Source organism: Schistocerca nitens, chromosome 3, assembly GCF_023898315.1.
Source record: "Schistocerca nitens isolate TAMUIC-IGC-003100 chromosome 3, iqSchNite1.1, whole genome shotgun sequence".
Classification (NCBI taxonomy): domain Eukaryota; kingdom Metazoa; phylum Arthropoda; class Insecta; order Orthoptera; family Acrididae; genus Schistocerca; species Schistocerca nitens.
The window spans coordinates 255,529,667-255,601,755 of record NC_064616.1 but is presented as its reverse complement, the minus strand read 5'-3'; the positions used below and the strand labels follow the sequence as shown (position 1 = coordinate 255,601,755).

The 72,089-nt window shown below is 41.2% G+C and overlaps 1 protein-coding gene across 1 annotated transcript; it reads left to right on the top strand.

The window, feature by feature from the left end:
- The first annotated feature begins 16,861 nt into the window (after window positions 1-16,861).
- On the top strand, window positions 16,862-67,339 carry LOC126248223 (protein obstructor-E-like). The gene is made up of 5 exons (XM_049949046.1): window positions 16,862-16,983; window positions 45,481-45,684; window positions 48,050-48,256; window positions 56,127-56,340; window positions 66,725-67,339. Exons 1-5 carry the CDS (start codon window positions 16,935-16,937, stop codon window positions 66,765-66,767), a joined length of 717 nt encoding a protein of 238 aa, XP_049805003.1. The 5' UTR covers window positions 16,862-16,934; the 3' UTR covers window positions 66,768-67,339.
- Window positions 67,340-72,089: the final 4,750 nt, after the last annotated feature.

Below are 72,089 nucleotides of genomic sequence, written 5' to 3'. Positions count from 1 at the left end.
CAAGTTGCGGAACATCCACCTGTTGACAGCTTTTCCCTCTGTTCTTCAAGGTTTATTCGAAGGTTTGCTGTGAAATCGGTTTGGTTTGGGGAGACTGCTTATGCGCACATTTCAGCTGTCTCATGGTGAAAACACATAACCTTCGAGAATACACTATGATCCACTGGACAAAATAAAACAACTACAAAATGCAAACACTGCGTTTTATTTTTCTGGATGTTACGAATGTGAGCTGATGATGCATTTCAACAGTCAGCAGAACGGTGGCTTTTGTTGTAGTTATATCCAGTAGTGATATAAAATAATTAAGAATACGGATGTAGAACAGATATTACGTGCTGACAGAAATTTCAGTATCTTTTGGTCTTTATTCGTAATCTTTTAATCATCGAATCATGTGTCTATAGTTTATGCTTGTCCATTAAAATAACTCTCTTAAAAAGCATCTTACTATCAATATTTGGTCTAAAATCGTCATCGTTGATGGTGGAATATTAGCATTTTATTCTGACTACTAAAGAAATTCGTAGAATTCTTTCTTACACAAATTGGTTTACAATGTTTAAAGATCGGTATGTTGAGGATAATAGTCGAACTCAAGAAACAGTGCTTTCTCTAAAATTATTCTAAAGAAATAACTTGTGAGTGGTGATTAATATGTCGTTCACATCAATGTAGTAATTATAATGTGTTAGTGTACCGTGCATTTGAAAAATACTCAACGACTTAGTTCCATTAGAGGTGGAAAGGGAGACACACATGAAAAGCTATGAGGCACTAGGAGACCCGTTATTGTAATTTCTTTGGATTCAGTTGTTGCAATGTATGAGAAGAGGAAAATACTTGGCTGTTCATTTTCGCATAAAAAATGAATAGAACTGTCTCGCTTTACATTTTATGTTCATTTCTTTGATTTAAAAGTATTTTATGGTTATTGGTGTCGTGTCCAATACCAAAGAAAGACGTAATTTATTCCTCGTGTACATTTTTTTCTTGTTTACATCGTTCTAGAGACAAGTCTACAAACTACAATTAACTTCTCAAAAAATAATCTTTTGTAGAGATAGAACGTCATAAATTTCAAACATCTATACATCGGAAATCGATGCATGTAACTTGTTTCGTACCAGCGCCCCTTAATGCACTAACTGTCCGTTTGCTTCTGAAAACTCTGTAAAACAATGTATTACAAGGAATCAAAAAGAAGAGAGATACCTATTATAGACAAAGCAGTCGTCAGATGCAGTAGTAGTTCCTGGCAGCAAGGGGACATTAACTTCTTCAGGAAATCGCAGCTTTCCTTGTCTCTTCCCAGCGAAAGCAGTCATTGTGCGTTAATAAAGGCCACGGGATATTACGGTTCACAAGAAAGTAGCGCAAGTTTCACCATGTCAGGTGGCCTTGATTTACATTCGACATAAAATTCAACAACTTTTCCATGTTTTTAGCAGATCTCCGAATTACTTCTAAAAGATTCACACTAAGTTTCGCAACTGGTCATTGCTTACATTTGTTATATGAAACGACAATGTTCCTACTATATTTACTACGCTTTCGTTATCATGTTGTTTAACTTTCCTAATTTTCAAGGTTTGCCTAAATCACATACTTTTAGGTTGCAACTTGACTCTTCTCCTAATACATGATCAGGTGTCACTTGGAAGATATGACATATCCTCAAGTATTGGAAATAAGCATTACGCATTAACTAAAAGCTACGTTCGTGTGCTAAATTAAGAAGCGGTATAAGTTATAAGAAAATGGTAAAGTTCCAGACAACTAAAAAATTTAAACTGAGTAATACAACTTTTCTTCTCCAAGATACATCTCAAAGTTGCGTCGTAGACAGAAGGAAAATTTCGCGCTGAATCAGTATTAACCACATTATTCTCCATATCCTCGCTTTCTTACGTCATCTGTCGTTAAGTTGGTTTGATGCCATGCTCCATCTTTTTCCGTCTCGTGCAGTCTTTCTATTGCTTCGCACGAACTATAATAAACCATCTTCAACAATGGCCGACAAACAATTCACCCCTTGTGGGAATTATTGTCGATGTACTTCTTTTCTATCCTATTTATTTCGTCCCATATCTGTCCACTTAATTTTTAACATTCGTCTTAGCACCACATTTCAAATTTTTCAAGTGCCTTTCGTGTGTTCCGTGTTTTTGCTTCTATACAATACTATATGTTAGACGTACGTACGAAACTCAGACACTCATGTTCAGAGAAAACAAACATCCTGAATGACTAGAGGTAGGACGTTCATATTCACAAGAAAATATACGTTAGTATGTTCTGCAGAAATGATCAGCATTTGAACCATGTCGGCCCGCAGGTTCAACGTTAACATCTATATCGCGGCGCGACACCACCTACAGGTAAAACGTGCCTGCGGCTCTCTTTGTCGCTCTAAACCGAAGGTAATGGATCAGTGTGACTTGAGCAGATGTGCAGGATGCCTCGCAGACGTATGCGCGAACCGTACCGTCAAATCAGTGAGTTTGGATGAGGGCGCATTATTGGCATGAGAGAATGTGATGCATCCATCCGGGAAATTGCCATTCGTGTGGGTGAAGTGTTTCGGCAGTGCAACGGATGTGTGCAGAATGGTTGATGGAAGGCCGTAGAACACGACGAGATGGGTCAGTTTGCTCCACCCAGGCCATCCTCGAGAAGGTCGACACCTTATCCGAATGGCATTTCAGGACAGATCTGCGTCCTCCTCAGCTCTGGCGCAACAGTGGAACACTGCAACACATCATACACTATCAGGCATGGGTTACGTGCACATCGTCCACTTTTGAGCTTACCTTTGACGAATGTGCAGAAACATGCTAGACGACAATGGTGTATGGAACGACGTCACTGGGGACAGGAATGGCATTCGATAGTGTTTTCGGACTAATCCAAGTTCTGTTTGTTTGAAAATGATGGCCGCATTTTGGTTCGCCACAGTCAGGGGGAGCGGCATCACAGTGACTGCATTCGCACAAGACATACAGCGCCAACTCAGGCCTTATGGTGTGGGGTGCGTTTGGGTACCAACACAAATCACAGTCGGTGCATGTCCAGGGCACTATTACCAGTGTGACTTACGTCAATGACATCCTGCGACCCTTAGCTGTACCCTATCTGCACAACACCCCAGACGCCATTCTTCAGCAAGACAATGCACGACCACGTGTTGTTACATGAACACGAGCTTTCTTGGTGTCACCGGATGTCAGCCTTTTGCCCTGACCCGCCATCTCACCAGACTTGTCGCCAATCGAAACTGTGTGGGATATGGTGAAACCACGGGTACAGCGCTGTGACCCAATGCGAACCACCATAGATGGCTTTGGAACCAGGTGAATGCAACATGGGTGGCTATACCACAAGAAGCTATTAGCGCCTTATACCTGTCGATGTCATCACGCTCATCACGCATGAAACAAGTTTCAAGGCCTATGGCGGACCCTGTGCCAATAGGCAACAGGAGACGTGCTGAACGGAGGTAACTGAAATGCTAATCATTTCTGCAGAACAAACTAATGTACATGTCATGTGAATATGTACGTCCTGTCTCTAGTTGCTCAAGGAGTTCTGTTGTTTCTGAACATGAGTGTATTAGAAGTTCAAAACAGGGAGGGGGTCTTCAGTTATTTAAGAACTGTGTGAAAAGACTACAAAAATCACGATCTGTTTGGAAGGCGCCTCATATTTATTGCAACCTACAGATCACCATTTTCTAATGAGAGCTGGTTCGAAGTAGGAACTGAATACTGATCAGCCTTAGGCATCTCAGCAGCTGTCAGAATTTACAATTTATAATCTATTATAACCTCTGTCAAACATTAGTTCCTTCCAGTTTTTGGAGCCTATAGTTACAATATTAACTAATAGTTATCGTTACCAAAAAGTAAAATAAGAAACCTTCTCTTCTGGCATAATCTTGTCGCTACACATTAGAAATTGCCACGCTATCACACTGTGCAAGTATGCCAACAGTAAGCCAATGTTATCTCCGCTTCGACAACGAGCTACAGACTCAAGTGAAGCTGAATCATTTCCAGACTCTTGGTCAACACTAGCGTGCTCGAAGTCACGAATAATGGTTTGCAAAGTAGGCTGTATGTTGTGTTGTTTAAAGCTTTTTCCCGCTATAATACGTGTTAGTGATGCTCTCGGCCGTTGCGTCTGTTGGTGCCACAGACGCATCGCAATAGTTCGACGCCTGTACGTTTGTTAAGACTTCTGACATTTCACGATTTTCGTTACTGCTGTTTATGATGGCAAACGGCAAAACATTCAATACAAGTTCCAAGGTATTACGGCTCGAGTTTCGTTGTGCATCTCCATTTACGATGTCCGTCCTACCAGTAAATTTCTTTGGATAAATTCACAAATTCCCTAACAGCTCCCTCTATAAAGTAAATAAATTTTAGAATGACAGTTTCCAACTTAAGCACGAAGCATCCTAACATTTCTTACATTCGTGACGATGAGACGTTCATTTCTCATCGTATTGTGCAACAGCGCAGCCATCCTTGGCTAAGTTTTTGTAGATCTTTGAAGAATGATGTGGATACTTTAGAGGCTGTTTTTAAATCACCGTTTACACCAATTGTCCCCGGGAGTAGACAACATTCCATTAGAACTACTGATAGCCCTGGCAAAACTCTACCATCTGGTGAGCAAAACGTATGAGACAGGTGAAATACCGTCATACTTCAAGAAGAATATAATAATTCCAGTCCCAAACAAAGCAGATGTTGACAAATGTGAAAATTACCGAACTAGCAGTTTAATAAGTCACGGCTGCAAAATACTAACCCGAATTCTTTACAGACGAATGGAAAAACTTGTAGATGCTGACCTCGGGGAAGATCAGTTTGGATTCCGTAGAAATGTTGGAACACGTGAGGCAATACTGACCCTATGACTTATCTTAGAAGAAAGATTAAGGAAAGGCAAACGTACGTTTCTAGCATTTGTAGACTTCGAGAAAGCTTTTGATAATGTTGACTGGGAAATTCTCTTTCAAATTCTTAAGGTGGCAGGGGAAAAATACAGGGAGCGAAAGGCTATTTACAATTTGTACAGAAAGCAGATAGCGGTTATAAGAGACGAAGGGAATGAAAGGGGAGCGTGGTTGGGAAGGGAGTGAGGCAGGGTTGTAGCCTATCCCCGATGTTAGTCAATCTGTATATTGAGCAAGCAGTAAAGGAAACAAAAGAAAGATTCGGAGTAGGAATTAAAATCCACGGAGAAGAAATAAAAACTTTCAGGTTCGCCGATGACATTGTAATTCTGTTAGAGACAGCAAAGGACGTGGAAGAGCAGTTGAACGGAATGGGCAGTGTCTTGAAAGGAGGATATAAGATGAACATCAGCAAAAGCAAAACGAGGATAATGGAATGTAGTCGAATTAAATCGGGTGATGCTGGGGGAATTAGATTAGAAAATGAGACGCTTAAAGTAGTAAATGAGTTTTGCTATTTGGAGAGCAAAATGACTGATGATGGTCGAAGTAAAGAGGATGTAAAATGTAGAGTGGAAATGCCAAGGAACGCGTTTCTGAAGGAGAGAAATTTATTAACATCGAGTATAGATTTAACTGTCAGGAAGTCGCTTCTGAAAGTATTTGTATGGAGTGTAGCCATGTATGGAAGTGAAACGTGTACGATAAATAGATTAGACAAGAAGAGAATAGAAGCTTTCGAAACGTGGTGCTACAGAAGAATGCTGAAGATTAGATGGGTAGATCACATAACTAATGAGGAGGTATAGAACAGAATTGGGGAGAAGAGAAATTTGTGGCACAACTTAACTAGAAGAAGGGATCGGTTGGTAGGACATATTCTGAGGCATCAAGGGATCACCAATTTAGTACTTGAGGGAAGCGTGGAGGGTAAAAATCGTAGAGGGAGACCAAGAGATGAATACACTAAGCAGTTTCAGAAGGATGTAGGTTGCAGATGGGAGATGAAGAAGCTTGCACAGGATATAGTAGCATGAAGAGCTGCATCAAACCAGTCTCTGGACTGAAGACAACAACAACAACAGCACCAATGGGAAACGAGAAATGAACATCTCTTCAGATATCGCTTTGAAACGCCATAGCCGGCAGGTGTGGCCGAGCGGTCCTAGGCGCTTCAGTCTGGAACTGCGCGACCGCTACGGTCGCAGGTTCGAATCTTGCCTCGGGCATGGATGTGTGTGATGTCCTTATGTTAGTTAGCTTTAAGTAGTTCTAATTTCTAGGGGACTGATGACCTCAGATGTTAAGTCTCGTAGTGCTCAGAGCCATTATTTTGTAACACCATAACATTCAGGGACACTGTCATATGTCAGTAAGGAAATCATTCCAAGAACTGTGCATGAAAACTCTGAGCCCATATTACACGATTTTATGTTCTGAACGTTGTACTGGGCTAGGAAATGCGCTAAATACGACAGGAGGACATCGGCGAGGAACAACGCCCGTTGTCTCCGTTCTAGCAGCTAGTGTCACACGGAATTACTCCTGTATCGCGGCATCAGAAGAGTAGCCATCCTTGATTATTCGATGACAGAAGAACAATTTAGGAAGAATGTTTTACCCAGAGTGTCAACTGGGACAACCAGGATTTGTTTGCTGGATGCTGGGTCATGTAAAATAATGGCGCTCTTTCACAACTCATCCCTGTGGAATCAGAGCTACTGATGCAACAGGATATGTAATTTGAGGATGGATAGAGCGAAATTATATTTAGAAAGGAGAACAGATTGTGCCATGACATGAGCGATGGTCATCTGGAAATTCGGAGTGAACCCGGAGAGCAACAAGTGTCTGAGTATCAGGGAGCTACTTACTCGAAAATGTCATTGAATTCTGGTGTCAGTAACCATAATCTAAGGTGGAAGGACAAAAGGGAGATTATGGTTTATCTTCCGGTCGACGACGAAGCCTCTACAGACGGGGGACGGCTTTGGATTGGAGAAGGAAATCCGCCGTGTCTTTATCGTGGAGCCGCCCTGGAAATCACCTTAAGTGATTGAAAGAACCCACGGAAAAATAAATTCACGATGACCGGGCGTGGGTTTGAACCGCCCTACTGCTGACTACGACTTTAGAGTCTTAACCACTGCTCCAACTCGCTCAGATAGCGTATTTTGTGAGTATACTTCAGCTATTAGTAAATGGAACGCATTCAGTATAGCAGTTTGTCCATTCTGTAACCGTTTCCAGTACGTTAGGTGTCCCTCAGCGCGCTTTCCTGGATATTAGTCAACACCCATGGATAGTACAATTACTAGTCTTCTATCTCTTTGGGCACGCATGGGACATGATGGAACTGTGCTCCCAACACCCCTTCACGACTTGCGACAAGTGGTGGAAGAGATGAGGAATGTACTCCACCACACGTCTTCCGACACCTCTCCGGTCGTGCAGGACTGCCACGTTCAAATCAATGTACCAATGTATGGACGACCGTTTGATTACAAATTATACAGTATACAACTTGATTAATATGAGAAAAAAGGAATTTAGGGACCATTGCCTCAGTGTTCCACTGGTTTATTATGCCAAAGAATGGGTCACTCAGTTGTTTCCAAAACAACTGACTTCAAGTTCTCTTAGCTAAAATCCTTAATACAAAATCACTTATTTAAAGAATTATCTGGACTTAACTTTTTGTGGGGGTGCATGAAAACCCCATGTTTGATAGAGCTCCCTCTGAAAGGATCAAATTACTGGGTATTTTCTGCGAACTGACCCTGAATATTACACTAGTATTAGGAGATGTAAGTTTCACATCATCAAACGTGGAGAGACTTGAGCACATCAGGGGACAAGGCTACCTGTGAAAAACGTCATGCTGGAAATGATAGAGGGGAACTGGAAGGAAAGAAGACATGTCATGCGCTGTTTGATAACAACGATACCGGCATGTTACTGCTATTGTTGAGTTACCTAGCGAAGAAAAAAGCCTTTCAAGGTTTCAAAGGAATTACAGTATTCATGCGGTTGCCATAGGTTATTAACGTCTTGAAGGTTCTTAAGAACAAGCAACTGCAGTGTCGGCAACTAATGATATCAGCTATCAACTGTGCTGCCTAATTTTCTGACAATATGTCTCTCTAGCTCTGTTTTGAGGTGACCATAAAAGAAATAAGTGAGAAAGTATCGTAAAAAATACATAAATGTCAGACACTTGTGACTGCGTAGAGATGTTGCTAGCACGTTCTACATGTACACATTTAACTGGAAAAACGGTGACCCTGCCTCAGTTTTAGGACAAACTAATTTTCACATTTTAAGTATAGGTTTGGCGAAGGGTAACATAGTATTCAATACGTGAACTGACATTGTAATTCATTTTCTCTGTAATCATCATTTTTCCTCTATCTTTAATTTTCACCTTGAGCATCTTTACTTCACGGCTTAGTTCATTCGCATTTTGTAATGATTCTTTAATTTGGTCTTCGAATTACCCACACACGTAACGTCTCTAGGCTGATGCTTGACAAACACAATAGGGACGATCAAGAAGTTTCCGTCTGAGGACGTTGCTGCAGCATATATGGAGCGTAGCGTGACTCCGATGCGGGTATATAAGCACCGACTCGTAGGCAAGGTATTAGTGGCACATTCGTGTCTTTCCGACGTGCGTCTGGGAAATGCGGAAACGTGAACTATGGCGACGTTATTACCAAATGCATCAAAACAGGACAAACGTGCTGTTAATCTTTTCTTGGCTGTCGAAAGACAAACACCGGTAGCCATCTCTCGGAAAAAGAAGGATGTGTATGGGGCAGCAAGTCTGTTGAATTAACTACTCTAAATACCGCACTGGTCGCGATATCGCATGTCCTCATATCGCAAATGTCATAACGAGTAAGTTGCGCCAACTCAAGTTGGAGACACTCGAACGCTCACCCTATGGTCCTGAACTCTCCGCATGCGATTATCACACCTCCGGTCCCTTAAAAAAGGTCTTGAAGGGTCGGCAATTCCTGACGCACGAGGATGTAGAACAGGCAGTTGTGGACTTCTTCACGTAGCAGGACACGGTGTTCTACCAAACGGGTATCTTGAAACTGGTGCGTCGGTTGGATGATTGCCTCAGTGTTCACAGCGATTTTGCCTGCTTGGCATACTGATTCTGGACTATCGGCCTTCGGACGGAAACTTTTCGCTCACCCCTTATACTTCATTCATTTGTTCTAAATAATGCCCCACTTCTGTATAAAATCCACGACTTTATCGTTAAACACTTGATGCCGAGTGTTTGTCGTAGATATTTGTTTCGTATTCTTTCTTCGTTAGATCTAGATACCTACAGCTACATCAGTACTCCGCAATACACCTTAGGATGCATGGCGGAGGGTAGCGCTGGTACTATTATCATTTTCCCTATTCTCTGTCCCATTTGTGAATGGCGCGTGGAAAGCACGGCTGTCGATGTACACTGATGGGCCAAAACTTAATGACCACCTGCTTAATAACGTTTGGTCGATATTTGGAACCCGATACTGCAGCGATTGTGGGTGATACGGATTTGAATAATCCTTGATAGACTTCCGGGTTTATGTGACATAAAAAGAAAAGAAATGTTCAAATGCATGTGAAATCTTATGGGACTTAACTGCTAAGGTCACCAGTCCCTAAGCTTACACATTACTTAACCTAAATTATTATAAGGACAAACACACACACCCATGCCCGAGGGAGGACTCGAACCTCCGCCGGGACCAGCCGCACAGTCCATGACTGCAGCGCCTCAGACCGCTCGGCAAATCCCGCGCGGCTATGTGACACCGGATGACTACCCACATGTCATGCTAATCCTGTAAATTACGGACCTGTGGCTTGTGAGAGCGGAGCCGGCGCCCGATAGCGACCCAGACCTGCTCCATCGAGTTAAACCAGGGCGAATTTGCTGGCCAAGACATCAACGTATCCTTCTAGGTGCTCTCATCGTCTTCGTGGAACACGTCAGGCATATAGAGATGCAAGTGGCCCACAACAATGTTCAACTGAGTTGTTAGATGTCCCCCTGAGGGATTTCGTGCCAAATTCTATCCAAACTGCACGTTATATAATCAAAATCGCGAGTTGGTTGGAAACTCCTACCCGTAATGCTCCAAACGTTCTACATTGGGGAGAGATCCAGTGAGGTTGCTGGCCAAGGTAGGGTTTGGTAAGCGCGAAGATAAACAATAGAAAATTTGGCATTGTGCGGGTGGGCATTATATTACTGAAATGTAGTTCCAGGATGGTTTTCCATGAAGGGCAACAAAACGGGGCATAGAATATCGTCGACGTACCACTGTGTTGTAAGGGTGGCGCGGATGACAACCAGATGGCTCCTACTATGAAAGGAAATAGTACCCCAGACCTGGATATTGGGCCGTACGGCCGGCGACAGTCAGGTTGGTATTCCACTGCTGTCTGGAGAGTCTCCAGACATGTCTTCGCTGGTCGTCGGGGCTCCATTCGCAGCAGGACTCATCGTTGAAGAATCCTGCTTCGAACTGAGCCCCGATCACTGGGCGAAGACTTGTCTGGATACATCCCAGACATCGGAGGAATACAAACCTGACTGTCGCCTTCCATACAGCCCAACATCCAGGACCGGTGGTCTGGGTTGCCATTTCATTTCTTAGCAATACCCGTTTGGTTGTTATCGACGACACCCTTACAGCACAGAGGTACGTCGACGATATTCTAAGCTCCGTTTTGTTGTCCTTCGTGGCAAGTCATCCTGGGCTTACATTTCAGCAAGATAACGCACGGCATGAGTTTCTACTGCTTGTATCTGTGCTTGTCAAACCCAACTTGGCTAGCAAAGTCACCGGATCTCTACCAACTTGAGAACGTTTGGAGCGTTATGGACAGGGGCCTCCAACCAGCTCGGGATTTTGACGATCTAACACGCTAATTGGACAGACTATGGTACAATATGCCTCAAGAGGACATCCAACAACTCCGTCAGTCAATGCGCTGCCGAATAACTACTTGCATAAGAGCCACTGGTAGACCAACGCGTTATTGACTTGCTCAGTTTGTGAAGCTCTTTCTCTTGAACAAATCATCCAATTTTTCTGAAACTGTAATAATTGGTTTGAACATTTACATAACACCTAGCGATTATGGTCCCATTCCGATAATTCTGGTGCTTCTTTTCTTTTTTTTAATTTTGTGTTAGAGTGTATTTGCCCTTTATCAAAGTCGTACGCTTCCGGAATTTTGACAGTAAATCATCCCGTGATGCACAACGCCTCTCTTGAAGCACCTGCCACTGGAGTTTGCTAAGCGTCACCATAATGCTCTCATAGACACAGTGACAAAAGTGCCGCTTTTAGTTGGATCTTCTCAGTCTCTCTTCCACTAATCCAGCCTGTAAGTGTTGCAGACTGATGACCATTGTTCAAGAATCGGTCTTACAAGTATTTTGTAACAATGCCTTTCGTGGATGAATTGCATTTCCTTAGGATTCTTCCTGTCAATAACAGCCTGGCATCTACTTTTCACAAAACTGGTTTTAGGTGTTCATTCCACTTAACGTCGCTCCAGACGGTTACTCCTATTTTACGGTTATTACTGTTTCCACTGATTTAATCACCATTTACGTAATAAAACAATAACGGGTCTCCTCATCTATTTATACGTGATGTGTATTTATGCTCAGGGTCAGCTGCTAATCCCAGCGCCAATCGTCGATCCTTTGCAGTTCTCCCTGCATTCCGATACAGCCTTCTGGATCGTTGATGAAGCATTTACGAGGTGTTAATTCTCGTTTTATCATTCCTACAGCGGATTTAAGAGCCACCAAGAACAGCCCCGTTATATTCAAGGAATATTTCGACGTTTTTCCTATCTTACTACCTGTTTTAAAGTTACACTTTCAAATTTATTGATTTTGTGTTTAATATGAACATTCCTGAAATGTAAACGTATTTACCAAAAGAAGACAAACTTGTCGCTTGTGTAAATGGTTTGTTGTTAAAAATTAAATATCAGCGAACGTCCGATGTGTCACAAAAAGCGTTAAACAGAGTTTTACTTTTCGAAACTTGTAAATTATACTCTGCCATTAGTTTCTGAAATCATCATTCATCTTGTGATCATTGTGATCATTGGAGTAGAATTAATTCTGCTTAAATTATCAGAAAAGTGTTAACGTCGTTTGAGGTAGTAAACTAGAATAAGTGTAATAAAACTATGGGTGGTGAGACTTTAAGAACTGAGAAAATAGTAATAATTACAGGAATTACTAGACGAGTCATTAAAATATATCATAACACAGTTGACAGATTGAATTTGTTTCGATGTGAATGAGGAGCAACATCTGGTATCTTCCATTTTCAGTTTATCGAGTCATGCGAGAAACAATCTTGTTTTAATGTTTTGTTTAATGTTATGCTTCATTCTCATGTTACTGAGAAAAGAAATGTTAAAAAGTTTCTCAGACTGTCTGTAAAAAAAAAAAATGGCTCTGAGCACTATGGGACTTAACATCTGAGGTCATCAGTCCCCTAGAACTTAGAACTACTTAAACCTAATTAACCTAAGGATATCACACATACCCATGCCCGAGGCAGGATTCGAACCTGCGACCGTAGCGGTCACGCGATTCCAGACTGAAGCGCCTAGAACCGCTCGGCCACAGCGGCCGGCTTTTAGGCTTTGACACACATTTCACAAGTTTAGAATGAATTTACATTATGACTGACACTGAATTTTAGTTATATGTATGAGTGTGCACACGTATAGGCAGGGCTGCATCGTGCATTCATGATTATCCTGCTTTGAAAGTGATCCTTCTTTCGTAATGCTAACAACATTTACTTATCTTTGTAACGAAATTCCACCTCGTATGAAAGATAATTAAATTATATTTCCTTCGCTCATTCATCTATGAACAAACGTTAGTGGATTAATAATTTATTTTATCTACCGAAAATTTTCGAAATACTTAATACTTTCATACAAATTTTCCTAAAATAATGCGTAAAAAGACATTTATGGATAATATTTATTGTTTACGTATAAATTTCTTTCTTGTTGTAGGTTTCTTTCCCCCAGTCGTCTACAGCTGCTCCTGTGCTGGCGTTCACCTGTATGCTGACAGCAGTAAAACAAAAACTTGCCAACCAATTATTTTAAATTATATTGGCTTTTATAAGTTTCTATTTAAAGTACCTCATTCTTGTAACAAGTAAGTAGTTACTCTGTTTTAATTTCATGAAGATCTAATAGTTTGTAAAACATTTTTCTTTGTGTAGTTCTAAATATTTTTAATGTCTATTTCGTTACTAGCTTTCATATCTAGTCCCTCTACATTTCTTCATAGCGAGAGGCTCCTAAATGATAATACCACCAGTTTTACACAGTCAGTTCAAGACGTTACATGACATCTGAAAGTGCTGAATGTAGGCCTAAATGTGCCGATATGCCGCCACAGCTCACTTTCATTTCAATTTCTTTCTGCACATAGCCTAATAGATTACAAAGCTGCATTCTGATTGTTTCTGATGAAGCACGAATTATTGCTACTTTCCTTGGCCAAACATGTTTTAGTAAATCCGTGAAATCATCGGTGTGTTATTTTTAGAGTACGTCTAAAAAATTTTTTGACAATAACAAGGATGACTGGGGAATCGTTATAATTCCTTTCTGTTTTTCACCTTAACTACTTAGTTGCCTAGTTTATAGGAAATTCACCTGTTTTGTATGTAGAGCCCGTTATTAATAACAGATGGCGGAATATTCTACCAAAACAGCTTAATGTTCTTTAAAACGATGTACCAGTTAAGGTAATAAGCACAAAAGCAATACAAATAACAAAATTTTTGGGCCTAATGTCCTAAATATCACTGGCAGTTTTAAACATTTAATGTTTTTAGGTATACAACAAAAATAAAGATCCATAGATGAGGACAAAAATGTTCTGACAAGGAAAGTAAGCAGTATTTGTGTTTTAGCGTTAATAGGTGGAACCCAGTCCCACAGCCTTGCTACTCATGCGTTTGCTCCTCCCTAATGTTAGTTCAGTATCTTAACTACAGCGCCACCTAGGTCGATCTGTCTGAATCATCACAAACCATATGATTATTGTAGCCTATCAGGACTGAAACTATTTTGTATTGATAGATTCTTATTTAGTATGTTTTACGCTTTCTTTGCGTAAAGTTCTACAGAGAACTTTAATATGTGCCTTATCGCTTTATTTTTTGCTTATGTAATGAATGACTGCTAAAAATCTACCGTTCGTTTGCAAGAAAAAAGAGGTTTTCTGCAAGGCTGGCTTATCTGCAGATACAAATGTTTCGAGTGTGACTCGACACTTTTTAAACTTTGTTCAGTGATACAGTATAAAACTACTTTTGATGTATTATTTAATTAATAGCTGTTATTTTGTCAGCAACTGTAGTACGTATTTCAGAATAAAAGTCAGTCGTCAGTTTCACGGATATTTTTATTTCGCTTTATTGGTTTCAAAAGATTAATTTGTCATCTTCAGAAATTTAGTATTGGTTTTGCAGATGTCAGTATCTTCCTCACAGCCTCACTAGGCTACGGCATGCCAAAAATTTACATATTGTATGTGATTATTACAAACCAAGTTCGACGGATTAATAATTTAAAGTACAGAACCGCATTTATGTAAACAATCAAGTAGTTGTGCTAACAGCAAGGAGTTTACAGATTGTATGTGACTATTATAAACCCAGATTGACAGACTGATAATTTAAAGTACAAAATCACATTTGTGCACTTAGTCAAGTAGCTGTGCTACCAGTTCCTTGCTGCTGGCACAACAACTTGGCTAAGTCCTTAAATGTGATTCATTTACTGTAAGTTATTAATCTGTCAATCTGTGTTCACAGCAACCAAGTACAATATGCACTGTTTTAGTTATGGCATGCCATTATGCTTCCTTGAAGAAGATACTGACATCTACTAAAAAGTACTGTAATACATTTTTTATACTGTACATAAATATATGGTCAAGGTCTAATGATTCATTAATTTTGTATGCTTCTGAAGACGACAGATTAATCCCTTGAAACTGGTAAAGTAAAAATATGTTTGCCGGCCGAAGTGGCCGTGCGGTTAAAGGCGCTGCAGTCTGGAACCGCAAGACCGCTACGGTCGCAGGTTCGAATCCTGCCTCGGGCATGGATGTTTGTGATGTCCTTAGGTTAGTTAGGTTTAACTAGTTCTAAGTTCTAGGGGACTAATGACGTCAGCAGTTGAGTCCCATAGTGCTCAGAGCCATTTGAACCATTTTTTTAAAAATATGTTTGCAACTGACGGCAGAATTTTATTGTGAAATGTGTTTGATATAAGTTATCTTGTAAGACTGTATTATGATCAAAAGAGCATTGTATAGTGGGTACTAACTAGGAGGAAGTGCAGTTTTTAAGACACAGGATGGAGTTTGCTGTGTCATCCAGTCTGATTTAGGTTTTGCTTCTTTTCTTCTAAACCATTTCAGGCAAATGCCGCGACGGTTTCTTCGCCAAGGTCTCGGTCGATTACTTGTCTCATCCTCGTTAACGTGCTTATATATTTTGTGTGCATGTACGCGAGCACTCACATTACGAGAATCGAAAATCTCCAACCCTTCAGCAGTAGAAGTAGTACTATCGGTTATCACAATAGCTACAGTCAGCCAATCATTACCTTCAATAATAGTAACATTGTTACTACTACTACAATTAAATGCGCATCCTACAAATACGAGTACACAAGGACGATGAAGGATGGAAGTAGAGGCAACTCCTTATGAGCTATTTATTTTCATTATATTTTCATGACAAATGCCATATCCTTGTGAAAAGGTCTCCGGATAATGAAATAAATATAAGGGGATTACTCTCATACATATTACCCAATATCGACACCGCGATGAAATGGGTACGTGTTACTTTTCCTCCGATATAAAATTAATTGTTGGTAAGGCGGGTACCAGGTTGAGATTCATTGGTAGAGTCCTTATAAAATGTAGTCCATCAAGAAAGGAGGTGGCTTACAAAACACTCGTTCGACCTATACTTGAGTATTGCTCATCAGTGTGGGATCCGTACCAGATCGGGTTGACGCAGGAGATAGAGAAGATCCAAAGAAGAGCGGCGCGTTTCGTCACAGGGTTATTTGGTAAGCGTGATAGCGTTACGGAGATGTTTAGCAAAATCAAGTGGCAAACTCTGCAAGAGAGGCGCTCAGCATCGCGGTGTAGCTTGCTGTCCATGTTTCGAGAGGGTGCGTTTCTGGATGAGGTATCGAATATATTGCTCCCCCCTACTTATACCTCCCGAGGAGATCACGAATGTAAAACTAGAGAGATTCGAGCGCGCACGGAGGCTTTCCGGCAGCCGTTCTTCCCGCGAACCATACGCGACTGGAACAGAAAAGGGAGTGACACGTAAAGTGCCCACCGCCACACACCGTTGGGTGGCTTGCGGAGTATAAATCTAGATGTGGATGTAGATTCCTTTGCAGATCCTCGGTGCATCGCAATATTCTGGCTGAGCCCACAGAGAAAACAAACAGTGATGCAAGATTTCATGAAACGTCTGTCGGAGGAGACGGATTCGCTCGCAATGTCGGAAGGTTAATAATTTTCGAGAGATAAGAAACCGTCGTGGATGTCACGATCGGAATGAAGCGAGCCCGCATTATTACTTCCCAGCACGCTGGCGGGTTTTCACGGGCCGGATGCGGCGGGAAAGTCAATTTGCGAGGGTCTGATTGCCGGCAGCCGGAAGGAGAAGAACCCCGGGTGCGTACAAGTCAGTCACACCCCGAGCCGGGTGTCATCAGGCGACGTGCGGCGTCGGCGCCGGGGCCGCGTCCAGCCTGGGGTGGGGGATGCGGGGTGTGGAGGGGGCCGCCGCCTGCTATAAAGCTATAGGCGCGCCGGGAGGGTTCACAGATTTCACGTGACTCAGCCATGGCTACCAGCGCAGCTCTGCTCCTCGCGTCCGCGGCCGTCCTCTTGGGTGAGTTCCCAGTTCATTGACTCTGCGACCTACACTCCGGAACGGCTGAACCTTTCCCGCCTTGACCCACAACGGCCGCCATCCATCCAACAACAGCTACTCGCACTCTTCTCACAGACGAGTTGCTTTTGTGTTCTGACGCGTATTCGAAAATGATAAATTAGTGTAGATACAATGCAGAACTGCCACTTCTCGAGAGGACTAGTCAAACTGAGTTTGACAATCTTAATACCCGATTTCAAACGTGCAGATTTCAGTAAATTCTTATTTTTTCTAGCCGTCACTTTATTTTTTGGTTGATATCGTCAGAGCACCGAACATACGTCTCGCATAGTTCGAGCTCGATATTACCTTCGAGATCCCTGTTATTTAATTATTTTACGATCATTATTATTCTTTGTAAATGAATTTATCACTTAGGATCACGCTAAAATTAATTTCCCCTACAGATCCTCCTCTTCTATGGGACTTGTTCATGTCTCCGATGGCCTGGTTTCTTTGTCATTCTTTCAATGTAAATCTATTTTTTAAAAAAAATGTTCTTTCAGTTTGAAACTCTTGCAAAATTTTCAAACTGCTCCTAAATGTATGAACTTATAAATAATATGAATTGTTAGACTTTGCAAGACATTCTCCAACGCCTCGCATAGTTCGAACTCGATATTACCTTCGAGATCCCTGTTATTTAATTATTTTACGATTATTATTATTCTTCGTAAATGAATTTATCACTTAGCATCACGCTAAAATTAATTTCCCCTACGGATCCTCCTCTTCTATGGGACTTGTTCATGTCTCCGATGGCCTGGTTTCTTTGTCATTCTTTCAATGTAAATCTATTTTTTAAAAAAAATGTTCTTTCAGTTTGAAACTCTTGCAAAATTTTCAAACTGCTCCTAAATGTATGAACTTATAAATAATATGAATTGTTAGACTTTGCAAGACATTCTCCAACGCCTCGCATAGTTCGAACTCGATATTACCTTCGAGATCCCTGTTATTTAATTATTTTACGATTATTATTATTCTTCGTAAATGAATTTATCACTTAGCATCACGCTAAAATTAATTTCCCCTACGGATCCTCCTCTTCTATGGGACTTGTTCATGTCTCCGATGGCCTGGTTTCTTTGTCATTCTTTCAATGTAAATCTATTTTTTAAAAAAAATGTTCTTTCAGTTTGAAACTCTTGCAAAATTTTCAAACTGCTCCTAAATGTATGAACTTATAAATAATATGAATTGTTAGACTTTGCAAGACATTCTCCAACGCCTCGCATAGTTCGAACTCGATATTACCTTCGAGATCCCTGTTATTTAATTATTTTACGATTATTATTATTCTTCGTAAATGAATTTATCACTTAGCATCACGCTAAAATTAATTTCCCCTACGGATCCTCCTCTTCTATGGGACTTGTTCATGTCTCCGATGGCCTGGGTTTCTTTATCATTCTTTCAACGTAAATATATTAAAAAAAATGTTCTTTCAGTTTGAAACTCTTGCAAATTTGGAAACTGCTCCTAAATGTGTGAACTTATAAATAACATGAATTGTGAGACTATGCCAGACATTTTCCAACGTCCTTAAAAAAACGATGTAATGGCCTCATATTTCAGGGATAGTTCAATTTATCACTTAGGATCACTCTAAAATTCATTTCCCTTTGCTTCCACGGATCTTCTTCTGTAGGACATCATGCGTTTGATGGGCTGTTTCTTTGTTATTCTGTCGATGACTTTTTTTTAAAACTCTTCTCTCAGATTGAAACTCTTACAGATTTTGCTCTGTGATCCTAAAGTATTTACTTATAAATAATTTTAATTGTCTGACTTTCCTAGATTTTCCACGACTTCCTTAAAACAGAGCATTCAGGGGTAGGTGAATTTATGCTTGGTTGATCTATTTTCATTTCTCCTGCACAGGTGTCCCAGAAATGTTTGCTCCTTTATTAAATAGCCTAAGCTAATTTAGCGATGTGCTGAAACAGCTTCTAAATTAGTTTATATTCTGCTATAATTTCCAGTCGTACAGATGTATAGTATTAAATAGACCGGGGTGCAAATATTATTATTTCTGCCGTGAGATTTTACAAAAGCTTGTTACATATTCCTCCTGTATTTGTAACAAATACCAGTTTCGTGGACCAATATAGGAGCCCCGATGAATGAAACACAACGGCCAATATTTACAATGCTTATATTATCAGGTACAAGAAACGCCGGAAACACAAAAGGCGTACAAGAAATGCCGGAAATATAAAAGGCGGGCTTGAAATCGCATAAATACAATCATTTCTAAGACGCAAAATTTTCGTGTTGACTTTACGACATAAAAATCCGTCAGACACTGAGAATTTTGAGCAAGATTTCGAAGATCTTCTTTCTTAAAAGTGCGATTTATAATTCGAGATGCTTTACATAAATTTTGCTGTCTACTCTTTTCTTTTAAAAAAGAACTTTTATGGATTAACTCATGGCTTGCTTTGAGAATAGTCATGATCTAGCTACTTGAGACCCCACTGAAGACAGGAAAGCATACCAATACCGTATTACTTGTTACACACTGGAGGTATACACTGATGAAGTCACTACTTTCAGTTTTCGGCTCTCGTATGACCCTGATCAAAAATAAAATAGTCTGCAATACACGTGCAGAGACTTTGCTTTCGTGAAGTATTATTGTTGTAGGAAGCCACAACGAAATATAGGAGTAGATACATTCGTTGACGATCTGGATTCTTGCAATACTGTACAACTGCCATTGAGTAACATTATACTAAAGAATATCTACCGCTTTAAATATTTTATCGTGTGGATCAGTTCCAGAACATGACATTTTAGCTTTACATATTCTTAGCTTGCCACCTGATTGTTAACTATTATGAGATGGAAAAGAGTTCCGAACCGTGGATAAAATGTGTTATATAAGTGATTCAACCCTGCCTTTTCAGAGAACTTGACGAAACGTGTTTAGAATAATAATGATAATAATAATAATAATAAAAGAGGACAGTGAAAGATTCGATGTCACTACAGAGAATACATTTTATCAAAATTAAACTAAAATCAGGCTTCGACATCATACTGCCAGCCAGGAATATTTTCGAATTACAAATTTATTTGTTACATAATTCACATGGGAACACAAATAAGCGATAATTGTAGGCCTACAGGACAGCGGGTATTGCGGGCCGTCAGCGGTCTAAATCTGCAACGTATTGGTCCAGATGGTAGATATGATTTGGCAGCATTACAATACGCGTTCCCCTGTGGCGCTGACACCACATCTAGATAGGCCAGCTGCGGCCGCCACTTTCGCTGAACTGGGCGGCGCTCCACATACGCAGCTGGTTTGTCCAGTCACGTCCCACTTCAATAAATGTCAACATATTCGGCACGGCAGACCACTTCTCATACTTCCTATTCCGGGTATTTATTAATAATTACTTGGCATATGCCCAATGCTATCTTGGTGCCTCAGTAGGTTAGATCTTTCCTTGACACTTTATCACTACGGGTATAACTAGAAATGATAATTTCGCTTCTGATCTGTGCAATAAGAAACTCTTAATCTAACTCATCAGTTCTATGACAGTGAAACAACTGTGTCGCTGGAGAAAGAAGTAATGACCGATGATTTCACCCTTCTGCTTTTAATACCTGTGAAAACATTCCTTATCTAGTTTCCTTTAGGTAGTTCTTTTAGAAAAATTACGATTTTCAATGTTCTAGGGTATTTAGATGTTGCAGCCTACCTTTATAATAGTTAAGAAACTCACCTCTTCCCATGATACATTCATAAAAAGTCGAATTTTACTTGGTGACAGAAAGTACATATAATTTGCAGCGTTGTTCTACATTAATGTTTAACGCAATGATGTAGACATGGTGCTCGAACAGTCGCTGTTTCGTATTTGCTACAGATTATGTCTTGCCAGCAAGTTACTTAACTGAATTCGACATCGAATGAATGGTTGACATTATAGTGCGTTATAGAGGCTAAAACACATTCTCCAGTTGCTTTAAAACTTGAGTAGTTTTGAAAATCGATATTATGCAAACACTATTTATTTCATTTTATTGATCCGGGCATGTTTGGACACCTATGTGTCACCTTCTTTAGGTCAAATTTTATTTGTGAAAATTACATTGCTAGTGAAACTGCATTATTATGGATGGGTCTTCGTGCTGTTTTTTTTTCGTTTTCGAGAGCATGTAATATTTTCTGTCCTGCTATTGGGTACACTGTTTGCACACTGGCATCCATAAAATTTTGCTCACCACTTTGCTTCACACGTATTTTCCACAAAACGTGAAGGAACATAATTTGAGCAGACTCGTCTGTTTCCATTGCATTCTTCATATTTGGAGACAGAAGTGACTGTTCAAATCCATAGTATGAAGACAGAAGTGTCCTCTCAAATCAGGTTCTGTCAGCTTTTGTAGAAAATACGTGTGAAGTAAAATGGTGGGCGAAATTCTATTAATAAGTGTGAAACCAGTGTACTCAATAGCAGCAGGAAGATATCTACCAGACACATACAACAGGACGGAAAATATGACATGCTGTCAAAAACGACCAAAATGGGCTAAAAGGCCCAGCTACAATACCGCAGTTTCCATTGTAATGTAATTTTCAGAACTAAAATTTGACCCACAGCAGATGACACGTAGGTGCCGAAACATGACTGACTGAATAAAAAGAAATAAATAACGTTTGCGTAAGTCGGAATTTGAAAACAACCCAAATTTTAAATTGCAAACACGGAAAAACATCAAGAGGAACTTCACATCTTAGCAAGTTATTTTAAACTCTGAAACAGAGACAAAATATATCACTGAATTCGATACCATGTAAGACTTTCTTTAACACCCCCGTGAGAACGCAAGATATTTTTTACATGTTAGAAAGTAAATTAACTCATGTCAAGTCAACATTTTCCAGATACTATGATTTATATCTACTAATACCTGCAGAAGAACTGCAGCTACTGTGACATTAAAGTAAATAAATGTTCAAACGTCCACCGAAATCATTTCAGCTAAAGACATTCAAGATAATCACTAGTAGACAATCTCAAATACTTAATTCGTACACGGGAGATGCATTTTCGATACAATCCCTCCCCCCTCCCCACAATCCACTGTCCCCTCCTCTCCTCCCCCCTCCCCGGCCGTAAGGGCTTAGATTTACCGTTGTTTCCGTAAATAAATTAAAATGAAAACTGTGGTGCTTCCTTTGAAAATGTAACGGTGGATTTTCTGACCTATCCTTGCCTAGTACTACCTCGCCCTCATCTTTAATTACCTCGTAGTCCACGGGAAGTTTAACCCTCAAATTGTTTCCGCAGTATTCGAAAAATGTTACCGTCGTCAGGAAAACAAATTTTGCAACAGGCACGTTGTTAAATGACCGTACAACGTCAAAGTCGGTGCTTCTGTGTTCCGGTAGAGAGACATATCATAGGAGGAGGTGAGTCAGTGCACACACCTTTACGGAGTCAAGAGTCAGGGCCGCTAGCTAGGCCTCTCACGACTGTATCGCGTGAGACAATCATAAGCTGCTTGCTAGCTTAACAAGAAGAAAGAGCACCTAAGTTCCGTATGGCATGTCCTTGTCCCGGAAGCCTGAAAACAATTCTAGACATTTCTTCAACGAATATCGTGTAGAATGCGTAAAGTGTTCGGAAATCTGCGGCCGAACTCTTCGTCATGTGGCGTGATACTGAACTTTAAACCAAAAATACTTTGTTAAAATACCGTACCATCTATCCTGTGCGAGAACCCTCTGGTGCTGTGAGTTACGAACACTGCATATTGGGAACCCACAGCAAAGACAGATTATACTGAAAAACTGACAATAATACAGTATATCTCGTTTTAAAAAGTACGTAGGGACTTCAGAAAGTAAGTTATACAAGTCGTCCCACGCCAAGGTCATAGTACAGCAATGGTGGATATTGTCAGAAGAGAGTAGTACATATTCCGGGTTTCCTGCAGACATAGTTATGCTGCTGTAGGGATGGCATCTGCCACACAGTGTGCAAGTAAAGTGGCGCAGCAATTGTAAACGTACTTCAAAGTTGAAATACACAGAACAATATGATTCTTGCAGGCAAAACGTCTAAATCGCCCACAGGTTCATAGCGAAATTTTAGCGGTGTATGGACCAAATATCATGTCGCGTCCAGCCGTAGCGAAACAGTGCTAACAATTTGACCAAAGGCTGGCGATGCTGACCGGGGAATCAAGATTTTGCACTGTACGATTTCCATCTTTTCAGCAAGCTTAAAAAACATCTGGAGGAAAAAGATTTTCAGACGATGAGGACGCTCACACAGTGGCTTTCAAATGGCTCTGTAACCAAGGAACAGATTTCTGCTGTCGAGGAACTGTACGGTTGGTACAACGTTGCTACCGCTGTTTACAGACTTGATGACTGAGGCTGGGGCACGAATTTCAGAACACCGTGTATATAAACTCCACTACGAATATGACGTCCCAATGTTAAACACCGGATAATTACAAAAAATTCGATAAATATAGACGTAAGTCTCGGCGCAAATGGATAGAAATAAGAGGGAGAGAGCACACACGACCGAAGACTCTGACCCGGAACTTTGTTCAAAAGCATCAGCGGTTCTACCACAAACGATTTACGCACAGAGCTTCTTGAAATCATGTGAAATAAGTGATCTTTTCAAACGCAACCGGAAGTGTCATGGTAGGATAAAATAAAATTTTTGAATTGAGCTGAATGGCGTCATTTTCTTCAGTTTGGACCATAATCTGCAACTGGTTATACTGTGCCTTTGGTGGTCACTGGGGAGTCTGTTCCATGAATTGGCTGAGTCTCTGCGGCATCCACTTCTACACACATACCATTGAATCCCGCAATTATATGCAGTATTGTCGTTATTTACCATAAAAATGGTTCAAATGGCTCTGAGCACTATGGGACTTAACATCTGAGGTCATCAGTCCCCCAGAACTTAGAACTACTTAAACCTAACTAACCTAAGGACACCACACACAATCATGCCCGAGGCAGGATTCGAACCTGCGACCGTAGCGGTTGGGCGGTTCAGACTGTAGCGCCTAGAACCGCTCGGCCACCCTGGCCGGCCCATTTACCATATTTTCAGACTTTTACATCTACATCTATATTTCACAAAACACCTTATCGTGTGTGACGGAGAATACTTCTTACACAACTGTCACCTCTCCACCTCTGAGCGAAGTAGTGCAGTGGTTAACACACTGGACTCGCATTCGGGAGGACGACTGTTCAAACCCGCGTCCAGTCATTCTGATTTAGGTTTTCCATGATTTCAATAAATCGCTTAAAGCAAATGCCGGTATGGTTCCTTCGGAAAGGCACGGCCGATTTTCTTCCCTATCCTTCCCCAATCCGAGCTTGTGCTTCGTATCTAATGACCTCGTTGTCGATGCACGTTAAACACTAATCTCGTCCTCTCCTTTGTCATTTCTCCCATTTCCTGTTACAGCCTTGAACGGTGTGCCAGAGGAACGACTCTAATTTTATTGTCTTGGTCCTTTCGCGAAATATATGTAGGGGGAGTAATATGTCGGTTGACTCTTGTAGGAATGTACGCTTTCGGAATTTTAACACTAAGCACACCGTAATGCTCAACGTCTCTCCTCTGACGTCTGTCACTGGACTTGATTGAGCATCTATGTCACGCTTTCGCGTTTATTAAACAGATCTGCTTAGAAATATGTTACAGTTATTTGGATCTTCTCTATTTACTCTATATATACTACGGGCCCCCAATTGACGAGAAATATTCAATTGTCAGTCAAACGAGGGTTTTGTAAGTTACCTACCTAAACACATGAGAATTCTTCCTATGCATTTCAGTCTGGCATCTGCCTTTCCTATTTTTTGGGGTCAACTTAGTTCAAAACTCTCCGAACGTATACGAGCAGACAAATGAGGAATGTGACTGCTTCCAGTGATTATTCGGTAATTTTGTAATCAAACAGTAATGGACCTTTCCGTGTATAAATGCGCAATACGTTATTGTTCATGTTGTGACTTACCTGGAAATTAGTGAACCGATGTCGATCATCCGCAGGTCTTCTCAACAATTTTCAGCGTTGCTATTTCTCTACGCAACAGAATCATCCACGAACAGCTCAAATGTTCAAATGTGTGTGAAATCTTATGGGACTTAACTGCTAAGGTCATCAGTCCCTAAACACACTATTTAACCTAAATTATCCTAAGGACAAACACACACACCCATGCCCGAGGGAGGATTCGAACCTTCGCCGGGACCAGCCGCACAGTCCATGACTGCAGCGCCTAAGACCGCTCGGCTAATCCCGCGCGGCCCGCGAACAGCCTCATGGATATATCTACGTTATCTACTGTATCAGTTAAATGAATATTGTGCACGTTATTGTCTAAAATTTCACGTCTGATGTGCGCCTGAACCTAATTTTACACCTAAAGACACCAACCACATGTTCTTTTCTATTGGCTGGGAACTCTTCAATCCAATCGTTAAGACTTATCTGATATTCCGTATTTTGTTGTATGTTTGTTCATCAGGTGATAGTATAGAAGTATATCGAAAGCCTTCTGCATGTCAAGGAACGCAGCACCATCAACCTGGCTGCTGGCGTCTGTTGCCTTGTAGGTATCGTAGACGAACGGAGCGAGCTGGGATTTACAAGATCGTTGTTTCAGGAGTTCGTGTTGATTCCTATCGAGGAGAGTTTCGGTCTTCTGGTAGGTCATAAAGCTGGAGCATTAAACGTGGTCTATAGCGGATTGACGCCAGCAGTATATGCCTATTGTACAACAACAGGACACATCGCACTGCCTCAAGCTCGTTAACACATTTAGACAAAGCACTGAGTTAAAAGTAGCAAGTAATAGATAATATAATGAGAGAAGTACTCTGAGTTTTCTCAGAGATTGACGCCTTTGTAAAAAACATTTCGATCTACTAACGACTCACTGAGTTGATAATGTGCAGCCCAGTTGTAGGTCTTATCTGTGGTGGGGTTAGGACGAAGGTACATTTGGCATCTCAGGTGGGTTATTCAGAACTGCTTGCCAAACGCGTTCACTCTGCAGAACTATCAGTCTCTTGTCACCAGATCAAGCAGATCTCAGCTACTCTCGAATGACAAACCTTCTCGCACTAGGAAGCCGATTCTCGAGTCGAACGTTTTCTTATACTTACAATTGGTTGTTTAGAGTTAAGAGGATATGGAAAATTAGCCCTGGAACATCAAAGATAATTTACCAAGTGAGGCGACGTAGTGCTAAAGGCACTGAACTCGCAGTCAAGAGGAACAGGGCTCAAATCCCCATTCGACATTCCAAATTCAGATTTTTTTGTCGTTTCTGTAAATCACTTAAGAAGAATGGCTAGACATTTCCTTTTAAAATGTCACGGCTGATTTCCTAGATTTATTGCAGATTCTTCTACAATCCAAGCTCGTGTTTCCTTTATAGTGACCTTACCATCGATTGGACCCTACCTTACAGGATATTGAAAAACCACGTCTTCATAGACAAACAACAATATTACCCTGAATACCTCACACTTCTCATCTACGCATAATACGTTGCTACACCCAATCATAAGCTGTGATATTCTCTGGAAACCGCCATTAACTGGACAGACGTGACGGACACTCGGAGGACCACGATGAGATAGATTTGTGATTTGGCCACCACACAAATCTGAAAAGTTTCCCTTCTGATTGTAAGACAAGGATTCATTCTCACGTACCACGCTTAACTGTACAGCCAGTGCAAAATACGAGTCACTGTTTAGTACAAACAACAGATGCGCAGCGAAACGTCACCTTGGAGGAGAGAGCGGCAAGCAAGGGACGGAGAAAGAGAGAGAGGTCTGTGCAGGCTAACGGATCCTTGTGCACTCCTGCGGAACGGTTCAAATTAGCGCAGTCAGTGATGCGAATTTAGAGCATCGTGTTCTGGCAGCGTAAAGAGAGGGAGAAAGAGAGAGACGATAGGAGATAAAATTGGTAATTCTAGAATAAATGGTTCAAATGGCTCTGAGCACTATGGGACCCAACTGTTGTGGTCATTAGACCCCTAGAACTTAGAACTACTTAAACCTAACTAACCTAAGGATATCACACATCCATGCCCGAGGCAGGATTCGAACCTGCGACCGTAGCAGTCGCACGGTTCCGGACTGCGCGCCTAGAACCGCGAGACCGCCGCGGCCTGCGGTAATTCTAGAATACACACCACTTCTGCTGTTCCACCATGAAATAAGTCCACATTTTAATTCTCCCTAAACGTGGTTTCCTTAATCGATTAAGGTTGATTGCTTGGATGATTTCTTTGAAAAGGACGCGTCCGATTTCCTTGTCTATCCCTCCCCACCTAAACCTAGGTCCCATCTCTAAGATACTTCACGACGACGAGAAATTACACCTCAATATTCCTTCGTGTGATTAGTGTCGCTATGAGCTCACGTGAAATGAGTTAACTTCAGTGATCTTGGCTGTACATTCGTCATTGGTACACACGGATACGAAAATTGGATGCCTTGTGTAGATTTTTTTAGTGACATCTATCACGCATGGGGCCTATAAGGGAGCGGTATGGGATGTATTTGATGAGTCTGACACACTCCTGCCTTGTAGATGCCAATATATGTCTTCAGAGATTCTTCTTCATGCTACGTTGGGCTTTTGAAAACTAAATTTGGAGAGAGGGAAAATTTCTCCTTCTAACAAACAGACGGAGTTGACGTGAAATTGAAGCGTTCTCTCGAACAACGACTGAAATGAAACCCAAGTCAGTCAGTAGTTCTTACATATTACTCTATCATGTCATATATTTTGAAACCAAAATATTTCGTTTATATTTGACGGAAAGTTAGTCCATGTACTGAAGACTAAAATGAATAAAAAAAACTATTTAAACTGTTCGATGCTATGTATCTCGATCTTAGTATATTTCAGTTAAGTCGTTTTCCCAGAGAATGCCTCGACTGTATTTCCGTTATATGGGTACATATTGCGCAGTTGTGTAGTTGAAGTGTGCAGTTGGTCTTCAAACAAATTTCCTTTATACAACTTTTTAAAATAGTTGTATGAGTATGTTTCGTTGAAACGTGTAAGATAGGTCAATTTAGCGTTAGTACATTCTTTGCTATGCACTATTTATCATTAACGAAAATTCATGTAAAGTTGGCCAAGATTTAAAGCTAATCTGCTCCTTTGTTATAAATAGTAAAGAATTAGATGTATGCCATAGATCAATTGGTAAATACAGATGCATTAAATACATGAGACCACAACCATATCAAAAGAATGTGTACGGTTTACAAGAGAAATTAACTACGAGAAATCAAGATGGGTGCCGCGTGTACTCGCATTTCATGCTGACTGAAAGAAGATGCAGAACCAAATATCTCGTCAGTATCAGGCCTGGGTAAAAAGAATAGAAGTAATTTTGTGCGCCTTTAAGTTACGTTGAATGAAGCTTGCTTCCATCAGTCTACACTAGAACCCAAGCAACATTCAAAGCAATGATTGAAACCGGTGGCATTGTATAGAAAGGCTATCATAATGTCATTATCGAAACTCTTATACCCAGTGTTTTCAGAGATACAAAAGGTACTGTACATAATTAACTTGTAAGATATATAACAGGTATCGGAGAATATTATACACCTCCTATTGATGAAAAGATACGTAACAGGCATGGACTGCAAGAAGAAAAGTTCGTCTAATGTCAGGAAAATACAATGGAAAACCTACGGGTTTGAATTAAGAAACGTTCGGGCAGGCACCCGTTCTCAGGTTTACCATCCTCTGACTTCCAGTTGTTGCACATATAAAGAAATCTGTGGATGGAAAACCTTTCGATTCCAAAGAAGAAGTTATGGCTGCTTTGAAGACCTTCCTGATATACAATTTAGGGATGGATCCTGCTCACTGGAAAAACTTTAAAAGAAGTGCATTGACCTAAAATGGTGCTACGTATAACACCGAGTGAATTGTGGAGGAGCTAGGTTCAAATCGAAAGCTTCTATCCAGTCACTCGTCGACCAGCCTGTTGTGCGATTAAAGATAGCAAAAGGAAAGCTGAAATTTTAAAATTCTCGTTCAAGAAATCATTCACGCAGGAGGGTCGCACGAAAATGCAATAGTTTGGCCGCACACAACTCCTGTAAGGAGGACATAGTACTAGGCATCCCTGGCATAGAGAAGCAACTGAAAGAACTGAAAACAAATAAGTCACCAGGTTCGCATGGAATTCAAATTTGATTTTACAATTAATACTCTATGGCATTGGACCAGGCGACTGGAAAAAAGCACAGATAACTCCAGTTTATAAGAAGGGCAAAAGAGCGAACACGTGAAATAACAGACCAATATCTTTAACATCGGTTGTTGTCGTTGTGGTCTTCAGTCCTGAGACTGGTTTGATGCAGCTCTCCATGCTACTCTATCCTGTGCAAGCTTCTTCAGCTCCCAGTACCTACTGCAACCTACATCCTTCTGAATCTGCTTAGTGTATTCATCTCTTGGTCTCCCTCTACGATTTTTACCCTCCACGCTGCCCTCCAATACTAAACTGGTGATCCCTTGATGCCTCAGAACATGTCCTACCAACCGATCCCTTCTTCTAGTCAAGTTGTGCCACAAACTTCTCTTCTCCCCAATCCCATTCAATACTTCCTCATTAGTTATGTGATCTACCCATCTAATCTTCAGCATTCTTCTGTAGCACCACATTTCTAAAGCTTCTATTCTCTTCTTGTCCAAACTATTTATCGTCCATGTTTCACTTCCATACATGGCTACACTCCATACAAATACTTTTAGAAACGACTTCCTGACACTTAAACCTATACTCGATGTTAACAAATTTCTCTTCTTTCGAAATGCTTTCCTTGCCATTGCCAGTCTACATTTTATATCCTCTCTACTTCGATCATCATCAGTTATTTTGCTCCCCAAATAGCAAAACTCCTTTACTACTGTAAGTGTCTCATTTCCTGATCTAATTCCCTCAGCATCACCCGACTTAATTCGACTACATTCCATTATCCTCGTTTTGCTTTTGTTGATGTTCATCTTATATCCTCCTTTCAAAACACTATCCATTCCGTTCAACTGCTCTTCCAAGTCCTTTGCTGTCTCTGATAGAATTAAAATGTCATCGGCGACCCTAAAAGATTTTATTTCTTCTCTTCTTTAACATCGGTATGTTGCAGAATTCCTGAGCATAGTGTAAGTTAGAACACATAAATTTCGTTGAGACAGAAAAGGTTCTGTCCTCAAATAAGCATGGATTTAGAAAGGATCACTCGTGTGAAACTCAGCTTTCCCTTTTCTCACATGAAATCCTGCGAACCATGGATGAAGGGCAATATATAGATTCCATACTCCTAGATTTCCGGAAACCGTTTGACGTGGTGCCCCAATGCCGACTGTGAACGAAGGTTCAAGCATAGGGAATAGGTTCTCGGGTGTGTGAGTGGCTCGAAGACATTTCAAATACAGGGTGATTCAAAAAGAATACCACAACTTTAAAAATGTGTATTTAATGAAAGAAACATAATATAACCTTCTGTTATACATCATTACAAAGAGTGTTTAAAAAGGTTTTTTTTCACTCAAAAACAAGTTCAGAGATGTTCAATATGGCCCCCTCCAGACACTCGAGCAATATCAACCCGATACTCCAACTCGTTCCACACTCTCTGTAGCATATCAGGCGTAACAGTTTGGATAGCTGCTGTTATTTCTCGTTTCAAATCATCAATGGTGGCTGGGAGAGGTGGCCGAAACACCATATCCTTAACATACCCCCATAAGAAAAAATCGCAGGGGGTAAGATCAGGGCTTCTTGGAGGCCAGTGATGAAGTGCTCTGTCACGGGCTGCCTGGCGGCCGATCCATCGCCTCGGGTAGTTGACGTTCAGGTAGTTACGGACAGATAACTGCCAATGTGGTGGCGCTCCATCCTGCTGAAATATGAATTGTTGTGCTTCTTGTTCGAGCTGAGGGAACAGCCAATTCTCTAACATCTCCAGATACTGTAGTCCAGTTACAGTAGCACCTTCGAAGAAAAAGGGACCAAAAACTTTATTGGCTGAAATGGCACAGAAAACGTTCACCTTAGGCGAGTCACGTTCATACTGAGTTGTTTCCCGCGGATTCTGTCGTCGATTCACTTCTGCCGTACTCAATAACACAAAAAGCTATCTGTTGAGCGGTCGCCATCTTAGCATCAACTGACGCTGACGCCTAGTCAACAGCGCCTCAAGCGAACAAATTTACAACTAAATGAAACTTTATAGCTCCCTTAATTCGCCGACAGATAGTGCTTAGCTCTGCCTTTTGTCGTTGCAGAGTTTTAAATTCCTAAAGTTGTGGTATTCTTTTTGAATCACCCTGTATAATAGAACCTAGAACGTTGTCCTCGACGGCGAGTGTTCATCGGGGACAATGGTATCGTCGCGAGTGCTCCAGAGTGCTGTGATAGGACCACTCTTGTTCTCTATACACATAAATGATCCGATATTTAGGGCGAGCAGCATGCTGCGGCTGTTTGCTGATAACGCTTTAACACACGGTATAGCGTTGTCATTGAATGATTAGTGGGGTGCAGGATGACTTGGACAGAATCTGTATTTGGTATGACGAATGGCAGCTTGCACAAATGTAGAAAAATGCAATTTATTGCAGATGAGTAGGAAAATCAGTCTTGTAATTTTCGAACATAGTATTAGTATTATTCTGCTTGACATAGTCATGCGTATTAAATACCCAGGAATAAAGTTAGTAAAAGATATGAAATGGCACGAGTACGGAAGAACGGTAGTAGGGAAGGCGAACCGTCGACTTCGTTTTACTGGGAGAATTTTTAGGGAATTGTAGCTCATATATATAGGAAACCACGTACAGAACACTAGTGTGACTCTTTCTTGACTACTGTTCAAATTTTTGGGATCGCCACCACGTATTATTAAAGGAAAACAACAAAGTAATTTAGACGCTTACTGCTAGATTTGTTATCGGTAGGTTCGAGCAACTGTTAATATTCGAAATAGAAGTACTAAGGAAAATTTTTGGACCTGTATACGACGAAAATAATATGGAATGGAGAAAAGAAGAAATGAAGAATTAGGAGGGCTGTACAAACACCGTAACATTGTCGAAGTGCTCAAGAGGAGAAGGTTGAATTGGGCAGGCCATATAGCAAGAATGCAGAGAATAGACTACATAGAATGGCATTCAGCAGAACAATAGATGGAACGAGAGGAAGAGGGAGACCCAGAATCAGATAGCGGGATAACATTCGGGAGGACACAGCTAGGATGAACAGCAACAGCAACTGGACAAACAGTGCATTGGACAGGCAGAAGTGGAAGAGGCTCATAGAGCAGGCGTATGGTCGATAAGGCCCTTGCCACATGTAAAGTAAAAAAAGTAAAGGTTCGAGCAACACGCGAGTGTTACGAAGGTTCTTCCCGATATAAAATTTCTGTTCCTGAAGCGAAAACGACATCGTTTTCACGACACAAAGTACAGAAATTTTAGAGAATGGGAATTTTAAACTTACTGCAGAACGACTCTACTGCCGCCAACGTACTTTTCGCGTAAGGACCGGAAACACAAGAGAAATCAGGGCTCGTACTGACGCGTATAGACAATATTTTTTCCCCGCCCCATTTGAGAGGAAATGACTAGTAGTGCTGAAAAGTACCTTCTGCCATGCACCATTCAGTGGCTTTCCGAGTATGTAGGTAGAGGCAGAAATCTCAGTCCGGGTACCCCCATTTTGGTTTCGTTTGGTTTCCGAAAACCGTTTAAAGCAAAAGCTGGGGTAGTTTTTTCGAAAAGCAAAAGCCTCATGTTCTTCTATAACCTTGTCCGCTCCTAACTTGTACTCCGTCTGTAGGTGTCTCTATTGACAGGGCGTTTAAACCCTTACACCCCTCCATTCATTGTAAAATACCTTAGTCTGATTCCTCGGCACAGGCCCGTCTCTTGTGAGAGACTCTACGAGTAACCAAGTTCCCCCTTAATATTTGCATTACATATGCCTGCGACTGATCTCTGTCGTTCGCATTATCTCATAGATGGCCCCACTTGGAGAGACCAGTCTATTCATCTGTACTATACGCATTTATGTTCATCGGGCGTGACCTACTTGACCGAGCACGGTTGCGTTTCGATCGCACAGTGGATTCGCATTCGGGACAATGGTGGTTTATATTCTCGTTCAAGCATCGAGATGTTGGCTTCCGTGGCTTCTCTAAGTCGTTAAGGCAATTGTCGGTATGGTTCCGTTGGAAAGGACGTGTGGGCTGTTCTTTTCCCGTTATTATTCAAAACGAACTTCTGCTCTGTTTCTAATAAACGCGTCGTCGACAGGACGTTAAAATCTATTCTTCCTTCTTCCTTTTTCTGATAAAATAGTAAGACATTCGAATCATATTCAAGAGAGCGTGGTTCAGATCACGGTTGACCACCATTTGTGTTTCCAACGGTCCTCGCGAATGATTTCCGGCGAATGCCTGGATGATTCCTTCAAAAAGATAATGCTTCTTAACTTGTATCATTCTCATCGTACAGCGATTATGTTTTTTGTGTAATGATGTGTGCAACCGACATCAACACAACATCAATCTCTAACATTTCTCCTCATTCTCTTCTTCCTTCTTATTCTTATTGTACCATTTATCCTAGGTTTTGTAATGTCTCATTAAAGTTGTGCTATAGAGATATACTTTCGTCTGTGACACCGAATTCACATTTTCCATATCTTAGCCACACTTTCCGTGACCCACGCTCTGCTGTTTGTGGCGTGTGACCGTAACTGGCAATACTCCTTTATGGAGCAATTGAAATCGATGTGTTACGTACGAAAAGTTTTTGCCATATATCTATAACGAATACGGTCATCATTTGTAAATGCCGGTCGCGCTAACAAATTATGAATATTCATTTGGGCAGCTTAAGTTTCACCAATTGTCTTGAGAAAAGACGAAGTTCTTGTAGAACACCAGATGAATGCGCCCTACGAAGGCTTCGTGCTATACTCCTCTTTCATAGCTGTTGAATTCAGGACTGTTTTTCAACTTTATGATGCATCAGATCAAATACAGGAGTAGTGCCGTCCGTTATCCTGAAAAGTGAGAGCATGAAACAGTGATGGGACTGATGGGTTGGTTGTATTACCATCTTAAGCCTGGTAATTATCTTGATGCTTTGTGAATGGAGCAGGCTGTCTATCGGCAGCAAAGGGATTGAAGAAAGAGTTCAATTTTCTCTCAGAGTTTTGGTCATCACAGACGTAATGGCCAAGTACAAGAAAGGAAATGTATATTCGTCGTGTTTAAGGAAACTTCCAGTATTCGCCTTAAGTGATTAAGGGTAATCACATGAAATCTATCACTATCCAATGCATTAATTTTTGTGTCACATCACACTCACCACCAACAAATTTCTTTCTTTCCTTTCCTTCGTTTTCACATTCATACACAATAAAGTAAACATGCTATTATACTTCAATATGCTCACTGCATATTTACTAACAGTGCAGTTATGTGTCTGACACTAAATAAAATAGAGTCAGGTTAACACAATGGCTAGCAATGGCTAGCAGAGACAGAAAATAACGTATCATATTAAAAGAAACGCGTCTTTTCTTTATTTGACACTGGTGACAGGTACATTTCCACTACCAGCAACATTAAGTGAAGGACTCATCTCCGAGGTAAACGAGTTGAGTCTCAGAAACCGTACCAAATCAGTAGTTTTCCGTAGTTAGGCAACCGATGTAACCGATGTGGCCGACCTCTGCATCGAACACGCCAGTCTGCGAGTTTTGGATTATTGGCTACACGCAGAGCTGATCATTTTCAACTCTTACGTTTCACTCAATAGCCGAAAATTGCAGAGACAATTTGCAAGCGAGTTCAAACTGCTACTTCCATTTGAGGTCACGGTCCATGATTCGCCACCCACTCCGAACCTAATATTTGACTTTTAACTGAAATGTTGGAGAGTGGTAAGATAATTGCAGATGTCTTTTTGAATCTCTTTCTAGTAGTTAATTGCTCAAGGGGAAGAGTTAGGTCTTTGTTTTGCAGATTTTTAACTGAGAATTAAATGTTGTCGTTGGTAACTGAACCTAATGGAATAAGATAATTAATCCTACTTTCCATTTTTATGACGTCATAGTTTTTGTTCCTGTTGATGATCTTTCTGTTACCAATGATTTTTCACCGGAAAAGTGATTTCGAAAACGTCATAGATGGGATATTGTGCATTCATTGAACTTTCAGGGCTCGTGTCCGGTTGTCTCACATGATTTGTCTTCAACATAGGTTTATTGTTTATCAGGAAAGAAGCTAAAAATTCCAAAAGATCATCATTCTGAACAAATAGTTGCTCTTAAGAGGATACCTGCGTTTCTAAATGTCGGCGACATTCTCGTCAAGGTATCAGAAAACACTTTCGAGTTTTGAGCAGCCGCAGGGAGCGTTTCCTTACTCGTCTGCTGTGACTAGTATTTACGAGAGCAGCGCACTGATTTCCATTTCTGGCACAACAGGAAAATTTCACCTTGACGAACCCTTTTCCCGTGATTTCACTTCAGTACAAACAACTGCGCATCGTTATTGACTGGGGGTGCGAGGTTACTCTCAATGTCTCTTCCTCTGGCATTTCGAAAGTCAGTGAATAAGACGACGGTACTGCATAACCGCGTGTGATGATGGACGTCATTCACTATCATTTCACACGAGTCTAGCACATGGCATTAGAATACTGCTTGCATTGTGAGTTCGTGGGCAGTTTATGAAACTGAAGATTTGTATATTTTATAATTTATTTCAATAAACGAGGCAGTATTTATTATAAGTTTGGTTGCTCTTTCGCAGATCAGTATTAAGATCATTTTGCTTCATGTAGATCTCTTATTTTTAAATTATTTTTAATTTTATTTATATATTTATTTTTTCCGGAGAGGATTGGTATCGAAGCTGTCTATGTTAACTGAGAGTGTACATTTGCTCATTTAAATCGGGTAGTTTTGTAGCCTTTGGGCCATCATTTAAATCGGGAAGTATATCTTACTTATTCAAGACAGGCATATACACGTGCGCTGCAGCTACACATAGAAATAAATGCAGACTGTACTAAAAAAAAAATGTCGTTATAAGGGAAGAAAATTAAATGCTATTAACCGTTGGAATCATGTTAAACATGGCAGTGCATGCCGATACTAATCGAGGTTATTATGTAAAATATTTCAATTGCTTCTTTTCACTTACTAAAAACAAGCACACACACCATTTCTACTCATGGATTGTCAGTTTTCGAAATAGAACACTACGTAATAACGAAAAAAAGCTCTTGGAAAAAAGTTTAAAACTCAATGTTGAGTCACAAATAAGTGAACGACAAACAGTAAGCATTCTGTAATAGTTGAAAAGACGAAAGTGAAATAACTTGCATAATTATACAGCAACTACCAACTGTACGGCCAAACAAGTGAAGAAATTAAGTGAACATTATTATTTGCATGTACCTTGATAATACTGCATTTACAACTGACGTTTGATGAAAATTATCATCCTCGAGTTATGGAGTTCATTGAATGAACGAAGGCTTAGTACCGCGGAAAAGCAAGAAAACTATTTAGCAGAGTAGTTATATATTGGCCGTTCACTGATTTCTAAACCAATTTAATAGCAGGAGGAACAGAAGGTATTCATCTTAAATGGATTCGTATACGAGCTGCTGACTTGAATTTGAAGATCTTAAGCAGTACCACATCGCAGAGAACGTCAGAAATCATATTAACAAATTTTACGAGGAATTTATTTCTTGAAATGCCTGAAATGCATTATCAGCCTTCAATACATAGCTAAATGACACATAAAACAATAAAATCTGGGAACCGCGAGATATTTTAGATAAAAAGCAGTAATTCAGTCTCTAGAAGCAATGACCAATGTCTGATGTCCCTTTAGGACAGAGGACAATACAGATGGACCAGTGGCTCCCTTGGCCACAGTTTTGTCAAAGATACCTTCATTGCATTCGTCTAAAAGAATTCAAGGAAAACGACGGAAAATTTAGATCGTGATGTCTGGATGTGGAACTGACTGCACTCCACCTGACTGAGAGCAATGAGTCACGTTTCCCCGTTCTCTGGAGCATGTATTTTTCCTCACTGACTGATATTTACATCGAAATATTGGTAAATGACCGTCTCAGGTTAGAATGAATGCGGGTTAAAAGTGAAATATTTTAGTTTTAAACTTAGTTTTTCGTTTCAAAAGAAGAAGCTCTTACTGTCATAAAACAGGAAGACTACTGCATACAGTATGTGTGATGCATAGTTCCCTGTGTTTCAAGCAGGAATTAATTATACTGTGCTGGTAGAAGATTTCAGTAACGTGGAAACGTACATTGGTTTCTTTTTGCATACGATATCACCACTTCTTTTCATAAGCATCTTTTCCCGAACCGAGATTTCTGTCAAGCATAGAACAGAATAAACCTTGAGATATCTTACAAGGCCAAACAGACAATTATCCTGTTGCTCTGGTACGATTTCTCTGTTCACTGTACTCTCTGAAGCGTTGCATGACTTGTTTTGTCGGGAAGAAGAAGGTTACTCCTGTTGCGTCTCAAAGGCCTTCAGAGTCCAGCAGGGACTCCCCGTAGGTCTTAGCAATGCCTTTGTCACTTCGGATAAATTATGTTATGCAGCTTAATTTCACTGTATGTCTTTTTATACATTTTTTGTTACAAAGTTTATAAACAATTTGTTTCGGAAAAAATATGACGGAAAGTTATAATACATTCCTACTTGGAAAACAGAACCAAATGCGAAGCAGGAAGATTAGGATTCAACATCCCATCGGGGATGAAAAGTTATTTGAAACAGATCACAAGCTCGGGTTGGACAAAGGTACAGTAACATATCGGCTGTTACACCGTGAAGAGATTTTTTGAAACTGTATAAATAGGATAGATGGACGAGAATTTTAAAGCCGATCCTCCTCAAAGCGAATAAATTGCCTTAATCACTGCGCACCTTCACTTGATATAGCCTACTATGTTTTTAGTAGACGAATGAAACAGACTCGTGGACACTAGACGGATAGAGAATCTACTAAATATAGCATAAATCTAAATCTTCACACCAAAGAGCAGTGAAGCCATCCATATACACTCCTGGAAATTGAAATAAGAACACCGTGAATTCATTGTCCCAGGAAGGGGAAACTTTATTGACACATTCCTGGGGTCAGATACATCACATGATCACACTGACAGAACCACAGGCACATAGACACAGGCAACAGAGCATGCACAATGTCGGCACTAGTACAGTGTATATCCACATTTCGCAGCAATGCAGGCTGCTATTCTCCCATGGAGACGATCGTAGAGATGCTGGATGTAGTCCTGTGGAACGGCTTGCCATGCCATTTCCACCTGGCGCCTCAGTTGGACCAGCGTTCGTGCTGGACGTGCAGACCGCGTGAGACGACGCTTCATCCAGTCCCAAACATGCTCAATGGGGGACAGATCCGGAGATCTTGCTGGCCAGGGTAGTTGACTTACACCTTCTAGAGCACGTTGGGTGGCACGGGATACATGCGGACGTGCATTGTCCTGTTGGAACAGCAAGTTCCCTTGCCGGTCTATGAATGGTAGAACGATGGGTTCGATGACGGTTTGGATGTACCGTGCACTATTCAGTGTCCCCTCGACGATCACCAGTGGTGTACGGCCAGTGTAGGAGATCGCTCCCCACACCACGATGCCGGGTGTTGGCCCTGTGTGCCTCAGTCGTATGCAGTCCAGATTGTGGCGCTCACCTGCACGGCGCCAAACACGCATACGACCATCATTGGCACCAAGGCAGAAGCGACTCTCATCGCTGAAGACGAAACGTCTCCATTCGTCCCTCCATTCACGCCTGTCGCGACACCACTGGAGGCGGGCTGCACGATGTTGGGGCGTGAGCGGAAGACGGCCTAACGGTGTGCGGGACCGTAGCCCAGCTTCATGGAGACGGTTGCGAATGGTCCTCGCCGATACCCCAGGAGCAACAGTGTCCCTAATTTGCTGGGAAGTGGCGGTGCGGTCCCCTACGGCACTGCGTAGGATCCTACGGTCTTGGCGTGCATCCGTGCGTCGCTGCGGTCCTGTCCCAGGTCGACGGGCACGTGCACCTTCCGCCGACCACTGGCGACAACATCGATGTACTGTGGAGACCTCACGCCCCACGTGTTGAGCAATTCGGCGGTACGTCCACCCGGCCTGCCGCATGCCCACAATACGCCCTCGCTCAAAGTCCGTCAACTGCACATACGGTTCACGTCCACGCTGTCGCGGCATGCTACCAGTGTTAAAGACTGCGATGGAGCTCCGTATGCCACGGCAAACTGGCTGACACTGACGGCGGCGGTGCACAAATGCTGCGCAGCCTTCGCCATTCGACGGCCAACACCGCGGTTCCTGGTGTGTCCGCTGTGCCGTGCGTGTGATCATTGCTTGTACAGCCCTCTCGCAGTGTCCGGAGCAAGTATGGTGGGTCTGACACACCGGTGTCAATGTGTTCTTTTTTCCATTTCCAGGAGTGTATTATCGAGCTTTCACAGCATGTTTCATCAGAGGCTTCTGCCAGGGAGGGTCTTCCAGATATTCCGCACGCGCTATGAGATTCTCTGACAAAATATATAACTAGATATATGAGATCCCTCTTTCGCAAATATGTTGTTCTTTTATATACAAAGTTTCACATGTTATCTGTCGATAGCAGTTACCATCAAATCTAACTTTGAAGAAGGAAACTCTTTCTCAATGGATGGACAGAAGAAGTATGTTCATGTCTGTGAGTTTACGGAAAGATATTGTTATGAAATATTTCTTAGTCTTCAACTATTTAAGGAAATACAAATAAGATGAGTAACAAGCAACAAACACTGTGGAAAATTTCAAGCTAATATGCCAGTTCCCACGCATTCACGAAAAAAACAGTAGGCGAAAGCTACATTTTGAAAACCTTGTGACTCCTGAAAATGTTTGCAGTATGCTAAAGCATTCTTAACCTGAAATGGATAAAAATTTGGTAGACGAACTTATTCACCAAGATGAACTCCAGTTATTCTTCTCTACCCAAAAGAAAATCTCTGTGTTTGTAGGAAAATACATCCCAGAAACAAATGTAGCGGAAATATTCTCAAAACGATTAAGCTGAAGTTGTCAGCTAGGTTAATCTTTCTTCATCAGTTAGTTCTGTCCATTAATAGCTGCTAACGTATTTTCAGAATGATACATATTGCAACTTGCCCGACAGAGTCTATATCAGAGTGCAGACTTTCCTTGGCCGGAGTCCATTTCCGTAAGTTGTTACTGGGTGTGTGACTGTGTCATGATGTGATTAAAAACACCGACATTTTTGCTACCATTGCAGACAGCCTGTTGAACGTTGATTCCCGACGACGCCTTATGAAGGCACCTGCAACATACCCGGAACTTCGGTAGTTTTCATACAGACGCGGTCAAGTGGTCAGAAGAAACCTATAGTAAAGAGCCCTTGTAGTCTTACATTAACCAAACCACCTCTCTGAGAGAGTGAATTTCCTTCACGTTCGCCATGAAAAATAAACGAGTTATGTGACGTCTACTGTTACTGTTTAGAATGCACGCGCCAAATGCCGGCTTAACAACGAACATTGTGGAAGAACTATGCACTGTACTGTTACTAGAAAATGCAGTCATAGTTTCAAAAAACAGACAGAAAATAATGTAATAGTGGAAAACAGGACGTCACCCAGGAGTAAAAGGGAAGCTGGAAGTCAATGACATCGCCGACACGAAAGGTGAAGCACGCCGTTGCAGCATCTAAACTGAGTGCTACCTACCTCCGTGAGTTTCTCCTTCTGCAGCAAAAGGTCAGATGCAGTGATGCGCCTTTCTCACACCAACTGCGGATAGAAGCTGCCTTATTCGTGCTACGCACATTTTCTCCGCGGCTGCCCTCACTCGCTGTTGTGTAATAACCCCAGCATCTAACGATCTTCACTAGCTATGTTTACCATCTCCTGCTGCTGTTGTGTAACCAACACAAAGAGAGAAAATCAGTTCATTACCTCGGCTGATGAACAGAAATTTTAAATTCGATGATCATACGTGGTGGCTCATAATACATTGCGTGAAGTACATTGAAAGTATTACTCTGTTTTTACAATTATTTATTTGTTCAATGTGCTTGGATACTTTGTCGGGTGTCTTTTCTGTGTGACATTAGCATCGGTGTAACGTTAGCTGTTCAATGCTCGTCAAAAGTATATCGTTTCATTAAGCGTAGTTAAAAAGTCTTACCGCGTTTCATTTTTCTTCATCTTCAGCCATTTTCTGTCCTGGCAGAGCTCGTTAACGATCAGAATCCAGCAAAACATGATTTGACCATTGTTTTATTTTTATCCCGCTGCCCGTTGGTTTTAGTGTCCCACAATTAGTAGTTACCTTAAAGAACAAAAGCTGTGCTTGTTGTGAGTCGTGTAGTCTTTGTTGTGCGTTGTAGTTATGAACCAGAAACGTGAAACTGGAGAGACATTTACCCAGGTGAATGAAAAAAGAGAGACTGAAAACTACTCTTACCCTATCTACGTGGAAGTGATATTGGTCCGGTATACCTCCACATCTCACAACCCGTCGAAATCTATGCAGGTCTCTTCCCCAAAAAGAAGTAAGAGATGCACCTACTCTTCGATTGTCGGTTACTTCTCACTAGTTGTCGAAAACCCAGTCAGTTAAGCTACGAAAGGGCTGATAGATTCAGCGAAGTGATCTTTGGCTCAAATACATGATGTAATTAAGAATAGTTATGATCCTACATTCTTTAAGAAACTACCGTGAAATTTCTGCGAACTATTTCGGAAATATGCACATAAAAAGTAGTAGTATAAATAGTTTCGCACTGGACACAAGAAAGTAGTCATGGATTGGCTGTTCCACCTTGAAGGACATTTTCAAACCATACCTCTCACTGGTCCGTACATTGTACAGATAATGCATGAATACGTGCGCGCTCGTGCGTATGAGCGTGCATGCGTGCGTTCTTGTGAGAGCGTTAATGCGTGTATGTATGTGTGTATAAGTGAGAGAGAGAGAAAGGGACATTTATATTCGGTTACATGTGCACAATCATAATATGTGAAGATGTTATCAATTCACCATCCAACACTTTCCCCTCAGAATGTAGTTAGCAGAAGCTATACGCCTCTCCATAAAGATTTTTACCAGGTTTGTTGTGTACTGCTATATGATCTTCCATGATTTTCCGCAACCCGTTCCTTCACCTGCAGTGTCCGCCTGCTTAGCTGGGTGGTAACGTCCTGGCCTCCCATTTAAGCGGGCTCGGCTTCGATTTCTGGCCGGGTTGGAGATTTTCTCCGCTCGGGGCCTGCGTATTGTGTTGTCCACATTATCATTCCATCCTCATCATCGCCCAATGTGGCGTCGACTGAAATAAGACTTGCACTTGGTGGCCGAACTCTCCCGGATGAGGCCTCCCACCCAACGATGCCATATGCTCTTTTCATTTCATCTGCAGTGGCAATAACAGTTCCTCTCCACTTCCATCCCTCAGGAAGGAATGGATTATTTCATTTACTCTTGCCCCTTATGAATCTGCTCTCTGTTTCTCATATGAAGCCTAAAATCTTCCTTTTGTTCCTGGGTTTTCCTGTATCCCAGGCTATAAACACTGATATTCGATTGATACTTTCAGCGTTATTGGCGGACATATACTGATGAGTCAAAATATTAAGACCGCCTGCTTAATAGCTTGGGTGTCCGTCTTTGGAACGAAATACATCACTGATTCTGCGTATCAGGGATCCAACAGTTTGTTGGTAGGTTTGTGGAGATATGTGACATTAGATGTCTACGCACACGTTATGCAATTCGCGTAAATAAGGGGGTGCTGATTTGCGTACGTGATGACGGCGTCCGATAGCGACCCAGATGGATTCCACAGGATGTACATCAGGCGAATTTGGTCGCCGTGATATCAGCGCGAGTTCACTGTAACACTCCTCAAATCAATGTAGCACATTTCTGGCTGCGGGACACGGATAATTATGTTGCTGAAAGATGACATCGCCGTTGGGGAAAACATCAAGCATGAAGGGACGCAGGTGGTTCGCAGCTGTCAGCGTGTCTTAGATTATTACTACAGGTCACATGCAAGCGCAGGAGAATGTCTCCCGTAGCATAATACTGCTCCCACCAGCCTGCGTCAGTGGCGCGCTGCAGGTTTCAAGCCGCCGTTCACATCGATGATGGAGTTTGTGGAGACGACCAGCGACCTAGTGTAGCAAAGATGTGGTTCATTTCCATTAAGCGACGATCGAATGCCGATGATCCCGTGCCCACTGCAATCGTAACTGACGATGTCGTTGGGGCGACATGTGAACACGTAGGGGTGATGGGCTGCGTAGCTCTATGTTCAACAATGTAAGATGAACGGTGTGCCCCGGAACTCTTGTGCGTTTAGCGTGCACCAGCACTGTGATTTTTCGGAAAAATTGCTGCAGATCACCATCTATTTTACACTGCAGACAAGCCACCGAACCCCATGTTCTGTGAAGAGTCGTGGACATCCAACTATTTAGCGCCTAGAGGTAGTTTCACTGTCCTTCTACCTCTTCCCGTAGATGCTCACGACATTAACACACGAACCTTCGACCGCTTTGCGTAATAGTAATGCACTCTTTGTCAAAGTGGCTTATCTCAATGGATTTCCCCACCTGCAGCCCATATCTTCGCTAGGAAGATTCCCCGTCCGTGTCTGCTCGGCTGACATACTTTCGTCAGCTCGTCACGTGCCCAAAATGCCACCAGGCGGCATACAACGTCACGGTAGGCAGTGGTCATGATGTTTTGGCTTATCAGTGTAATGAAGATATTGGCAGGGCTATCTACACTGCTGGCCACCGTAAATGCAACACCCTGAAGGAAGCATCCGAATCAAGTGAAATTTACACCATGCGTTTGCAGCGATGAGATATGCAACTGATTAGAATTTCAGCGCAGACGCACATCACGCGCGCCTGTGGCGCCACCTCATAGCGCCATTTAAGGCTTGGCGATTTCGACGAGTGTACGTTCGGCACGTGTGTTTACCTTGTGGTTGTTTCACAAGACGATCAGTTATGCCTCGTAGACAACAGCGAACATATTTTGATCAAGTATCCGAGTTCGACAGAGGAAGGATAGTGGCTTACCGAGATTGTGGATTATCATACAGAGAAATCGCTAGTCGTGTTGGACGACACCAAACAACTGTAATGCGGATATGTGACAGTTGGATGCAGGAGGGTACGACGGACCGACGTGGTCGATCGCATTCACCTCGGTGCACCACTGCACGTGCTGATAGGCAAATTGTGCGCATGGCAGTGACGGATCGCTCAGTGACATCCCGAACCATAGCACAGCACATTGCGTCTGTAACGCATCATCCAGTGTCTGCGCGTACCATTCGACGCCGTTTACAGCAGAGTGGTCTGTCCGCAAGACGTCCATTGCTTCGTCTACCATTGACGCAGAACCACAGACGTCTCCGTCGCCAATGGTGTGATGACAGACGGATGTGGACGGCAGAATGTAATGACGTTGTCTTTACTGACGAGTCACGCTTCTGTCTGCAGCACCACGATGGTCGGATTCGAGTGTGGAGACACCGTGGAGAGAGGATGCTGGACAGCTGCATTATGCACCGCCACACTGGTCTTGCACCGGGTATTATGGTATGGGGCGGTATTGGATATTACTCTCGCACGCCTCTAGTACGCACTGCCGGTACTTTAAATAGCCGGCGCTACATATCCGAGGTGCTGGAGCCAGTTGTCCTTCCTTACCTTCAGGGCTCGGCCACAGCCATATTTCAACAGGATAATGCGCGACCACACGTGGCACGCATTGTCCAAAGGTTCTTCGTCAATAACCAGATTGAATTGCTTCCCTGGCCAGCTCGCTCTCCGGATCTTTCGCCGATAGAAAACATGTGGTCCATGGTTGCTCAACGAGTGACCCAGATTACATCCCCAGCTGCCACACCAGATGATCTTTGGCAATGTGTGGAAGCTGCTTGAGCTGCTGTACCCCAGGAACACATCCAACGTCTCTTTGACTCAATGCCGACACGTGTGGCAGCGGTGATCTCCAACAATGGCGGCTACTCTGGCTACTGATTCTGGCAGGAACCACATGTCACAGACGTCTGTAAACGTAATCATTTGATACTTGGTCAACATGTTATCTACAAAATAAATTTTGTTGTGCTACCTCTTGTCTTTCTTGGTGTTGCATTTACGGTGGCCAGCAGTGTAGATAATCACATGCAACAAGGAAATGAATCTGACCGGCATGGTGAGTACGTGTTATGAGCAACGTGTGTTGTGTTGACAGGTTCGGCAGCAGCGCAGTTCAAGTGCCCCGAGCCGTCCGGCTACTTCCCGGACCCTGTGCAGTGCGACCTGTACTACAAGTGCGTCAGCAACAGACCCGAGGAGCTGCTGTGCCCAGACGGACTGGTCTTCGACGACAGCAACCCTAACCAGGCGCGCTGCGACAACCCCAACAACGTCGACTGCGGCGATCGAACTGAGCTGCGTAAGACATCTCGCCTTCTGTGTCCGTCTCTACGTGTCACCAGTGTTGAATGAGTCAGTCAGTCAGTTCCTACCCTGCATCCCTTTCATTAGGTTTTTTATGTCTACGTTCACTACTAGCACTATCGAGTGTGTGAAGGCACGTAATCGACAGAGGTGACATCCACGCTTTCGTGTACGTAGAAACAAAGCAGTAAACGAATTATTGTTAACAACAGCATGAAGTGTAGGCGGTAATGACGTCGCTATAAGCAGCGTGGTAAACAGTTTAAATGAAAATTCTGCAGGACGGAGGGAAATGTCTGCTGGAAGGAGGGACAAAAGTGTGAATTGACTCATCCCAGCAGGACAGTAATGAAAGGGTATCGAAATCGCGACAGTTACTTCTGTCTCACATTTTTAACATTTACCTTCATTGCTGGAAGTTCCTGGCTTATTTTAAACGACTAATGGTGTTCAGATTGGGGGAGCTTGTACAGATGACTCATTCAATTCAACATTAATGTAGAGAAGATAACGTGAGCTTTAATAAGTGTGAAGTCGTTGACTTAGAGTTCACAGTTTATGTTCAAAGCGCAGTGCTTACGTAAAGGTTTTCCATTGTGAAAATTGCTGTTCCACGGTAATTATTTTTGTTTTCCTTTGTCCCTTTGTGCAAGAATAGGTAGCCAGCCGTTGTAAAAGTACTCTTCACTGCCTTCGGGATTATTTCTGAACAGTTACTAAAATATGTCGTCCTTGAATGTAGTGGATTACCTAAATGAATTGTGTGGTAGACCAGGATCTTCTTGAGGAAAGTAAATGACAGAATGTAAAATTTTCTGCCTTGAACTGATTCGATGAATTACATGTAACTGGCTAAATATGATGTACAGTGGTCTGGATGACTTCTCCTGTCAGTTATATGATTTTCTGATTTTAAAATATTTATTCTAACTGCCTCAGTTGCAAATTACCACAAATCATAGAGACTATTACAATAAACATTTTAATGTTTCAAAAATAGACAGTTCTGGCATCTCTCTTGACAGTATTTCATCTCATGTAAATGAAAGGTGGAGGGGGGAGAAAGGGAAGGGAAGGGAAGGCATGGAGCTAATGATGTCAGCTGCATTGGGACTTTATGCGGAATCACTGGCGACGAGTGAAAATGTGTGCCAGACCAGGGCTCGAACCCCGGATCTCCAGCTTACCAGGCAGTTTCGTTAATAACTGCGCCATCTTTTTTCCCCCACCCGGACACAGTGTTTATCACAACTCCGCAGATTATCTTGGTACGCTCCCCAGCCGACTCAAACTCTCACCCAGCGCCACCTACCCACAGTCCCCATCTATGTCCTCTATGCGCGCTAATTTTATATTCCTGCTGGAAGTCGAACGTAAATGTGTATCTGCAATGAGGTTTGTGGGTTCATTGCCCATCGAGGCGAATCAGATATAAGAATGCATGGTGTCTATTCTTTCGGCTATGTCATGAATGCTCGTTTACGTTTGAGTCCAACGGGAATCTAGAATTAGCGAACATGGAGGATATGTCTGGGGACTGTCGATAGGTGGCACTGCGTGGGATTGTTAGTCGAGACCTGTCCGAAAGAATGGACACCACGCATTCATATAATATTTCGTCTGTCGCCAGTATTTCGTCTATCATCAGTGTTATGATTGTCAAAAAAAAATGGTGCAAATGGCTCTGAGCGCTATGGGACTCAACTGCTGTGGTCATAAGTCCCCTAGAACTTAGAACTACTTAAACCTAACTAACCTAAGGACAGCACACAACACCCAGCCATCACGAGGCAGAGAAAATCCCTGACCCCGCCGGGAATCGAACCCGGGAACCCGGGCGTGGGAAGCGAGAACGCTACCGCACGACCACGAGATGCGGGCAAAGATTGTCACGGTGGGCTTTGATGTAAAGTATAGCCCAACCAAGGGAAATGTGTGTGCGTGGCACAGGAGCGCAGAACTGTGGTGTGAGGCGATTTTATTGTATTTTACTTTTTTTTGGGAGTGACTGGGGAGGGGGGGGGCAGGGGAGGGAGTGGACAGAAGGTGATGTTTGTGTACGTAGGGTAAATGAAAAGTGGAGCACTAGGAACTATCTTTACACAGCCTTCTTCTACGAAGAAGAAATCAGACGACTATGACCAAAGACAGTCTAGGCTTATGTTCTCGTGTATTTTAAAAATCAATCTTGCTTTTCTATAACATGCTTCACTTGGTTGTACTATAAGTCTAACATCTGGAAGAGTAGAAACAGTTAATGAAGGGTACGGGAAACATGGAGAAGAAAACAAAAATGAAAATAGCTGTGTAGTTGAGTGATAAGTAAAGAAGTTGTAACAGAGGTGGTGGTCCTTGTGCAGAGGAGCCGAAGCCGTCAGAGGGCTGCCCGCGCGCCAACGGCTACTTCCGTCACCCCGATGCGCAGGTGTGCGACAAGTTTGTCAACTGCGTCGACGGCACACCCAACGAGCTGCCCTGCCCGCCTGGACTCATCTACGACGACAGCCGCAACACTTGCGCCTGGCCCGCCGAGAGCCAAAGACACGACTGCACCAACAGCAAGAAGGGTATGCTCGCGCTTTCCTATTCTCACCGAAATTCCTGTTTTTAGAGGTTTGGGACCCTGTTTACCTCACAGGGTCCTTTTTAACAGTACAAGCCTAGACTTTACTACACCCATATAAGTGTATCGCCTCAGTTCCATAAGGATGAGATTCTTACTCTCACTGTGCTTGGATAATTACTCTCTCTATTTTGAATTAACATGGATCATTTCTGGCACCGTTGACAAGTGTAAGTAATACCCAACTCTTTTGATCAGCCTGAAGTAGGTGACAGCATTGACAGCAAAGACAAATAGCAGTACCGATCAGTTTTTCAATTTATATTACCACATTTTGTCAGTATTAAACCCCAAGATTTCTATTTTATGTGTCAGTTCTTGGTGAAGAGTGTCGGTATTAAAATAGCTACTTCATTGATTTTCTGTGCACTAACGTGATTCAGTAAAAGTTCCAGACATCCTGCGGCCGATAGAGCGTTTCACAGAGCTGTAATTCCAGAATGAAATCATTTCTTCCAGAAGTGCTGGTCTTGCAAGTTCCGCAGGAGAACTTCTGTGAAGTTTGGAAGGTAGGAGACGCGTTACTGGCGGAAGTAAAGCTGTGAAGACGGCTCATGAGTCGTGCTTGGGTATCTCAGTGGTAGAGCACTTTCCCGCGAAAGGCATATGTCCCGAGTGCGAGCCTCGGTCCAGCACACCGTCTTAATTGGTCAGGAAGTTTCAGATCTTGAATTTTTTGTGACTTAGAGAAGAATAAAGCAATTCAAATCTCGATCTGAGTATAGTAAAAAGTAAGATTAGTGTTTAAATTCTAGTCGACATCGAAGTCATTTGAGGTGGAGGGCTAACTTAAATGTAGGAGTCTGGAAAAAGAATATGGTGGTGGACTTAACAGTTTCGAGGATCCTTTGGAAAGGATGTCTGGAAGGGTATTTGTACTGTGATTCTACATAAAATGTATCCATTGTCTGAACAACTGCACCACTTCATATCGATCTGATGATAGAAATTTATGTTTCCCATGTGTCTTTGTGAACGTTCATGGCCGGATACCAGGAAGGCGAATAACAGTCTTTCTCTAACAAATCTTTCACTGAAAAACCAAAGTAGGTTTCCCTTTGAAAAATAATCAAGACCTTCCATTAGTTACATAAACAAAAGTGCTGTATTTTCAGGCCCTGTTGAGGTACGTTTATCTCTGTTTTTTTTTTACTTTTTTGTGTACTAATGTCTCGACATTTTTGTTGTTGCTACACACAGCCCGGAAGATCCTACATTGGAAACTACCGCGGAACTAGTAATTATATTGCATGTGGTCTCCAAATTTGTTTGTGGTGTTTGTTAGACTGGTTTCCTTCTCTGTTTTATCCCCATATTTTACTATCGTTTCAGCAAAGTTACAATTTTCGTTATATATACGACAGTTCTCTCTTTAGTTACTGTATTCAGGTTATAGATTGTATCCATACGCGTAAATTTCGTCACATCGAGTCGGCAGTGAGGGATATAGCATCACTCACGAATGAAACCTTCAATCTCACCAGTTCCTTATTGTATAATTCGATGAAGCCAGTCGTAAGCCGCACGGTTTAGGTTTCAGTTTACAACTAACAATTGCCAGAAAACCAAAACTGTGGATTTACGATAGCTCCTTTGGTTCATAAACTATCAGATATTTCTTTACATCCGTTTTTCTTGATTTCGCTTCCTCTTAACCATATGTATGTCAGAGAAGATTAAATGTTATAAGTCACAAGCCGGAGCAGTGCTACTGAGTATTGGAAGAATTGTTCAGTAGGGGACTGGCTGCTCCTCACTCCTGGGAGTTGGGCCTCAAGACGTACGATTTCATATTTGTGCACGTCTGTGGGTTCAGTACAAGAGCACGCCAGTCCCACAAGATGCCTTAGAGTATACATTAGACTGTTATAAATCTTACATAATAAAAACGCTTACAGTAATGAGCGCGGTGTATCCCTTTTGTGCTTTACCAAACCACGAATCACACAAAAGATGTCAACTACGACATTATGCGGGAAATTGACGAGAAATGCCACGAACCAAGCATTTCTCGATGATGAATCAAAATCTGTATTTTGATCGAAACCTATTCATCCAATTAACATGAAAGAGCATTTAAGCTTATTACTTTAAACATTTTCGAGGTCTATAAAAATTCAAATCAAGAAAACTCTTTCCTACATTAATTTAGCATTTTATTGTTAACGGTAGCTCTAGCTGCTAGAAATAACTGGATCACTAGTTTTATTAGCTAATGTGACAGATTAAAATGAAATAGAAGCTCTTGTAGAATGATTGTAGGTGTAAATGCAAAGAAAAGTGCCGTGATACAAGTGCATTCGTCTGTCTTTGAGTTATCGACCTTTCATCACGGTTCTCTATAAAGTTTAGTTATTTATATTTTTGTTATAGATGAGCTGTGTAAGACGTTCGCCTAAGTTGCCAAACATGAGAACTTTTTTATGTTAGCTTTAAGTGAAATATCCCGTGCAGAAATGGGACAGTCAAAGGCGACAGTTTACTTGGTCTTTGGAAGAAATCTCCGACGTCGTTACGGACCGTCACCGATAACCGGCAAAACTAAATATCCTGCTCTGTACTTCAGTGCAACTATACTTTCAGGGATCTAAGTATGAGGACCTGTGGCAATCAGGTCTGACTTACGAATTTCAGAGCTTACAGCGATGGGCTACTGCAGATTAGGATAGACGTCGCTTACAACCAGGCGTCCATTACCTAAATTATGTATTCACAGAAGTGCCTTTCCCATCAGGTAACACAGACTATAAGGCTACACGAATAGACGGGGAGTAGCAAAAAGGTATGGCTAAACTTTCACGAAACATTCTTCATACCTAGAGGAAGAAAATATGTTACATGGACATGGGTTCGAAAATGCTTTATTTCCGTTTTAGAGCTCAGTTTCTACAACTCTTCAACGCATTAATCATCTACTTTGAAACGAAGCCTCATCCAGCAAGAACACATCTGCACGAAAGTGAGGGTGGACACATTGTTGAATCAACCAGTAGCAGAAGTGTACCCGTGCCGAAATATCAGCTTCTGACTGTGCCTGCTGCACACTCTGTACATGGTGCGTGTACAGCAGGTTCTGATGTAGCGCTCCCCAGATACTCGTCTGGTTGACATTACTTGATGCAGCTAATGGTCTCACGCTGACACCAGGGCAGCCGTCACCTGCACGAAGAATTTCTTCCACCAGTTGAGGTGTCCTCGTCTTTATAGGCCTCCCCCAGTCGCGAGTAGTAGACTTAAACGTCCCAAGCTCCCTATAATGACGATCATTTCCTTCAAAGGTCCCCCCTGTAGAACCACCTTCGTTCTGGGAATCTCTCCCGATACAAAGAGGATCCCCACGGCCATTGCCATCTGCTAATCCATACAGCAAATGGGCATCTGCCAACTCTGTACTGAGTAACTTCCATGGTACTGAACCGGAAACCAAGTCCGCGATGAACACTAAACGGCTGCTGTTACGTGCTTGATGCTGCAGCAGCAATGAAGTTAGTCGCATGTCAACACGGGCAACGAAGTGAGTCACATAGCAACATTAGCTTCGTTCAATTGGAACAACAAACACTTATTAATTACAACCCACAGTACGTTCTAACCAAACGTAACCAGGAGGGTACTATGAAGTTTGATCGTTTCATGTAAGAAAACATTTCATGGAATGCTGATACGTTCTGTTTATGAGTGTTTCCCATGCTTAATTTGATTGTGAAGAGAAGTACAAAATGAGCTCTAATGTGAAAATGAAAACGTGTCCGGACCTATGTCCATACAACACATTTTATTTCTATATATATGAGAAATGTTTCCTGGATGTTTGGCCACGAATTTTTGTTACAAGCTTTACAATCTTATAAGATTGTTTTGTAGATAGAGTAAAGAAAATTAAAAAAGGAAACCAGTCCAACTTTCGTCACTAGGAATTTGGAGCACCACCAGGCACTACAACGCAGCAATAGGTAGAGATCAAGTTAATGAGGAAACTCGACTCAGTATCATGCGCAGTTCCTTCAACTATCGAATTTCCACCATAGTGACGCACCTGCAAAATAACAGCGGACTCATATTCGACATGAGCAGGCCCCGAATTTCCATCCATATTAAAAATTCTCGCGGTTTCTCTACATCTGCTAGGGTAAATGGTACGATGGTTTCCGTTAAAGGGCTACGGTCGATTTCGTCCCATCCTTGTCCAATTGTGCCGTCGTCGTCGACAGGTCGTTAAACCCTAACCTTTCCTTTCCTCGCTTTCGTGGTGGCGTTAAGCTGTGAGAGAGCTCGGAGCTGTGTCTCATCTGCGTGCGCCAGTGATGCAAGCACTGCCGCCGTTGCTCAACTCCATTAATACTGTAGCCGCTGTGCCGCTGCTGCAATCGAACCCAGTACCGCCAGCTCACGGTCACGCCGCCGTGCTTTCGCCTTAGCAACGGGACCGCCACCGCTGCTTCGAGAAACGGCTGGCTCTGGAAACGGTACTTCCCTTCGCCTTGAAGCTTTATCTCTTTCCGCCTACTGAGCTTCTAGTGGAGCAGAACTCTATTTACGTCACACTTTCACCATAATAGAACACTGTTGCCAAGGTGTGACAGAAAACAACTGACTGGTGTTGTTCAACAAGTAACCAAAGTTTTATTTTTTAATCCAAAAGTAAAACACCAATTGAACAGCTCCGAGAACTCCTCGATTCGCGTCTGTTTTCGTGGTATTGCATTTTTTGGGAAATGTCTAGTGTCTGTCCGATATTGATATTATAAAATAGTAGACTCTGACGGGTTATGGTACCGTGACTACCAACTTTTGTACATTGTAACGGCTGTTTGCAGTGCATATAGCGGCTAGATTAGATGGAAGTGACTAACGGGTGTGTAGGACTGTTCTGTCTACACTTCTCCTCACAACTGTTGAAGTTTGCGTGGCGGAAACATCTCACAGCGAAACGTAACAAAGAGGTTGTTGCACCATCTATCAATTAAATCAGATTACTGGGAATTTGGTCTCGGGAAAGCACGTTTAAACCTTAATCTTTCTCCTCCTATCATTTGTCGATGCTTCCAACCCTGTGAAAACTGCGCTATAAGGTCTCATCCGTGGTAAACAGTCATCAAGTGATGTCTGAGGCGCAGATCCGTAACAGAATCATCCAAAATGTGATTCTATAAGAATTAAACAATGCAACTCTCGTAAAAATTCCCCATATGAATGAGAGTTTAAGAATTAACTATAAGAAGTTAGTAAAATGGAAGGCCTGCAGGAACTAGAGGTGATTTCGTTGGCAGTACATGCTGAAGCTGCTGGAAAAATGCAGTGGACAAAGAATGCCGCTATGGAGACACCTATGAATATGAGTACAGAGAAAACAAAATACAGATACTGAGTAGATCTTTAAATCAGTAGGTTACTTAACGTGTACGTATATGAATAAGTTTTCGTCTGTAAGAATCAGACTATCAACAGGATGTTAAATATTTCTCAAGTCAATGAAAATCTTCATAAATCTGGAACAAAGTCTTTATTTTCCACACTTGATCGCACTTATAGAACATCGTTCAATTGTTTCAGTAGATTATGAACATTAGATTACTGTATTTTCCTTCCTAATACGATAATGTGTCAGGATTATTCCGCTTGTCGTCTGCGTACCAGAGACTACAGGGCGTAGGAGGAAATTGTGCTGAGGTGGCAGCTGGCTCAAGCGGGCAGAAGTCGTGGGTGCTTTGCACACACCATTTACTTGAGCTCGGGTTCCGTGGCGCAACGGATAAACACGCTACACGGAACAGCGTGCATGTCACGAAGTTAGATTGCTTGTAGACCGTATATTCTAGATAACAATCAAACACAGACGTGACAGATACAGTTACACAACTCCTACACGCTTAAACCTTTGATCCATCCAGTGATGAAAGTCTCAGTGCGCCAAAATCAAGCTGATGTGAGAACGTTTCTCACACTAAATCTGTATTGTGTATGTATTCGACAGAGACATATTTCATCACAGTTTAGCAGTGAATGACAGGCAGTAACGTAGTTAATCAGTACATGACATACCTCCAAAGAACTTTTCAAATCAGATTCAAGAGGTAAGCAATATAATCAGTTTATGGCAGGCTACCATAAGCAAAACCAGTTGTCGTGGGCATTTTCAACAATCCCGGAGAACTGGTTGCAGCCAGTAGGTGACTGAGCTATTCTGTCGGTCCAGTATTTACGCCCAGCCCAAGATCACAGGGCAAGGCAACAAACGAGGTGGATTAGTGGTTCAGGAACTGCATTCGCTTTCGTTCATATCGCCGTCCAGCTGTAGGTACTCCTTCGAAGGGGACAAGGCTGGTTTTGTTCCCCATCCTTGCATAGTTTGAGCTTGTCCTCAGTTCCTACAGACGTCGTCTGTAGGCACTACTTCGAAGACGACAAGGCTGATTTCGTTCCCCATCCTTGCACAGTTTGAGCTTGTGCTCAGTTCCTACAGACGTCATCATCGATAGGATGTTAAACTCATAATCACCTTTCTTCGAGACTCTGGACAACCCCAAGCATATGACGCTCGTGATAAAGATTTTAATTTTACAGTCTCATATGTGCCATTAAAGAATACTTAAGACTTTCTTTACAGCTTTTGTCTTCTTTCAATTCATATTAAACCATAGCAAGAACCACAAAGACGATACCTAGACACGTCAACCTCGGTCACACACACACACACACACACACATACACACACACACATACACGCACACACACACACACACACACACACACACACACACACACACACACATGCACGCGGGCGTTACACTGCGTCAATCGGATCCTGCTAGACACTAGACACACTTCACCAGAAAAAGAGACAGATCCTACGCCAGTACTTGAATGCATGCCCTGAGCACCCATGAAAATGAATCACAACATTCAAATGGACGATTAGCACTAAGTATAAAAATGACATGTGTTACTCATAACGAGCTGCTAAAATTGTGAAACACATTTGGGACATCGGGCTACTACACGGGGTGATATTGTTAAATGGGGACAGACTGAAGGAAACGACCACTGAGAGAATAAGGAGCGGAAAAAAGGACATATGGACGGAAATTCGTTCCCAACGGAGGTACACCCACTTCAAGCTGGAGATACAAGAACTTTGACAATGTAGGTTTCAATGACTGAAAATGAACACGAGAACACACCAGGGAAGTGGGAATATTCTGTTCGTATTATGGTTTTGTTAGCACGGTGACAGCAAACCGTAGACACTGGTTTAGCTCAATAATATGTGGGCAGGGATTCTTGGCGACTACCACAACGCCTCGCGAATGAGTAATATTTGAACTTCCAGTGGGTGTCCCTGCCTCGTATGCTAGAAGACGTGATTTGGTGGTACGAAGGTTGCTACATGACGATGCTCAAGCTCACTTCCGCTTTTGTGTGCGGAGGCATCTCGACGTCTTCCCGGACCATATAGTGAGGCTGAACCGGTGTTGCTGATTTGCATGCAAACGTAACACAACAACACTAGTACAAAAAGAACATGGTCACTTGCCTGGTGTGTTCTCACGGGTGCTTTCAGCCTATCGTAGATCTATCTCCACCTTCAAGTCGGTAAATCGCCCTTGGAACGCATTTCCGGCCATATGTCCCATGAAGTTTGTTCCTTATCCCCTCACGAATGGTTTCCTGCAGTTTGTCACTATTTGACAAAATCTCCCCGTAGAGGACAGAAGTAGTACGGTCCTTCGCCTCTGTTGGCTAAGGGTACGATGGCTTTCTGGGTCCAGCACATACTTTGGCACGCTCCTCAGAGTGTGTTTTGCCTGTTGCAGACAAGCTGGACGACGGCTTCTCTTGCCCTGACGGCGAGGTGATAGGCCCGAACGGGCGCGTGCTGCCGCACCCGACGTTCCCGCACCCGGATGACTGCCAGAAGTTCTACATCTGCCGTAACGGCCGCATGCCCCAGCGCGGCAACTGCCCCACCGGCACCGTCTACAACGAGGTCACCTTCAAGTGCGACGAGCCCGAGAACGTGCCCGGATGGTAAATATCTCATTCACAACAGTCCCACCCAAAAATAGTCACCTGCATCATATTTAATGGCCTTATGTTAATGTTATTTTGAAAGATCCACACTTTTACACACTGAAGATAAGCCGTGCTCATTTATTTTTGTGCAGAATTGTAAGTGACTAAATTTGTTAGATGTTCCTCTGCATCTCATACTGTTTTTCTCCTAGTGTTAACATGATTAGATAATAGGACTTCTGAGGACAATATAACCACTTACGTCTCACATGAAACCCTTAGGGGGTAATTTCTAACTGCTCCAGTAAAAAAAAATTCTTTCTTAAAATATAAACCACGACTTAATGTCTAGTAAAATACATACATGTTAGTGAAATTCTCAACAAAATGTGAAAATCGCATCACAAGTGTGAAGTATGATGTGTAGTAGACGAGCCACAATGATTACACCGAAACTATAAAGTTTCAAATCATCACATCAGCACATCAGCACGGGCAAAAAAATGACACTGAGCTAAGTCCCCAAGACGAGCAGTCAAAAGGATCGTTCATTGTGACCCAACTGATTTCTTCGATGAGATTTCAATGAAGGTTACGAATGGGTTAGTTCCTAGTAACTATCTGCCACACTTACTCTTAAGTCATACATCTGGGAAACTAGTGGGTCCTGGCGGGAACCTCGACAGCAGTGCTAGAGAGAAAACCAGGAATTTCCTGGTAATGAGTGTCTCGGTATTGCTACACTAACAAGGTATCGTTCTGTTCAACTTCATGAGGTTGTGTTCGTTCTTGAGAGAGCTACTGATTTATACCCGCACAGATCACCGATGAGAGACATGGAACATACGCAGAACCTCTTTTTGAAACGTAGTAAATAGCTGATTATATATTAGCAGTACGACCGATATGAAAATTAAATTGTTAATTATTACCATAAAGAAATCAGAACTGTCCTTAACTGGGAGGCTGCTTTCAGAGCATAGTGCTTTGTTAGGCAATGCTCCATTGTAGATGATATTTTCTTGCCTTCATGGTGCAAGCTGAAGAGGCCTACATATTAAAACAAAATCTGAGTGTCAGTAAAACTTAATACTTATATAAAGAACTTTCAGAGGTGAAAGTCTCAATGAGAGCGATAAGTATCCTAGGACTATCCTCTGATGGAATCACGTACCGAAAAAGTCATTTCCGTCGAGTGAGACCCTCACTATTGTGTAATACTAACATTCTTCAAAAGGCAGTTTGCTGAAGCATTCATAACTTAAGAGGAAAGCGAAAATGCAGGACGAAAGTAAAGAAGAAGGCAATGAAAACTGGAGATGTAGGAGAGACGAACAACAGAAAGCGAAGGGAGAGAGAATCCAATGGAATATTTATTTCGTTGAAAACCTCCAATGGATACATTCAACAGGTATATACGATATATTCGTTGGTCTTTCGATAAAAGAGTTTATTAGTACCAACGTATCGATACTTATGCCCCAGGGGCATAGAACTTAAAAATTAAAAAAAAAGTGCATTTGATACACTCGACACGTTGCGCAAGATGTTATTGTAGGACAAACCATGAAAAAATAGAGTATTAGACGAGGAAGTAGTAAAACAGGATACTGCGATAAATAATTTATTTGAGGGTTAACAGAATTTTTCGGCATTTACTGCGTCACTGAAAAATATTTAACAGCTTGATTGGGAGAATCATGTCAACGAATCGTGAACGAAAGAGACAAAGTTAAAAATGTTTTAATGATAGCAAGAAAGAGCGTAAATACAAAGAGGTGAAGAATTGTCTTTGGAACGAAGGGAAATAGTGGTTCACCAAACTGAAACGTATCAGAACGTTGCACCGACCATTCGATGTCCAAACAGAATGTCGGTATCTTTGAGTGGAGGTTTCCATTAGGATAATGTCAGATTCCACAGGCCTAAGAAACTTCGTAGATTAAGTGTTAGTCTTAACGAGCTCTATGTAAAGAATTTAAACTGAAGTACTGTCTGTAGGTTCCTAGCAACCCTGCAGAATCTATGAAGTGCAAAACAGAGAATTCATGGTGTCCTCTTAGTTAATAGGACATCGGATTTAATGTTACTCAGTTTCTTTAGTTGTTGACATTAAGTTGTTGGGTTTGAATAATAGGAGATCAATTTTCAATTTCTTAATACGAAATCTTACAATGATGACCTCATAAAATATTAATGAGATAATCTGTCAGAACATAACTCTGGCAATTCCCCGCACCGCCATAATAAACTCACCATTTCTAGAGTTCTGGCATAACTTGATTTGATATGTGAATTCATATTATACACGAAACAACTATGTTTTCAATTAATCATTTGTATGACTTTATGTTTGCTAGGAAGACAATCATTTCTGCAAATTAATTTAAAAGTTAGACTTCAGGTTGGTTCATGTTCTGGGCCCCGAGTACAAGCCCCGAAGAAATACAAAATAAATGTTTGATACAGTTACTCAAGAATTATCTAAAATGAAACTAATTTAATAAAGCGTACTTGAGAAATGTAACTGGAACTCTTAAGTAAAGTAAGAGGTGAATTACTGAAGCTGTTTATGTGGTATATTACTAAGCTCAGTACATACACTGTTATTATGGTTTCGCCCAGATGAAACGCGAGTTCTCACTATGTGAGGTACTAGTTGTCGCTGAACTGTTAGTTGTCGAGTCACGAGTAGCAATTGCGTTTCATGAAACTAAACTGTAATTGCATCTGTGGCAGCATACCAGTTCTCCAAAAACAGATCCAGTCGCCTGTAACTCTTAGAGAGCGTGGCCTGTCAATTCTAGTGAAGGACTCCACAAAAAAGATTGCAGTTATTCCTGTAATTTGGCCTCTTTGCAGAGGCAGCATCCAAAAGGTCAATTTCTGCGAATCTACTCTTCTAGATGCATTCAATTCATGTTCAGATTGGGCTTACTTGCGTACACGTACTCAAAGGAAGCATTGCTAGAAACTCATGTTTGTAAATGATCTTTTCTAATTTTCGGATTTCTCGAGAATGAATTGAGAGATATTCTGTGTTCCCTGTGGTCTAGAAATCGAATCGCAATAAGATACAACCCGTTTATTGCGAAGTGACCGAATATGTGGAACTCTAGTCCACTCATTTGGTTTCTAGTCAACTGCGAAACTGAAAATGGAAGGGATAACCTAAATAACTACTATATTTAACTGTTTACATTGAACAGATAAATGTGAAAGAAATATCATAATTTTATAATCACTGTCCATTGTGTTTACTTTCAGGAAGCTAGGAATGATGCGTGCATCAAAATAACGAAAATACTCTTTAGTGTTAACTGTAAAAGTTTGTTTCACTTAGAATTTACATTCTAAAAAGTTTACTTTTCACTGTGGTACATACTTACGTTTGATAGTCTACTTTCTTTTGGGAATAATTTTAGTACTGTCTATTAATACTGCTAAGAAGCGTAATTCAAATTTTTAGTTGCGTCTAGATATAGACTAGTCATGATGGGAAACACCTGCACACATCATACATGGAACCAGTAATTTACTTTTATCTCGAGAGGAGTGGACACCACTGTTAGTTTCTTGTTGTGACTTCATTCCAACGCTATCTCGTGTAAACGCTCAGTCTTCTTAATATATGAATAAATCTTTAAGATGACACTGTGCTTCTTGAATTTGTGTGACTTTATGTTAAAACATCTTCAAATTTTGCAACAAAATATGGTACATACCTAACAGCGTTTGGTGAACTGAGATCTCCCATACTGTTTTCACATCGAGATATTAAAGAAGTATAAAGAATCACTTACGCAATATGTGTAATTCTAAAAAGAAACTAAACTCGGTCCACACGAATACTGTAATTTGAATTTTGGATGGACCAGATCCCTGACGTTGATCAGAGGCATACACTATGGTATTTAGAACCACCGCGAATCGAAAGTATCCATCAGGCCTCTGCAGCCGACTGGTTTTAGTTTCTGACCCTACACGCAAATAGATGCTAAATCCGGTAGTATAATACTCATAATTCGTGTCATTGGTCCTATATTAACTTATCATCGTCTTGACGGGCGTAAGAAAATACAAAGCCAACTGGGTGGGTTGGCGTTCCAGATCTTCGATCATTTCGTATTACACTGCATTCATACGACTGCGATAAAATTTCACGGACTAAGTTCGAAGTCCGTGACGAATGCGGCGGTTCAAAAGACTTGTCGAGAGCAAGTTCACTTATTGGTTGAAATTAGCAGAAAAAGCGAAAGTTGACGAATGAATGGATTGTACTTCCTGTTTATTTTCTTCTGAGTGAAAATAAATTTGGTGTACAACTTACGAACTCGTCGATGTCTAGGCCACTGGAGGCGAAACAGAACTCAGTCGCACAAGACCTAGTTGAAGGAACCATTGTAGGGTCTGTTTTGAATTGTTTAGGCTAGCTACCTTCTTGTCGAATGGCACCCAGGTGTACGACATCATACCATTGTTGTTATTGACTGCTGATATTTCGAAACAATCAGTTAAAAAACTATCAGCAAAATATTAAGATCTCAACCTCAATTATTCAGTCTTGTCATATGCTGCGAAAGGGAAAATTGTGTTCTGTTTTTTCTAGTGGAATAAAACTTCCTCAGTCTAGTCAGAAATTGGTTCTTTCAGCTGCATTGCGTATTCAGATTCCTCAGGCCTTATCGAGCGAGGTGGCGCATTGATTAGCACAGTGGACTCACATTTGGGACGAGAACGGTTAAAATACGCATCTTACCATCCAGATTTAGGTTTCCTGTGATTCACCTAAGTCACCCCAGGGAAATTTCGGAATGATTCCATTGAAAAAGCGGCCGATTACTTTCCCATCCTTCAAACTAGCCGAGATTGTGTTCCGTCTCTAATGACCTCGACGTCGAAGGGACGTTAAACCCTAACCTTCCTTCTTCCTCAGGTTCAAAAATGGTTCAAATGGCTCTGAGCACTATGGGACTTAACATCTGAGGTCATCAGTCCCCTAGAACTTAGAACTACTTATACCTAACTAACCTAAGGAGATCCCACACATCCATGCCCGAGGTAGGATTCGAACCTGCGACCCTAGCGGTCTCGCGGTTCCAGACTGAAGCGCCTTGAACCGCTCGGCCACACCGGCCGGCCTTCCTCAGGTCTTCACGCCTTTTAACAGCACCCGGTTTGAGAAATGTATGTTCGTGGTTCACCTCACTGTCGTAGACAAGTGTTGTTTAAAGACTATGAGATAATTTTAACTCAGCGTGATCTCTATTGAAACGCTACATTTTGACATCTGAACACAAAATCCTTTGTTAACTGTATTCTGATTTTGTCAAACCACTTCAGTACGATCGCAAAATACTTTCCTTAGTAAAGTCTCTGACTGTCCTTGCATGAACCAATAATTGGGCACGTTACGGCGAAATTATGTCACATTACTCATTAATAATTCCTCAGATCTCGGTTGTTCCAAAAATACGTACTCCATTCGCTCTGAGATGGCTTCAGTTACGTCTTACGAATGAAAATTTAGAAGAAGGGACTCCAGATCTTCGGTCAGATCGCTGCCGCTGTGCGCGACACATGCCTCGAACTACATTTATAAATCAGTGTGTCACGTCTGCTTTCGCTTGCGCCCTATATTAGGGCAAATGTAAAACAGGAGCCGCTTTACGGAAGCTGTGCAGCGTGGACGTGTATGAATGGCGGCTGGGCTCGGCGCGTTGCATAAGCTTCTGGCCCAAACCCACGGCTGGTCTGCGCTCACGGCCGCACCGCCGCCGCCTGCGCCGGCTTTCGCCGTTGCGCAACGCCTCGCCCACCCGATGGCTGACCCTGTAGCACGATTCTGTTCCCCGCCCGTTTTCCGCATCCATCTCATTTTGTTAGCTCAGCGTTACGTGCTCCGTCTTCACGCTTGTGACTGGAACTGATCACATTAGACCTATTGTGGCCGGCTGTCATACCACCTGAAACCGTGGATTCTTTCAAAGCTGAACAGCTACAGCTATACAAACCGAAAAGTGATTACTGTGGAAACGTTCAGAAATCAGTAACTTTCCAGAATGAGTTTTCACTCTGTAGCAGAGGGACTGCCGATTTGAAACTTCCTGGTAGGCTAAAACTATGCACTGGTGGGGACTCGAACCCAGATCCTTTGTCTTTCACGAGCAAATAATCTACTTTGTGAGCTATTCGAGTACGACTCCCAATCCGCCCTCACAGAGTATTTCCGCCTGTAGAGAGGAAAAAATAAATCTGTGATCACGCTGATTTTGTTTTCATAGCCTCTACGTCTCTTCCTAGTTTAATAATAGATGGATTCCACAAAATTGAGCATTATTCCAATATTTCCCCTTAAATACTTCGCAAGAAATCTGTTTCGTAGATACGCTTGAAATATACCTGTGTTCCATCATATACCGGTATCGGTTTTTCCCTTCCCACCATAGTAAACAGGAGTTTCACGGTAAAGACTAACTTTCAAGGCTATCGCATCGGACATCAGTTGCCTGCTTTGTAAGAAATCTGTTTCGAAGATACGCTTCAAATATACCCGTGTTTTACCAGCAAACTGATGCCTCTCACTTACTTTGCCTAGAACTCAGCACATGAGAGCGTTCAACTTCGTGCCTCCACACACTGTTACTCCAGGTATTTGTAAGAGTTGCCTGCTTCTAATTGTGACTCATTACTTACGTCTTCACAGCACACTACTTTTTTATGTTCCATCAAGTGCACGGAAACTTCAGTATGAGTAGTTCCCAGTTTCGTAGCGAACTGAAAATTGTCGAGATCTGACTGGATATTTACAATCAGCGAAACGTTCACAACAGCAACTAATACCATTCGCTAAGTGGCTAAAGAATTATGTGACCAGTAATAGCGCTATTAATATACAGGATGAGCTAAAATTCGCGCTCTCGAATACCACAGTGCACTTTCTTGCGTGTAGAACATGAACGGTACGAAATGTTGGACCAGTCATTTTTGTCTGTTCCGTTCATGTTTCTGGAAGAAAATGGCCGTCAAATGAGGGCAATTTGGTAACCCTGTAACCACACACATGACAAGAAACTTCATTCATTACTGTGTAATTGTGTTGTGCAATTAGTGGAGTGGGTTGAATTTAGCGTTAGAATACCCTAGTTCGAAAGTTAGAGTCCAGACTTCTTTATTTTATATTTTTAGACTGCGTGATTGTTATCTGCTTCTTAATCGTTTTACAGCAATTACAGTAGGTCTTACAGAAAATACATGCAGTTATTTAACACCAACACAAAAATTACAGTATAATAGTTTTTATCATTCAGATTTTAAAGACTTATTTTTCCTTTATACCTTCATTTTGTTCTCGTCCGCACACTACGCCCCTGTGTTCACTCCACGGAAAAATTATCATGTAGGTCAGATGTGGCCAGTCTCACACACTACATGTATACGCGTACCATCCGATATGCGACGCCACTTGGTAACAGTACATTATTGTCTTCAGCAAAGCTGTAACAGTCCTTACACCATTTCTTTGTTGCTTGTTTCTGCCGGCATTGTTGTGAAAACAACGCTGATCGCATTTCCCATTTTCTGTAATAAAGAAATATTGAAATATAGAAAATTGTACCATTCCTTTTACAATGGAAACTTTATGGATGAAAATTACTAGTTTTTTAAACCAGAAATTTTAGCCCTTTTGCTATGGCTAAGTGATATTTTGTTTTTTTACCTGTTTATTAGTAAAAAATAAATAACACCCATTGTAATCTAGATCAAATAAATACAGATAAATAACTGTTATTCAGAACTAAAATACCGGTATCGGTTTTAACTGGTCGGTTTTTCCCATCCCATCAGAGTAAACAGGAGTTTCGTGGTAAAGAATAATTTTCAGGGCTCTCGCATCGGACATCAGTTGCCTGCAATTTCAAATCACTACCAAATATTAACTTATGATGAACTTTTAATGACGCTGAATCTTGATTTATAACAGACGTGCAAGAGTTCTACAGGTTGACGTCCTACATGTGCATCTACATCTGCATCTACATGACTGTTTTGTAATTCACAATCGAATTACCTTCAAATTATTTCTCTTCCGTTGCAATCTCGAACATATGCAAAAGATCTCAGCTGCACCACACTTAATGACCTGACAATCATGAATGGCATAGGAACTGAAAGTGATGGTATCAGAGCAAATGCAGAAATGTTGAACTTCGCTTTCAAAGGTTCTTTTATGATTGAGGTCCAGAAGTATTAGCCTAGTTTAATTTCGCACCACTGCAAACCTAACTGATATAGATATTACCCTTGTCCAGTCTGAAACGGTTCTCTGTCTCTAACGATATCGACGTCTACGTGACGATAATCCTTGGGTTCTCTCCTTCGCTTCTCCGTGAATTCCATTACAGGTACAAAGAGATTCACTCACTTAGTTCCAGCAGTTGGGTAATCCGTGCTATACTATAATACTTTCATTGATACTACTCCTTAGCTCTAAGAGCTGTTCTGTAATGTTCACATGGTTATATTAAAACAGTTTCCATCGCAGAAATGACCCTACAGATCTTTATTCTTTCAGTAACACATTTTTATTTGCGAATCACTGATGTTATATCAATATATAGCAGTTGTCCAAAATTATAGCACATCTAATGACACATTACGACAACTGCTATCTGCTGGATGATAGCTGGAACTTTCAAGATATCAGATTTTTGTGTTGAAGTACAAAATTTTGATACCCAGTGTTTCACTTTTAGCTGCGGCAAATTAGTGTGGTAGGTCAGGTCATTAGGTAGTAAAAGTGCGGCGCAGCAGAGAATGTTTACAACAGATTTAAAAACATTTTACCAAATAGCTCTCAGAAACTTCTCTGATGAACAATCTTTGACCAAATTAGAGTTCGCGGTAAGAACGAGAAATGCCATCTATGTATGCAGTAAACGTGAGCTGTAAAAGACTACTGTCTTAAGTCTATCTAAAATGGAATTTAAGGGGTAGACAGACTGTTAATATTCGATAAGCTGGGCAGACGTTAATGACGTGTGCATATCTTTTTTCGCGGCAGATTCATTAAAGAAAATCTGCAATATAGAAATGATCATAGTGATGTACTACTACAGTTATCCCTTCTGTATGAAGTTCCACACAAATTGTATCCGACATAAAAAAATGTTTTTTTTGACAGATCTCTCTGTGGTTTAACATGAAACATTTGCGAACATACGTTACAACTATATGCCGAAACATGCCAATCGAATTGTCCAAACAATTACATAGGAAACATTTAATACCCGTAAATGTGAATCAGTTGAAAAATGTCTGATGTTTCTCATACCAACGGCGTATCCGTTGTAACGAGGAGAACCAAATTGAATGCGGAAATATTACGTTGTTTTGTTACAGTCGATACATCATCAAGTTCATGTTAATGTTTTCAAAACTACTTGAAGGACAGTAACTGGGAAGATACTATACTTAAACTGTAAGTAGCAACATTACTCGCGTTCCTATCTGTGACACAAAATAGTAAGCGATAATGTATTTTGTTAGAATAATTGCGCTTGACGCTCAGTGAACTATCCATGAAGAGATACTTTCGAGTCACATACTGTTCACTTTTCCGGAATTTATCATCTTTTCGTATCTGCATTAATCACACGAAGTCACAAAGTATAACTTTTTCCTTAATTACGGAAACGGTTACCCGATATCACTGACAAACATTAACAAAAATTAAAATAACAAATCTTGTCATTTTGCTGGAGAGCAAATCTTCTCTTTACAAATATTCTTTGTAAAATAAAATCTGTCTGTACGTTATTAGCCGATGAGTCTTAGCAAACGATCCTCAGTATTTATAATTCTTCATGGTTCTAAATATTCTTTAGACCTAAAAATAATTCAGTGGAAGCATTGATAAGTATTCTGTTCTCCACAGCAATAATGGTCAGGGTAAGATTCCAAAAGTCATATATGTTAAAGTTACGTGAAGTCCTTGTAATCATAATTATTGGGATGTAAAAAACTATAAAACTGGAGTTTCTTGTACATTTTGTAAAGTCAGTAAGTACTTTAGTGAAAATTGGTATTCAGAATGGATTTTCTTCTTCTTCTTCCAAGAAACTTCATCTAATTGCTTTTCTGCCCTCCCTGAAGATTTTCATTATCAATGGCTTTATTCCATTATTTCCGCTGCAGTTCAATAAAGATACAGGTACCAGCTTTTTAAGGACGGTTTTTGACAGTTCATAATAAGCATCAGCTATCTACAACCCTTATTCATAGGACACATACTTAAGAATTACAGAAGTAAATATAGTAATGAGATAATCTTTTGTATTTACCATCATGACGTACAGTAGCAGAAATAATATTCTCATGTTATTCTCTTTCGTTTCAGTGAGAAGTGGTACGCCGATGAGGGCAAGAGGTCCAGGAAATAAGCTGCTGTCAGAGCCGATGGCGTGAGTGGTTATTCTGGCGTTGACACGTCAGAGTTTGTATGTTAGGTACTGTATGTGTGTGGTAAATGTTATAGGGAAAGGAATCATCACCACAGCACAAGTGAAACATCCTACCAAATACTTTACATCGTTGCCAATGACTGTAAATGGAATCAAGTACAAGTGAAGCCCATATACATTTTTTCTTCTACATTACTCACGCTATTGAATATTGGCAACAGACATCACATTCTGACAATTCATTGTGCTGTCATTGTTCTGGAGCAGTGAATCATGCTGCCGTTCCTGTAACCGACGAAATAATTTTGAAAAGCACAGCAATTTACTAAGCCTGCGGCTGTTGTTGTTCAGTTCACCGAAAGTGAAAATATTTTAAAATTAATTACTCACAGGGATCCTTCGCGTCGATATTCTGTCATTCTACATGTAATCTGAATCCAGAACATTCCCTTTACCCTTAACATCTCATTTTTGTCACCGTAAAGTCATGTTGGATTCCATTATGTTTTTCAGTGCATTGTAAAACATAAATAAATCGTTAATACATAAAATTACCAGTTTTTCATTCCTTTTCCATACTCCTTTTCATTTACCTGATACTATTTCTAAGTAAAGATAAAGTTATAGGTTATTGTTATGATGAAGCGAATAACTATAGCTATGTGTCTATTCGTAATTTTTGATGACATGTAAAAGAAACAAAAAACAAAATTAAAACAGACATCAACGGATAAAAGAGCGCAGATAATTACGTACCCCAATTTGTCATGTAATTGGTGTGACAAACATTATATGACCAGTGTTGGAGAAAGAAACAAATTTGTCATCGAAAGTGATACTTGAAATGAAAGCTTTCATCGTTTGGACACCTAACTAGTGAATGGTTTTTTGTATACTAACGGTGTCACTAGCACTATTGGACCATTGTAATCTGCATATTGTGTTTACAATATCTATTTTGATAATAGCAGTCTAAGTGCTGCCTAAAGTTTCGCTCAAATTTAACTAGTACATATACTCATCCAACAAATAAAAATAAGTGAAGTGTGATTCATCACTATAAATACTTGTCATGTCAATGTTTGACGAACATACGCAGAGTCTTGTGTGAAAGAACAATAACCAGTCTGATTATACAGTTGCTTTATATTTTCGATACAACTGAATAACATTCAAATATAATTTCTTGCAAGACACACAGAACCTACCGTCAACAAGATTCATAATTTTAAAATAATAGATAACAAGAACTGATTTCTTTCTGTATTGGTTTTTACATTACATGTGACAGGGATATATGGTATCCGACGATGCATTCTGAAAGCTTGACATACTATCAGGTGGAGATAATCTGCGACTACTCAATTATTACAATGTCTCTCAAACTGCGACTGATATGAAAATGTTCTGTAAAGAACGAAGCCGATAATCATTGTTAAAATAAGCGCAATAATTAATAAACGACATCATAAGAATGTATTCTCCCGAAGGAAAAAATTTACCTACAAATGTCAAGTAAGACACAACTTTTAGCTTTTCTAAAACATTTACTTTACTAATAATATTAGATTTACGCACTTAGAAATGTACAAGATTTGCCATTAAATGAACAGAAAAATTCTTGTCACAATGAAGGGAAATTAATTGTTACTTTTACTGCAGGAGTAAGCAAGCAGGTGATAATATTAGCCACCCCTTAAAAGAGCACAATGATCGTTTTGTAGCGCTGCATACGGCATAGAAATGGTAGCAGGGGACCGTCCACCGCTGAAGTAAGGCATGGCGGTGAAGTGACATGTACGTGCCGATCTGTTGTACTGAATAGACGGGATAATATAGGTCGACGTGGAGAGGTGACAGAATATTTGAAAGAAACTAAGGTGTACCTCGTCAGTGAAGTTGCCCGATCTTTTGGTGTATCAATGCAGATTGTCCCACATGTCTACGAGGAATGGATGCCACTAGTTACCATGTAACATGGCGCAAAACAGTGCTCGTAAGAGATCCGGAGACGAGTGTCACGTTCTATCAATGAAAATCCATTCGGGCTACAGTGAAAATGAATGAGGACGCTTATTTCAACGTTCTCGGTGAGTAAAAGTTCCCATTTCTTCCACATTCTCATGATGAGTATGATGTGGACACCTTCATCGTCGAAGATGACAACATACCCGATCAAAGGTCTGCACACAAACGGTTTTGGTTTGTCGGACAAAAAAAAATGGTTCAAATGGCTCTGAACACTATGGGACTTAACTTCTGAGGTCATCAGTCCCCTAGAACTTAGAACTACTTAAACCTAACTAACCTAAGGACATCACACACATCCATGCCCGAGGCAGGATTCGAACCTGCGACCGTAGCAGCAGCGCTGTTCCGGACTGATGCGCCTATATCCGCTCGGCCATCGCGGCCGGCTTGGTCGGACACCCATGCACCACGTTACACAACGACTGGTCCGTTAAATTACCCGAAATTAATTCCAAAGAGGGTGAAATGTAGTAGTCGATAACCTCGTTATTTGGTAGCTCTTCAGGATCTAATCGTAAATGAATGGCCTCAGCTCAAAGTGGTATATGTAGAGCTGTGAAACTACCATACGCTACCACAGTCTACCACATGTAAGCGCAGACTACACTAGTTTTCCTAGCACGTTTGCTCAGCTAAGGTCGTACCTGTGTTATCTGTATGTTAGGTGTGTTGCATATCTATTGGGCGTCACCTCCAACTGTCGCTTTCTTTACGTATACGACGATCAGTGTCTTCCCCTAAAAACCGGAAGCGGTGAACCATTTAGAAACTGAGTGAAAATATATAAAGGGCCGCGAAACCTACGGACCGTTTTTGTTTTACAAAGTTATCCTCCTGTCTGTTAATCAAAACGAAACAGTATTTATACCAAAACTGAACTTGTCGATGTTTAATTCCGGTTTTGTTCGAAAATTGTTGATTTATGACGTGAAATAGAGGAATTCTGCAGTAAAAATAATGATAACATTACAGATTTTTCATATAGCACAAGAAAACGCAACTTCCTCAAAATTTATATAAAACATATTTCTACTTGTCTGTAATAAAAAGGAAACTCTTGCCAATGATCATGATGAAGAACGTTGTATTGAGTAAAAAAAAACTACAATAATTATGTACTGTTTGTGCATGCAAACTGTAGTTGGCTCAAAAGTAATCGTTTTGGTTACATAAAGGCGCAGAACTTACGCCATCACCTAAGTTTTTTCCCTTATAAAACTCAATTTAGATTCTATAAGCATGTAAAATACACAACGTACTAACACTGAATGATGTGCGGTTCTAATTATGTGCAAAATAAACAACGAAATGAACAAAAAATAACAAAGAGAAATCGACGGCTCCCAGTTTCTCTCTTACAAATTCATTTATGTTTCTTTCCCTACTAATGGTACTAATAATATCCATAAGCCTGCCATTTACTGCGTCACTTATATTGTGTACCAAAACTGCCGAACATAATTTTTGGTAGAGCGCAACTCTAGACATACGCGAAAAAACTTATGGACTCTTTTCCTCGTCTAATTGACGCCATTTTATGGCTAGGGGAGGTGGGTTATATTGTATCAGTGTGGATTCCCCTGGGAGTGACTAACTTTCGGCCAGTGCTCATATGTACTTCAATATTTACTTCTCAAACATCTAGGAAAAATATAATAAACACTGAAGAAAGACACAATGTCCAAATCCTCCGCTTGTCAATCGTTACTTATACGAGATACACTGCAACTACTTCCACACAAAGTACACCGCTATGGGTGTGGCAAATGCAGCTATAGGCCGATTCTCAGCACTGATCCCTGCTGGCACTGGAAGTTACGGGAATTTAAAAATCTCCGTGTATTTCAGGTTACTTTAATTCACATATAATACCATATATATCTACACATCTGCGTTTACTGTTTTGAATTTTGACATCACATTCACATCACTGTGTGTTCTCATCCATAAAACGTTCGTTTAATTCACTCTACCAAGTACAATGTGATGGAATTATAACACAGCGCTAAAAGCCCTTCTTTCAGGTGTGTTCTTAAAACTTATTCGTTATCAGTAACACATTTCTCCATTCTTACAAACTTCTGTACAGGTGTTTGTTGAATAATTATGATACACTGTGGAATCACATGCATAGTTACATGTTATTTTCTTGGTGTGGAGGGACAAAATTAAGAGAATATTGTAATATAGCATTGATGGGGACCCTTATGATAATACTGTTATGCTTTTTTTCACCAAAATTTACACTTTTATCGCCTAGGCATTTTGATGTAAGAGGAGACATGTATTCTACAGTTCTGAGAGCTGTCGTGCCTTTGGCATACGATTTGCTACCTGCCACTCAGGTATACAATGATCTGTGTTTGGGAAGAAAATTAGAAACTCTGTTTCTACTACTCCAGTTCTTTGCATTCTTTTGTTTGATAATCACATGGTAGAACCGTGGTTCTTTACGAAAAAGATACCGTTGACGGTCTTCTATAGCATTTTTCTAGTATAAAGCGATGTCATCTTACTACGAACATCGTCGATCCTACTCTAGAGAACATGAACCTTTTTACGCGAAGTTAAATTTAGCTACATTATTTTGACAAAGCGATGATTTATACAGTGCAGAAACTATTTAACAATAATGGATGGACACAAGCTGTTTAAATCGATTTTCACACAACCAGTTTCAGCCGTAAACAGACCATATGAGTACTGTCATGTGCCTTTACTCAGATTTACTGTATGCTATATGTGCTACTGATTTATAGTTCAATGAAGGTGTTTGTTTCTGACATGTTGTTCGATAGTGATTCTAGGTTCTCACACATTAATCGTGATCTCACACTACACCTGAAAAGAGTCTGTTTATGACTGAAACTGGTTGTGCAATAAACTGATTAATTCAGCTTTGTGCAACCTTGATTTTTCAACAATTTTCATAAAATTTAGGTCTTGATAGTGTTCTTTTTACTTTCATGCTATTATTTAACGACTGTAATATGCACGTATTATCACGCATAACCTTAGTATGGCATATTAACTTATCTATCAGACATCTGTTAATACTCCCAAGACATAGGAAATGATCTCTTAAGGATTCGCATGCCAATACAAGAATATCTCAACTTCTCAGTTTTCTTTTCGTTTATGGATGTAATATATATAGTTTACGGAGAGAAAATACATTTTTCTGATATTGGAAATAAAGTTTTGTTTTTGGAAACAGATAATGAGGTAGGTTACTTACATAGGTTTTCAGATGAAATGTGCCTTATAGAA

What these genes read in the sequence shown, in the direction of transcription:
- LOC126248223 (XM_049949046.1), top strand. Translation starts at nt 16,935, where the DNA reads ATGGCTACCAGCGCAGCTCTGCTCCTCGCGTCCGCGGCCGTCCTCTTG. An exon ending in CTGCACCAACAGCAAGAAGG is followed by an intron (nt 48,257 to 56,126) that starts GTATGCTCGCGC and finishes TGCCTGTTGCAG; the next exon opens with ACAAGCTGGACGACGGCTTC. An exon ending in CCCGAGAACGTGCCCGGATG is followed by an intron (nt 56,341 to 66,724) that starts GTAAATATCTCA and finishes CTTTCGTTTCAG; the next exon opens with TGAGAAGTGGTACGCCGATG.